Source organism: Lolium rigidum, chromosome 4, assembly GCF_022539505.1.
Source record: "Lolium rigidum isolate FL_2022 chromosome 4, APGP_CSIRO_Lrig_0.1, whole genome shotgun sequence".
In the NCBI taxonomy this organism is placed as follows: Eukaryota; Viridiplantae; Streptophyta; class Magnoliopsida; order Poales; family Poaceae; genus Lolium; species Lolium rigidum.
The window spans coordinates 52771950-52844038 of NC_061511.1; the positions used below are offsets into that span (position 1 = coordinate 52771950).

The 72089-nt window shown below is 42.8% G+C and overlaps 2 protein-coding genes and 3 non-coding genes across 5 annotated transcripts; 2 read left to right on the top strand and 3 right to left on the bottom strand.

Moving 5' to 3' along the window:
- The first annotated feature begins 20377 nt into the window (after positions 1-20377).
- On the top strand, positions 20378-24580 carry LOC124649186. The gene is made up of 6 exons (XM_047188849.1): positions 20378-20459; positions 20572-20660; positions 21410-21499; positions 21596-23377; positions 23532-23715; positions 23816-24580. The coding sequence occupies exons 1-6, from the start codon at positions 20378-20380 to the stop codon at positions 24409-24411; spliced, it is 2823 nt and encodes a 940-aa protein (XP_047044805.1). The 3' UTR covers positions 24412-24580.
- Positions 24581-32113: 7533 nt separating this feature from the next.
- On the top strand, positions 32114-34034 carry LOC124647050. The gene is made up of 2 exons (XM_047187046.1): positions 32114-32282; positions 32384-34034. The coding sequence occupies exons 1-2, from the start codon at positions 32114-32116 to the stop codon at positions 33916-33918; spliced, it is 1704 nt and encodes a 567-aa protein (XP_047043002.1). The 3' UTR covers positions 33919-34034.
- A 12514-nt stretch (positions 34035-46548) lies between these two features.
- On the bottom strand, positions 46549-46644 carry LOC124650682. The gene has a single exon (XR_006987111.1). It is a non-coding gene; the product is annotated as a small nucleolar RNA SNORD96 family (small nucleolar RNA).
- An 81-nt stretch (positions 46645-46725) lies between these two features.
- LOC124650850 lies at positions 46726-46846 on the bottom strand. The gene has a single exon (XR_006987256.1). It is a non-coding gene; the product is annotated as a small nucleolar RNA SNORD14 (small nucleolar RNA).
- A 67-nt stretch (positions 46847-46913) lies between these two features.
- LOC124650846 lies at positions 46914-47034 on the bottom strand. Its single transcript, XR_006987252.1, has one exon. It is a non-coding gene; the product is annotated as a small nucleolar RNA SNORD14 (small nucleolar RNA).
- Positions 47035-72089: the final 25055 nt, after the last annotated feature.

The following is a 72089-nucleotide window of genomic DNA, read 5'->3' on the forward strand; positions in this document are numbered from 1 at the left end:
CGCATTTTATAATAATTTGTGCTTGGATGGGCTTGGGCATGCTAATATTTCACAAATAAACACAATTGAATGCTGAAAGTTAAATGAAAAATGATGATGCTTCGTTGGTTCTCTACTTCTCTACTTCTCTACTTCTGTAGTTGGCTATGTCGCAGAGAGCACATGCTTGATCGTTTCTTCTCATCGCAACATCCCTAGTAATTTATCATTTCTTTTTCTTAAAGATTATTTTGCACCTTAAAAAAACCTATAAATTCTCGAACCTCGGAACTAAATGATCTTTGCACCCACGTGGTCATCAATATAACACACGATGAGCAAACCAGAAAGTCTAGCATCAAAGGTAAGGACCATGTATGCAGTCAACATGTCGCCGATATTGTTCTGTGGTTCGGTTCAGTTAACCTAGTCTTTCCCAAGTCCAACGGAGCATGCTCTTCCACCGCTCCGCTATTCCATATAAGCTCCTAAGAATTTTGATCTTGATTTGTTTTGAAGGCAAATCACACGGTGCTTTTCTGTTACATAGATCGGAGTGTAGAGAGACTTATTGCTCAGACAACTGCTGGTTTGGCATACAAATCAACGTCCTCGCAAAATGGCATCGACCGCCATATGTAATCTGTCATTACATAGTATGCATCAAGTGCTAGAGAACAAAGTGAACACACGAGTGACGACCAAGATTGCACGAAATAGCCTAAACCTCTCATGAGCATTCGATCTCGGCGATAAAACTCCCATAATCACCATGCCCACCGGGTTTAGAGAAGAGAGTTTTCTCGTCCGTCCAGGCATGCATCCGATACGAACTTCGATGATACATGACAATTTATGAGACGAATCGATGAAGGAAACATAGATGTCCCAAAGTTAAGGGCAGTAACATTATACATGCATTAACATGTTCAGACAATACAAGTAATAGTGTCTCAACCCCCAGGCTGAATCAACAACTCACCGGTTCACACGAGTTTGAGTAAGTTTTGCTATGCAAATTGAAAGCAAGAGAAAGAGACAAAACACTGTAAAAAATGTGAGTTTTTTCCGTGCAATGTAATAGGAGAAACACTAGTACAAAATGAACACTCAGATATGGCCGAAGCGAGGAATCACACACGGTTAACCAAACCATCACTACACGTAAAGGAACTTTCCGCACACGATTCCGTTTGCCAAATCGTTTGTGAATGGAAAGGCCTTCACAAACGATTTGTTCTACTCGGTCGTTGGTGGGATTGGAAGGCCGCCAACGACGAATATTAAAACAGCTCAATAGCGACGGTTACATACATAATTCGCGTATTGCAATGCATCTCGTATATTTACATAGAAATATATAGAAAAGTGAACCAGTGACATGCTTAAAGCAAAATTGATAAATTCCAGTATACTAGCATAGATACTTACGGACATGGCTTTTTGGCTCATAGGTGCAAATACACCTATTATGAATAATGCATTCTAAATTTATTTTGAAATGTTAAAAAATTCTGGAAAAAAATTCTAGGTGTACATCTTGATATGCTATGTTTACACACAAAATTTTATGAAAAAAGGACATTTTTTATGGGCTGTGCAAGAAAGACAAAACACATCTCGTAAAAGGCTATTTTACAGGGTGAAATATGTTTTTTAAACAATGGGTATATCTACACCTATGAACCAAAAGTGATATCCAAGATACTTACTATCCCTATGTTGTTGCATCACTAAAAAAAGTCCTTATGACAAAAAAAAGCGTATGAACGATTGTAATTGAACCTCCCGTAACATGCAAATCTAACATGAGAAGAAGTTGTTAACCTGCAGCTCTAATACTCCGAATTTCCACCGTCTCGAGTTGAAAAAGAAAAACACAATTTTCCCATGACAAGCAAAAAAATAGAGAAATAAATCGAGAACCGTGGAAGCTCGCGTCGTGGCGTTTTCTGCCCCGGGTGCTCTCGCAGGGAGTGCGCATGCTCACTGTGCGCAAGACGAGTGGACAATGGACGGTGGAGTGGGCCTATGCTTTCGCGCCTCGTGCCCATGACCTTTTCAAACGCCAACACCATGCGTCCCACTTCTACCACTTCGACCTGATAGCCAACCCTCCCAAGTCACTGACATGGTCGGCCCGCAACACCCACGCCCCCACCAGCAGCGACGCAGCGAGTACGCAACAACGTCCTGATCCACTGACCACTGGCGCACACCCCAGTGCCCGGCTGCGCGGGACCCACCATTTTTCTGAAGCGGCCGCAGTTCAAATCCTCCGGAGAGAGACAGAGGAGAGAGGAAGAAGCCCAAAAAGTCTTGACAAGAAAAGTGGAAGCCGACGAACTCGTGAGGCGATGCTGCGCGGCGGCGCTGGATCTCAAGGCGGAGCTCCCGCTGCGGCAAAGCCTCCCCGCTGCCCTCGCCCCCGCCCCATGTCGCGCCGAGGTGAGCCGCGCGCCATTGATCTGCATGCTAGTTTCTCAGCTAGGGTTCTGTTCAGCTCCCATTTTTCTCCGGTTTAATCGATGGTTTCAGATTTCATTTTTGTCGATTGAGCAGCGCGGGCGACGGCTGCCACTCCCGAACCGAAGGGTGACGGTGCCTCGGTGCTCCAGGATCAGGTGGTGTCTTCCGTGGAGGAATCCTCTGTAAGCCACCATCATGAATGCCATGGCCATGAACGTCGGTGGTGGACCTTTGTGGAGTTTAGGGGGGAGGGAGGGAGTTGAAGATTTTTTTTGCTAATACCACTTTATATTTGTTTTTTTTGGCTAAAATATCCCTCTATTTGGCTCATTTAATTTGCCTCCCCAATATTGTCTCAAAATATCTCAATGTCCCATTTGGCCACCTCTGACACGTATAATACTAAAAGTAAATAGTTGATAAATTTGTGCAAAAAAAAAGTTGATGAAGACATATCAAACTAGCTGCTACAAAATAATTTTATTCCGGCGTGCAGGGCTAGCTACTTGTGGTTGACTCAATCAACCGCCGCAACTACACCACAATTTTATTCCTCCAGGTAGGACTAACTACTTGACTGGGTCGCCGCTACGGGTACACCACAATGCACTACACCACAACTAGTACAACAATGACGTGGAAAAGCTATAGCGGCAGGTAACCCCACACTGTGTCCCCTCGTTTTGTTAGGATTTAATTAAATAGGATAATTAAGAGGATAATCCTCCCGTTGTTTCTCTATGGCGGTTTGCTATGCAAACAGTCGTGTCCTTTCTCTCACATCCCCTTGTACGGACGCGCCCCTATTCGTGTCCTTTCACCTTGTATAAATATGAATTCGTGTCCTTTCACCTTGTATAAATATGTTGATCATCAATGGAATAAGACACTAGTTGATTCATTGCCTCTCTCGCTCGATTCTCTCCCGATTACTTACAACACGTTATCAGCACATAGTCTCTGCCAAGAAGAGAAGGAGAAAGGGATCGAAGTCCCGCAGGCAAAAGGTGAGAAAGATACAATGCCTGGATTTCGGTCCTGGTTCCTCCGCCTGCTTCACGCGACGGCCGCCTTCGCCACTTCGTCGCTCGCCGCCGTCACGGAGTAGGTGGCCTTCACCGCCACAATCGCCGTGCACCTCGCCGCTCCAATGGTCGCCGTTATGGGGAAGGCCGCTACATCGGTCGCCGCCACGGTGCCGGCGGCTACCGTGGTCGCCGCCACGGCCCAGGCGGTTTCCGCGGTCCTCGTTGCCACCAGCCGAACGGCGCCGGCCGCTCTGCCTTGCCGGTGCAGGCCGCTGCGCCGGCCGTGCAGACCATGGCCCCGCTGCAGCCGGCCGCGCCTGCGCAGATCCTGGCTCCCGTCGAGGCAGCAGAGCCTCCTGTGGTGGTCATCCTCATTGACGACGACGAGGCCGCACCCCTGCCGTCTCCGACCCCTGCTGTCGTCGAGGTCGCAGGCGACGCGCTCGCCTATGTCTCGGCGCCGGCTGGAGCCTCCATCTTCACCGCCGACTCCGTCGCGCCCCTGCGCCTCCCATCGCCGACGCCAACCGTCGAGGATGGCGCGCCGCGCGCCGGCGCTGCGGTCGTTGATGTTGATGCAGTCGCGCCGTCTCGGCCCTCGCCGACGCCCGCAACCCTGCCTCCTTCATCGCGCAGCGGCACTCGCCGTCGCCTCGTCGCCCTCCGGCTTCCGCTCCACAGCCCGCCGTCGAGCAGCCACGGCCATCGCACCGGCGCATGGAGCCCGACCGCGCTTGAACTCGCGAACGGCGTCGCGCCTGGGAGCATCTTCCCCGGTGACTCCTCCTTCAAGGACGCCCGAGGCGGGAGCGGTTCTCGTCACCGATGAGTAATCGGCGCTGCATCGGGCACGGAGAGAGCTGCGTGGTGGTCGCCGCTGTTCTTGCGTGCTATTCTGGATTGGGGATTCTACCTTATCCTGACCACACCGCTCCTAGTGGTTATTTATTTTAGAGCGGTGGAGCAACTCATGACTCATGACGTCTGTACATGTACAGACTTTGCATTATATTAGCAAATCTTCAGTACTAACAGTAGTTTAATTTTTCTTTTAGACTATACCTATTTTAGTACTGTATTTCTGTAGAGTACTTTGGATTCTACATGTGTGATGTAATATATTTCCATGTTTGCCACATGTTGAGATTAATTACGTCCCTAATTTGCAATTGAGATTTTAATTTCTTGCAAATAAATCAATCAATTCATCTTAATTGAGCTACTTTTGGTTCAATACGAGCAAGAATTGATACGCGAAATTCAAAGTGATTTCTTCAAATTGATGTTTTGGGATCACAAGGTGGTGTGTAGATCTACTGCATTGCAGATTATCTACCACTATTAATTAAGCCTACATTTTGTCTTGATTGACATTTTGATTGCCTAAAGTGCTCTTCCATACATTTTATTAATATATGACATAAGGTACTAGAAATATGAGTATCTACTGATTTTACCAGATTATACTCTATAGTACTGAGAGATGGACCCCGAAATTTTCTTTGGGGAGTATCTACAACATGTCATACTTAACAATTTGAAGTTCACACTAATGGTTTCAAACCCACTTCTTGAAATCATCATTAATTTTGCAACATTCATTACAACATAACCATGATGGTTTTTGGTTTACAAGTGTAAATTAAATTTTACTGGTTTACTATATAGATGAACGATGGCTCGAGAGTTTGATGCAATCGCTCTCAATGGCCACAACTATCCTATATGGGCCATGGACATCTAGATCGCTCGTGCGTCCCGTGGGTTAGTGCGTGCAATCCATGCTCCAGAAGTTCCACTCCGGTTGGAGTCACGCGGTCGACGAGATGACCAAAAATATGTTGCTTTGTACATCATAAGGCACCATGTTCATCCGGATCTCAAATCTGAGTACTTGGAGGAAGAATCCCCTAGTACTTTGTTTCATGCCCTCAAAACGAGGTATGAACAGCGGAAGGCGATTGTCCTGCCGGAAGCACTCCATGATTGGACTCACCTCCAGTCTTCGGGACTTCAAGTCCATCGGAGAGTACAATCACGAGGTTCATAAGATCAGTTCCAAACTGCGCTTTTGCGGGAAGGAACCTACTGATGCGGAGAAGATAGAGAAAACTTTATCTACTATGCTCCCATCTGACAGGATCCTCCCTCGCGACTACCAAGTCTATTTCGATCTTATTCATATTTTACTTCATGCTGAAAGCATGATGAGCTACTCGCTAAGAATGGCTCTCAGTGTCCGGTTGGTTCTCAACCTCTAACTGAAGTTCATATGAATGTCGCCGAAGGACGAAAGTTTGATGGTGGCTTCAAAGGCAAGCCCTCGAACTTCAACGGTAAGCGAAAGCGCAACCGGAACAGGAAGTCCAGAAACTCAAACCGTGGGAAAGGCACCGCAAAGCCAAGTTTGACAAAACTAAGCTTTGCGACAAGTATGGATGCTACACGCACCCCACTGACAAGTGCAAGCCCACGACATCTTGCCATTATCTCGCAGCAATCCCATGGCCGCAACGCACCTCGAGGGAAAAGGTTTGAAGCCAACCTCAACCTTCATCCATATGGCGCTAATGGAGCCGGTAGTTCGCGAGACGTTCCTTCCGGACCTCACACCACCGTAACTCTCCGACCGTCAAAGGACCCTACAGAACGGAGGCCATGATAGTTGAGTATGCCTCAACCTACATGTTTAGAGACTTCGTCTAGTCCCACTATCTCCTTGGTGGTCGCTTTATTAATGTCCATTTGTGTTGTTGTAGTAGAACATATATATTGTATCAGCACTCTGATATAAATAAGATTGTATACATTCTATATATCTGATAAAGATTTCCATATTGGAAATTCTTCGATTCTATATATAGATTTCTACGAGTGCCAATCCGATGGATGTGGAACAAGTATATGAAAATGTACCCGCTCTATTGTCTGGATTGAACTGCACATACATCCAACTCGTAGCACATGTTGCATATAATGCAATTCCATCGGTCATGTGTTGCATGAGCTAAACTTTCCTAGTCATGAGATTTAGTTGCACTATTGTGCGAGTGGATCACTTCAGTCCCTTGAACACATTCAAGGTGATATTTGTGGTCCCAACCAACCATAGTTTGGACTAAAGATCGAATTAAAACAATTCGAATGGACAAATATTGTTGCAGAATTCTCTTCAAATGCCTCCACTATTTTGTGCATGGCTCCGAAGATCGAAGTTCAGCACAATGTCCTATGTGTTCATACACAATTATTTTTGGTTTCGTCTCTGGTCAAAAGGATTTTCTCATTGCACGACCCATGTTAATGAATTGCAATTTACCAATTTTACATTGGAGTCATGCAGTTTTACACGCTGCTACTGACTAACTGTATATAGCAGTACTTCCCCTCTGCAACTGATACGTGGAAATCCTCCGAGCATTTCCCATCTGCGTAAGTTCGGAAACGCTTCACGCGTACCGATCTCACCACCGCAGCGTACATCATGGGCCCACATATGCGGGATCTATGTGGGGTACGGATATCCGTCGATAACCCGAGTACCTTGAACCCCACATAAGGGATGTATTCATAGCCCGAGTACACCGATTGCTTATATTTAAGGAGGATTATTTCCGGGCATTAGGGGAGATTTCAAGTACCACATCAAATGCCGAGGAAATTAATTGGGACTTCACGTTCCTCCTCATAACCACGTACTCAAGAATTTGGACTCTACGTTCGGATTCACAAATTTGCAACACATGCAAATAACCTGCCAGATTCATTTACTGATCTCAAAGGTGTTACAAAACCTTTCAATCCGGTTAGAAATGCGCCCGAAAGAGTGGAGGTACCAATAAAAACCACTCAACTCCCTGTTTCATAAAAAGAGGGGAAGTAGTACGGCCTCTGACCAAGATCTAGCTTTTTGCAAAGCAACAAAGGAAATCGAGGAATCCTCTAAATCGGTAAATGCATATCAACCAAGCGTTGACTAACACCTTATGGGTAGTATACACCCAGTGGAAGGGAAACCTCCACAACCCAGCTTCAGCTTGCACACACTGGCTGGGACATTGGAACACTCTGACTCACGCGTATTGGGAAATCACGTAGAGTCATCATGGGTGCTTGAGATTTCCTCCAACTATGTCGATTCTGGAGAATCATATGATTGAAGCCTACAAATGTCGACAATATTTCTCTTGTATGATTGGAAACATCCTTTATAATGATTCAGATCCAAAGACCATGGCCATGGCGAGTGTAAACCACTTGCTTGGACTGAAACAATCGAAGGATGCAATCCAAGCGGAATTAGCCTCGCTCCTCCAAATGAATTCCTTATGCGGTTCAGTACATTCTCTTCCAGCAACGGAATGAGATAACAAGGTGGTGAGAAAGCAAGGCTTGTAGCACAAGGTCGGATTTACGCAGAGATCCGAGACCTAATCTCCAGAAGCGGGTGAAATCCTATTTCCGATACATTATATCATTGGCAGTACAAAATCATCTATCTATGCAAGTTGATAGATGTAGTGACTACATATCCATGTGGATCACTAGATTTGGACATGTATGGTTCCCAATGGAATCACAATCCGAATCGAAATGAAATGCAACATGTATTGTGTAAACTTAATAAGTCACAACATGACTTATTGTTGTCGGTATATTTTGGTACAACCGATGTAGTAAGTTCCTTATACACAAGGATTACTCCTACAATGATGATTACCCATTTGTGTTTGTCATACACAAGGATTACTCTTGAAATGACGAAGCGTGTGATCATCTAAAAGACGGAATTTGAGATGAAGGATTTGGTGAAACCCAAACAGATGCTTTACATTACAAGTCGAGCTACTTCACTCAAGTATTATGGTACACCAAGTTGCCTATATTATAAATATTGGAGAAACTTAAAAATGGACAAGTCATATCCATCTCCCATGCCGGTTGTTCGATCTCTAGACGTAGAGAAAGATTCACTCAAACCACGGGATGATATAGAACGGATGTTGGGACTTGAAGTTCCATAACTCAGTGCCATTGGACCCACCAACACAATTGGTTGGGAATCAAGAATATCTTTCAATATCTCCAAGGCACCACACATTACTTGACATATTCTTGTAATTTCGAGCAATCTGAACTCCAATATCATCAGGATCACTGATGTTGGCTACTTGAATGATCCCACAATGTGTATCAACATGGTAGAATTGTCACTCCGTAGATGTCTTCGGACTCTTGTGACAACACCTACCAACATTCTGAAATACAAAGCCGCGTCAACACGTGTAGCTTTACGGAATGATAAACCACATACATAAGTCATGTGGTATTGATTCTCTTGAATCATCAACCATTGTCTACACAGATAATGTCGCTTGTGTTGCATGGATGCAAACGTGATAGATCAAGAGCAATATCATAAAGCTTGCCCCTAAATATTTTATCTCCATGAACTCCGGAAGAGTTGGGGAATAAATATCTTGCAAGTCAAATAATGTGATAATCTCGTTGGTTTGTTCACGAAGTCTCTACCAACTTCAGTATTCCATAAGTATTTTATGGAATTGGTATGTGACGGCTTCCAAATTTGCAAGAATCGGGGAGTATCTTCCTGAATCAATCATGTTTAAAACATCATATTACACTCTTTTTCCCTTTATGAGTTTACTATACAGGTTCTCATCAAGGTTTTTAATGAGGTAATATCAACACAAGATGATATGTCATATTTTCCGTTTTCCCCACCGGGGTTTTTAGGAAAGTATATACGACATATATTGTTCTCTAAACTCTATGGGTTTTTCACCTTTTACAAGGTTTTTCTCATATTGAGTTAACAAAGAGATGATACCAATTATATGCTGTGTTATTTTCTCCTTATTTTCCCACTTGGGTTTTTGAAGGAGTTTTAACAGCATATCCAAGCAATATATGTTGCACCATTTTCTCCTTATTTTTCCCACTGGGTTTTTAAGGAGTTTTAGCAACATATCATACACACTACTCTCCTCATATTTTTCCCACAGGGTTTTTAGAGGAGATGATTCCAAAGATGATTCTAGAAATGACCAAGCATGAAGACAAGGAAGGATTAGGGGGAGTGTTAGGATTTAATTAAATAGGATAATTAAGAGGATAATCCTCCCGTTGTTTCTCTATGGCGGTTTGCTATGCAAACAGTCGTGTCCTTTCTCTCACATCCCCTTGTACGGACGCGCCCCTATTCGTGTCCTTTCACCTTGTATAAATATGTTGATCATCAATGGAATAAGACACTAGTTGATTCATTGCCTCTCTCGCTCGATTCTCTCCCGATTACTTACAACAGTTTCGTCGTGCACTCGTGTTGGAGTCTTGGAGATGGAGCTCTTCGTGGATGATACAAATGTATGCCAAGGCTCCCCAAATGGCCTCCATGAATATTAGCGCTCAGATGCACCCATTTGCCGTAGGTGGCCAGGGCACCTGCAAAATAACAAGAAGAGTTTGAGTGAGTTTTGTCATGCAAATTAAAAGCAAGAGAAAGAGACAAAACATTGTGAAATATATGAGTTTTTTTTTGCAATGCAAGAGGAGAAACACCAATACAAAACAGGCATTCATATATGGCCCAAATGACCAATAACACACGGTTAGCCAAACCGTCACTACACATGGATGGACGATGGGCCTCAACATGCACACGGTTAAAGTAACCATGTGCGAAAGGGTGAAATTTCCGTACATGATTCTGTTTGCCAAATCGTTGGCGAATGGGAGGGCCTTAACAAACAACTTGTTCTACTTGATCGTTGGCGGGATTGGAAGATCGCCAACGATGAATATTAAATAATCTCAACAGCGACGAATATTAAATCATCTCAACGACGAATATTAAATCATCTCAAACGAAGAATATTTTTTCACTCTGTAAAATACTAGAAGTGATTCTCAAATTTCAACACGAATGAGATTTGCAAGCTAAAATCAATACCCGTGCACGACTTGAAAAGTGACACAATTTCACGTCTCAGACTAGCTTATCACACGGCTGCTATGTATTCCTAGCACTGCTTTTCGTGTATAAATTGGATATAGATAATTAATTATGAAGTGATGGGCCAGGTAGCGCCGACACATTTTAGTCTTACCATGCGCCACTTTACTCTTATCACCCACACATACATGCATGAAATTAATAAAGAAGCCAATATATGAAGCATGATTCTATATTTAAACATCTAGTGTGACTGAGTAAAAATAAGGTGCATACAAAATTACTATTCTTCACCTAGTGCGGAACAACACCACCCAGTCATATTTCTCACCTTGCTATCAGCTCCGGAGAGTGAGAGATGTGCCTGAAAGGTTACCGGGTTCGCGGGCACCCAAGGTCTTTGAGAGTTCATGAGTGTCACCGAAAATGTATTGAAATATCATGGAGAGCATGACTCTAAGCATGCCATAAAGGTGTACTAGCAAACTACAACTTTTTAATGGAACACCTCGATTCCATTAAATTGGCTCAGCAGACTCGCTAGCAACCACGACGATTACATCATCTAGTATAGGTTCTTGCCTCAGCAGCCCATTTTCGTACGATTAGCACCATGAGCAGCTAAGAGGACATTATTACACGTGTGTGCCGCATGGGCCAATGCCACCGAACTAAAATTTAACTAGAGAAAAACATTATTTAACTAAACATTTTTACAGAAGATTACGCCTTCACGGGACAGGTTGCAATCGCAGCTCTGCATCATGCGGTTTAAGATGGATTAATCAGTCTCCATCGGTATGTTCGTCGTTCCTCACTGAGAGGTTGGCAGCATATGCAAGCCTATGCTTCCATTTGCAATGCGCTGCTCGCATAGTGTACCTCCGGCACTAGAGGCTCTGAATCCTCCATGCTCGTCACGAACTATACAACCCCATCTGCCCAGTCACATGTAAACCTGTAGAGCCCCATCGATGTTTATAACATACTACATCATTGCAGCACTAACAGATTAATAATGCAACACGAGCGGAATGCAGACCCTGAGTGACCGCTGACTTCCTGATGCGTCTCAATCTCATGACTTGGTTAATGCTGTTTAATCCCCGTTCAAATCATGTTTGGAGTATGGAGAATGAACCTTTGTCACTCTTTCTCCCTTGCTTCCCAACTCGCACTAGCCTCCATCATCCTTGCTCTCAGCCGCCTTTTATAACAATTTTCACTTGGATGTGTTTGGAATACAAATGTTTCACAAATAGACGCAATTTAATGCTGAAAGTTAAATGGATAATAATGAGCTTCATTGGTTATGTACTTTTGTTGTTGGCTATTCCATCCGTACTTAAATAAAGTTTACCTCTAACTTTTGGTTTAATTCAATTTTTTAAATTTAAGCAAACTCAAACAAAAAAAGTTGTAACATATATGACATCATATCGTAGATACTAAATTTTAGGTGATATTACAGTACCTTCTACTGCTACCACGTAGGAAGCAATATAAAATTTAATCCAGCCGTTGATTTGCGGGTAATTAGGATTTTTATGTTTAATCGTTTTTAGTTATTGGCTATGGATGAGGCCCATAAGCCCAGTAACAATAGATACTAACAATAGATCGACAGGCCGTGTCCTTGTCCCCGCCATTGGTACCAGTTCTTAGCAGTAGCAATTCTCTTGGTCATGTTTTTTTAGCACAAGTATGAACTGATATTGGCCTTCGGACCCAAGAAAAATGACGGCCCTTGTTCATTTGAAGGTACCACAAAACACCTCTAAATTTCAAAAAGGATCAAGTGATATTAGTTTAGTGCAATAACTATGGCTACGTTTTCCAATATAATTGATCAAATATGACAAGTTTGACTTAAACCTAAAGTATATTTATTTGAGGACATGTGCTTTTTTTTATAAGGTCGTAGCCATGCGTTAAATTAATAACACCTTAACGACAAGGTTACACGGTACTGAAAGACAACTTACAGGCAACGAAAAACAACAAAAAAGATGGAAAAAAGAAGCACATCTTGTTCATCATGGCCTTCGTCCAGCTCCACAATTACTGAAGCAGAGGAAGAGTCGGTGAAGAAGAACGCTGAAAAAGAATTCATGCCGTCGTCAACCTCAAGGAGGCTAGCCATGTCACATTTCCATCTTCCACATCCAAAGAAAGCACCCTGCTTTCTCGCCCTGGATCGAAGGGCGCCATACTCGTCAAGAGATGGAGCAGCTCCCAAGCACACAAGGACAATGACAAACATGTTGCCATGGGGAGGACTCCGAGCACTAGCGCCTCAATGCCGCCATCCACAGACTTCACCACCGCCCGCAACATCAACCACCGCAACGAGACACAACCCTGCTAGGCGAAGTCGCCAGAGAAGACATGGTGAGGAAGAAGGGCTAGTGCCACCGCGCACGGCCAAGAGTCACCGCAGCTCGCCGAAAGCAGAGCCTTGCAAGCACTTGACCAACCACCACACCGCCGCACGAAGATTAACCGCTACCAACAACCACCAAGCCCAAAACAGTTGTGTTTTCTCTTACATAGATCAGAATGTAGGGAGACTTAAATTTACAATACAATCTAAACAAACCGGTGTCCTCACAAGACGTAGAGACTACACCATATGTAATATGCCATTACATAGTACGCATCAAGGGCCAGATGGATTGCCAACAACCGTGCCCTACCTAGCAACGCCACTACTCTATCGACAACAAAGGCTACGGGAGATGAGCCTGCCAAAGCACCAAGGGCCATGAGAAGCAGGAAGGCTCTGACCTAGATAACCTGCCTATATTGGGTCTTGTTAGTTGTACCACTTGGATACGACATCGAGGGTCACTTAAGCGAGGCTTGCGCTAGTGATAAACTTGGCTTGTAATATAAGGAAGAAACAAATAAGCTGTTGGATTCAGCCGTGAGGGCGGTAGGCTGGATCTAGGGATCGGCTTGATCTTGCCAAACTGCTACTATTTGTATCCTATTGTCGGTGAATCGAGTCGAACCTTACAACCGCTGAGTTCCTGATGCCTCTCAACCTCACGATTTGGTAATACCTTTTATGGACATCCAAATCATGTTTGGAACATGGCAAATGATTTTGCATCTCTCTTTCTTCCTTGCTTCCCCACCTGCACCAGCCTCTACCATGTTTGCTCTCACCCGCATTTTATAATAATTTGTGCTTGGATGGGCTTGGGCATGCTAATATTTCACAAATAAACACAATTGAATGCTCAAAGTTAAATGAAAAATGATGATGCTTCATCGGTTCTCTACTTTTGTAGTTGGCTATGTCGCAGAGAGCACATGCTTGATCGTTTCTTCTCATCGCAAAATCTAGTAATTTATCATTTTTTTTCTTAAAGATTATTTTGCACCTTGAAAAAACCCTCGGAACTAAATGATCTTTGCACCCACGTGGTCATCAATATAACACACGATGAGCAAACCAGAAAGTCTAGCATCAAAGGCAAGGACCATGTATATATGCAGTCAACATGTCGTCGATATTGTTCTGTGGTTCGGTTCAGTTAACCTAGTCTTTTCCAAGTCCAACAGAGCATGTTCTTCCACCGCTCCTCTATTCCATATACGCTCCTAAGAATTTTGATCTTGATTTGTTTTGAAGGCAAATCACACGATGCTTTTCTGTTACATAGATCGGAGTGTAGAGAGACTTAAATTTATTGCTCAGACAACTGCTGGTTTGGCATACAAATCGACGTCCTCGCACAATGGTATCGGCCGCCATATGTAATCTGACATCACAGTATTATGCATCAAGTGCTAGAAAACAAAGCGAACACACGAGTGACGGCCAAGATTGCACGAGATAGCCTAAACCTCTCATCAGCATTCGATATCGGCGATAAAGCTCCCATAATTGCCATGCTCACATGGTTTAGAGAATATAGTTTTCTCGTCGGTCCAGGCATGCATCCGAAACGAACTTCGATGCTACATCACAATTTATGAGATGAATCAATGGAGGAAACATAGATGTCCCAAAGTTAAGGATAGTAAGACTACCCACAATAGTAGTATCATAGGTAGTATCATGCATTCCATGCATGCAAAATACTGATGTGTCAGTGAAATTAATGATGAGAAAGAGTGTACTAGTATCATAGGTAGATACCGTATCATAGCACATACTACTAGAAAAAATAATGTCAAGTAAATCATGTACACATATTTGCATTGAGATTCTAGAAAACAATTAATATATGAAGACTATGATACTAGTATATGATACGATGCATTGTGGAGATAGTAACATATAGTAGTACATATGCTGGAAATTCAATTCGGCTCCCGGGTGCGTATGCTCCCTCTACCAAGAAAATATATTTTGAAGTGTGGAAAAATTTTGACAAAAAATTCTACATGTACATCTCCATAATATATGTGTGCGCGTCAAGTTTCACGAAAAAATAATATTTTGTGTGGCCTGTGTAAAAAAGAGAAAACTTATCCTGTGAAAAGCATTGTTTTTAGCACTGAATTTTGTCTTTTTTACACACGTCACATGATAAGTTCATTTTTTATGAAACGACTTTGTGAGCGCGTAGCACATGAAGATGTACGTGCGAACTTTTTGTTTCGATTTTTTTAAAATTTAAAATATGGGTAAGATGCATTTCAAAATATAGGGAGCATACGCTCCCATGTGCCAAAACACCACTCCCATATATGCATGATACTTCTATATGATACTATGTATTGTGACTAGCCGGGTGCATATGCTCCCTCTATCAAAAAATTATATTTCGAAATGTCGAAAAATTTTGACAAAAAATTCTACATGTACATTTCCATAATATACGTACGTTCGTCAAGTTTCGCGAGGAACCAATATATTTTGTGGTCTGTGTAAAAAAGAGAAAATTTATCTCCTGAAAAGCCTTATTTTCAGCATTGAATTTTGTCTTTTTTACACACGCCACACGACAAGTCGGATTTTTATGAAACAACTTTGTGAGCACGTAGCACGTGAAGATGTACGTTCGAATTTTTCCTTTCAATTTTTTGAAATTTCAAAAAGTATGTAACATGCATTTCAAAATAAAGGGAGCATATGCTCCCATATGCCAAAACACCATTCCCTTATCAACATTATACATGCATTAACATGTTAAGACAATACAAGTCTCGATCTCCGGGCTGAATCAGCAACTCACCAGTTCACACGAGTTTGAGTAAGTTTGGCTAGGCATGTTAAAAGCAAAAGAAAAAGACAAAACACTGTTAAAAATGTGAGTTTTCTTTTATAATATAAGAGGAGAAACACTACTACAAAACAAGCACTCAGATACGGCCGAAGTGAGAAATCACATACGGTTAACTAAACCGTTACTACACGTCACTACACATAGATAAACTTTTTCCACACGATTCCGTTTGCCAAATCGTTTGTTAGGGCATCTACAACGGGATAAAGGAACGTTTGCCTCCGCCGAGCCGAAAAATGTGTCTGGTACCATCTCCAGCGGGGCGACGCAAAGTGACCGGACCGTCCATGGCGATACAAACCTGGCTCAAATATGCGCCTCGGATGCGTCCCTCTGCGGACGATGCGCGGACGCGCAAAGTGTCCGCTCGCGTCTGGCGGACGTTTCATCGGGCCCGCCTGGCAGCAACCCGGCGTTGATGCGTCTTCTCAGGCGCGCCATCGAGTGGCGCCGAGGCGTCGCTTCGGCAGTCTGTGCCACGTTAATGGCGATGCCTCGCCTGCCGAGCGTCCGCCGCCCACCTCCGCCAACGCAGTAATGGCGACGCCACTCGTCCCGCGGCCGTCGCCTGCCTCCGGCCTATATAAAGAGGGCGCACGCTCTTCTTCCTCATCCACTCCTCCAAACAAACACTAGCCGCCACAAGCTCCACCGTAGCGACGCCTAGCTCTTCTTGCGACGCAGCCAGGCCCGAGAGGAATCCATGGCGGGTCCTGGTGGCCGATGAGGCGCTCGATGCAGCGGGCCTGGGCGTCCCGGGGCTGGGGCAGGGGCCGCCATGGTGGAGCAGCTATGGCCCACAGTCGCCGTCGCCTGCGCCCTCCTCGTCTTCGCAGGAGGACCGCTGCTTCGAGTTCCTCCTCCGCATCAACGACGACCCACTCGGCATCAAGCGGCTCCCAGACAAGTTCACCGAGTTCATCGATGGAGTCGAGCCGGCGCACTTGCAGCTACGGGAGGCCAGCTGCAACTTTTGCTGGTGGACTGTCGAGGTCTTGTTTGATGGGCAGGGCAAGATGTACCTGCACACGGGGTGGGACAAGTTCGCCCGCGACCTCGCGCTCAAGCCCGTCTCCGCCGGCTCACCTTCCTCTACGAGGGGCGGCGAGATGATCCTCAAGACGATACGGCTTGCCGCAGGCACCACCACACCGGCGAGTCAGACTCGGACACCTATAGTTAAAACTTAGAGTGTTCTTTCTTTGCAGCGAGTATGGCTACGGGCCAGTTGAAGCCAATAGTGAAGGTTTCTGGTTGTTCTTCCTCGAAAGAAAGAACAAGGGTACCGTCACCAGCTGGATTTTCCAGTTTGGGTGATTCGGAGTGCGTGAGAATGTTCTTACTTGGCAGCGAACAAACAGAACCAACACAACTGGTTTTCCTTTTTTACAGTTTTTTTTATGTCAACCATGGTTCAAACTATGTATTAGTTTGTGTAAACCATGTTTCCAATTATGTATTAGTTTGTGTAAAACCATGTTCCAATAAGTAATGTGTGGAACTATGATTAAATGGAGAAGAGGAAAAAAAACAAGTACAAAAAAAAAAATGCGTCGCCCCGCGGGAGCCACCCCAGACGCAAACGGGCGCACGGACAAAAACAGTCATTTTCGTGTCCGCGGGGCGACACAAACAGACGCTCGCGGATAATAAAATGTGTCGCCTCATTGGAGATGCACTTAACTCTACTTAGTGGGATTGGAAGATCGCCAACGATGAATACTTAAACATCTCAATAACGACGGTTGATGACATAACTCGTGGATTGCGATGCATCTTGTCTATTTACATAGAAATTGAAAAGTGAAATCTGTGACATGCTTAAAAGCAAAATGGATCAATTTTAGTGTCTTAGCATAGGTACTTGCCGCTATCCCTATGTTGTTGCATCACTAAAAGATCCTTATGACAAAAGAAACCTATGAAAGATTATAATTATTCCTCTCGTAACATGCAAATCTAACAACGAGAAGAAGTTTTTAACGTGCAGCTCTAATACTACGAATTTCCACTGTCTCGAGGTGAAAAACAAAAGCTAGTAATTTTCCCATGACAAGCAAAAAAAATAGAGAAAGAAATCGAGAACCGTGGAAGCTCGAATGCCGTGGCGTTTCCTACCTCGGGTGCTCTCGCTGGGAAAAGGAAATGACATGTGGAGACTAGGAGCATGCATGCATGCGTCCGATGCTTCTTTTGTGTCCGATATCCCCGATCCGTTCCCTGTGTATAGAGTCTCTACCGAAAACGTCACAAAATGCGATGCTTTTAGCCTTGGAGGACGCGAATGGAGATCTTTTTTGTCTGTGGTCCCCAAACATCGTTTAGGGAACGCGACTGGAGATGCTTTAAGTTGTACCACTGAAAGACGGCATTGAGGGTCACTTAAGCGAGCCTTGCGCTAGTGAGAAACTTGGCTTGTACCCAAACATCGTTTAGGGAACGCGACTGGAGATGCTTTAAGTTGTACCACTGAAAGACGGCATTGAGGGTCACTTAAGCGAGCCTTGCGCTAGTGAGAAACTTGGCTTGTACTGAACAAAAAAGAAACAAAGAACCTGTGTTGGATTCAGCCGTGAGGGTGGTTGGGCGGTAGGCTCGATCTAAGGATCGACTTGATTTTCCCAAACTGCTACTATCTTTAACCTGTTGTCAGTGAATCGAGTCGAACCTTACAACCGATGAGTTCCTGATGCCTCTCAACCTCACGACTTGGTAATACTTTCTATGGACGTCCAAATCATGTTTGGAGCATGTAAAATGAATTTGTATCTCTCTTTCCTCCTTGCTTTCCCACCTGCACCAACCTATATCATGTTTGCTCTTAGCTGCCTAGTGCCTTTCATAACAATTTGTGCTTGGATGGGTTGGCCATACTAATATTTCACAAATAAACACAATTAAATGTTGAAAGTTAAATGAAAAATAATGACGCTTCATCGGTTCTCTACTTTTATAGTTGGCTATGTGGCAGAGAGCACATGCTTGATCGCAACGTCCGTAGTAATTTATCATTTCTTTTTCTTAAAGATGATTTTGCACCCTGAAAAAACCTATAGATTCTCGAACCTCAGAATTGAATTATCTTTGCACCCAAGTGGTCATCAATATACCACACGGTGAGCAAACCAGAAATTCTAGCATCAAAAGAAAGGACCATGTATGCAGTCAACATATCGCCTATATTGTTCTATGGTTCGGGTATTTCCCAAGTCCAACAGAGCATGCTCTCCACCGCTATGCTATTCCAAGTACGCTCCTGAGAATTTTGATCTTGATTTGTTTTGAAGGCATATAGCACGCGGTGCTTTTCTGTTACATAGATCAGAATATAGAGAGACTTAATTTAAAAACTGCTGGTTTGCCATACTATTTAAACAAATCGACGTCCTCGCAAAAGCGAACACACGAGTAAGGCAAAGATTGCACAAGATAGCCTGGACGTCTCATGAGCATTTGATCTCGGCGATAAAGCTTCCATAATTGCCATGCTCACATGGTTTAGAGAAGAGAGTTTTCTCGTCCGTCCAAGCATGCATCCGTACGAACTTTGATGCTACATCACAATTTATGAGACGAAGCCATGGAGGAAACATAGATGTCCCAAAGTTATGGGCAGTAACATTATGCATGCATTAACATGTTAAGACAATAGAGGTAATGATGCCTCGATTCCCGGGCTGAATCAACAGCTCACCAGTTCACACGAGTTTGAGTAAGTTTTTTTATGCAAATTGAAAGCAAGAGAAATAGACAAAACACTGTTAATAATGTGAGTATTTTTTTTTGCAATGTAAGAGGAGAAACACTAGTACAAAACAAGCACTCACATACGGCCGAAGTGAGGAATCACATGCGGTTAACCAAACCATCGCTACACATAGATGAACTTTTTGCACACGATTCCGTTTGCCAAATCGTTTGTGAACTCTACTTGGTCGTTAGTGGGATTGGAAGATCACAAATGACGAATATTAAAACCTCTCAATAGCGACGGTTATAGACATAACTCGTGGATTGCAACGCATCTCGTCTATTTATGTAGAAATAGAAAGTGAACCAGTGACATGCTTAGAGCAAAAAGAAATTATAACAAAAAAAAAAGCGTATGCAAGATTATAATTGAGCCTCTCGTAACATGCAAATCTAACAACGAGAAGAAGTTGGTAACGTGCAGCTCTAATACTCCGAATTTCCACTGTCTTTCCTCTTTCGTTGAAAAAGAAAGGCTACAGTAATTTTCCCATGACAAGTACAAGAAATAGAGAATCGTGGGGTCGCGCGTCGTGGCGTCTCCTGCCTCGGGTACTCTCTCTCGCAGGGAGTGCGCATGCTCACTGTGCGCGAGACGAGTGGACAGTGGAGCCGGCCTGCCTGGGCTTTCGCGCCTCGTGCCCACAACCTTTTCAAACGCCAACACCCATGCGTCCCACTTCAACCAGCTCGACCTGACAGCCAACCCTCCCAAGTCACTGACATGATAGGCCCACAACGCCCACGGACCCACCAGCAGCGACACAGCGAGTACGCCATGATGTCCAATTCCACTCACCACTGCGCACACCCCAGTGCCCGGCCGCGCGGGACCCACCATTTTCTGAAGCGGCCGCAGTTCAAATCCTCCGGAGAAAGACAGACAGAGGGAGAAGCCCAAAAAGTCTCGACAAGAAAAGCGGAAGCCGACGATGCTGCGCGGCGGCGCCGGATCTCGAGGAGGAGCTCCCGCCGCGGCGAAGCCTCCCCGCCACCGCCCCCCGTCGCGCCGAGGTGAGCCGCGCGCCATTGGTCTGCACTGCACGGCTAGTTTCCCAGCTGTTCCGCTCCCATTTCCTCCCGGTTTAATCGAGGATTCCGGGTTTTGTTTTTGTCGATTGCGCAGCGCGGGCGACGGCTGCCGCTCCGGGACTGAAGGGCGGCCAAGCCTCCGTGCTACAGGATCCGGTGGTGTCTTCCGTGGAGGAGTCCTCTGTAAGCCTGCGCCCGTCGCCCCCCTCCCTCTCTGCCCCTTCTCTTCCAATCCACCTCTCTTCGTTCGAGGTGCTGGCCTCTTGTTGTACTGGTAGCTATGCTTCTGTTAATCGACTGGTCTTGCTGGATTATCATTGCTCGAACTGAAGATTCAAATTTCAAAATAAAGGAATAAAAAACTGATGTGGCCCAATTTTCAATACGGTCCATGTCTGTCTGCGATGTGCTTGACTGTTTGACCATGAGCCCTGAATCCTCTGGTCGTGTCTTCCGTGGAGGGAGGAATCCTTGCAAACACGTCGCCACTCATTTCTCTCTGTTTGAGCTATGCTGCTCTTACTGTGTTAGGGACGACTCTGTTAATTGACTGCTAGTACCCAGATTCATTGTTGCTCAAACTGCAGATTCAAATTTCTGGCCCTAGATTTTTTTTTTAAAAAAAATGGATAGGATTCGTGTTACTTTTGAACTTTGAGCACGTCGCTGCTCACTTCTCTATGTTTGAGCTGTTGCTGCTCTTAGTGTGGTAGGGACGATTCTGTCAATAGACTGATAGCACCCAGATTTATCGTTGCTCAAACAGCATTTTCAAATTTCTAGACCTGAAATTTTTTTTTAAAAAAAATGATTATTAAAAAAATGGTTAGGATTCGTGGTACTTTTGAAGTTTGAATATGGTCTATATATGTTTCTGATGTGCTTGACCATGAGGAGTCCTGATGTTTGCCACGTTTACATGATTCGACCAGTTTACTTTCGAGTTCAAGAGGGGGTCCAAAAGGGCGAGGAAGGCGATGCCACCGGCAGAAGCGCACATTGGGAAAGAGAACTGGGGAGAGGTAAGCAGAATCTGACAATCTGAGTCCCCATTGGTGCGCATTTCTCTGTAAAATCAATTACCTTGCTGAGTCTTGTGTCTTTCCTGTCTTCCGCAGGGACTCTCTAACAAACCAAAGACACCTGCGACGAAGGAGACGTCTGAAGAGGTGGAGTTCACTCACTGTGCGCCCAGTATTGTTGCGAGGCTGATGGGTCTTGACACCGTGCCGAGGTCCAAGAAGGTTCTTGACCGGTGCCAGAGTGACATCCAGAGCAGTACACGGCAGAAGCTATCCGAAGGTGTTCAAGAGGTGGCCCGCGTTTCGTGTGAGGACAGGCCATGTCGGAGCAGTGGCGACGAGCTGCCAGAGTTGAAGGATGTCTTTGAGGTGACTGACATGGAGAACATGGCGTTGCAGTCCAGCCACGAGAAGCCATGCCCGAGAAGCAATGATGCTGATCTGGAGTTCGTGAGGCACAAGTTCTTGGACGCAAAGCGCCTTTCCACCGACGAAGGCCACAGGAATTCTAAGGAGTTTGGGGAAGCACTTGAGATACTCTACTCCAAAAAGGATCTGTTCCTTGAAATCCTTCAGGAGAGCAGTACTGTGATGTCAGGATTCCCGGGACACAAACTTGGTTACGGTGGCTTGCAGGGCTCTCCCCATACAAGTAATGGTGCTGATGGGGCATTGTCTGGGAAAGATAACCTTCACAGAATGGAAGTTGAGTGTGAGTCTGATGATTTTCTTTCTAGTATGTATCTGAAAGAAACTTCGGTTGTGCCACTGGAGCATTTGGAACCAAAAGAGAGGAAGGGTTCAAGGAAGTTCTCGCAGATTGTTGTCCTGAAGCCAGACCTTCCAAGGAAAAGTTTGCCCCCGCGCCGTACCATGTATCAGCAAGATATCATGCATTTTACAGCACCTGCCAATGTTCAAGTTTTAGAACCAGAAGGATATACACCTGAACAGAAGGTTAGAAAACAAACAGCTAAAAGAGGTAGCAGAACGAAACCATCTGGGGGTGAACACTATCTTGCAGTTGGCCATCAAAGGGAAAAGGTATCTTCTGCTTCTCATGATGAGACCCTGCCAATTTCTTCATCCACACATTCTGCTGGATCATCGGTGAGCAGAAAGGCCAGAAGGCACCTCTCTGAACGTTGGCAGTTGGCCTGCCAATCCAATGGGAAAAATTCAGTTCCTACAGATACAAGAACATTAGGTGAAATGCTTGAACTGACTGGTAGAGATGTAACAAAAGTAACCACCCAAAAGGTTTTGCCAGATCCAAACTCCAGTCACACTAATGCACAAGAGATGCCGGCCGCCCCCCTCGGTATTAGCAGTAAAGATGGTTGGAAGACGGGGATTTACTGTGAAGATGATTCAAGAGGTGGCATTCCTAGGAATTTTCCCAGGTCCAAGTCTCTCCCGGCCTCATCTACCACTGCCACAAAATTACCGGGTAGGAGGCATCCCGCGCCTTCTCCTAACTTGCCGATTCTGAAAGATATATTGAATACACCTGCTGACGATTCTGGAAATGCACATGTCAGGAAGAGATCACCAATCAGAAAACTCAAGCAGAAAAATGGGCGCGTTATCTTTCATGCTGGGAAGGAAAATATGCTCCCTGAGAAAGAAATTTATGTAACTTCAGAAAAAACAAGACACAGCATCTGCACTTCTGATCTGCCCAGGGCAAGCAACATAGAGCATCCTCTTGATGTTACCTGTACTGATGATCAAGAAGCAATTGATTTGGTTATTCCACATGATGATGTGCGTAATTTTGAAGGCCAGATAGGTTGGATAGAGCAAAATCTGGCAACATCATTACCAAAGCCAGAACAAGACATAACGATTCATAATCAGGACAAGATTGCATTGAAGGTACAAAATACATCACAACACCTGTTAGTATCTAATTTTCTCTTTTTCTGTTGTCAATGTTAGTTTGTCAAGTACTTCATGCTTTGTTTTGAAATGTTAAGTTTTGAATCTATTTCTATCTCCTCATTATAAAAACTACAACATTTGGTTCCAGGAGGGGAAAAGCCAATTAGCGGAGGGTGACATTGTTGAAATTGAGCAGCAAACAGTAAAGTCCACACATACTTTAAGCTCTGAGAGTTACGGATTCTCAAGTCCAACTGGTTCACCGCAGGATAGTTCTGGAGACGAGGCTGCTTATTCTGGAATCTTTAAAAGTGTCAACGATGGTATTCAAGGCAAGTTTATCAAAACTAACTCGGTTCTTATCCACTTCATACGATTTATATTTATTTCTTATCAGTAACCAGTTATTTCCATTTATTCTCATATTTGCAGGACTTAGAGCGCAGCTAAAGATGCTGAAGATGGGTGACCAAGTTGATACCTGCGGAGATGATTCGGATGCAGTCTCAGTCGAAGAGTGCAATGATATTGACATTTCAGATTACCAGGTGAGGGAAGAGCAGCTACCTATATTCAGGGATGAGGAGGACAGGGACTGCACTTTTGTCCAGGAGATGCTTGGCACTGCATGCGACTCTCCAGTCTACCCAGAAGAATGGCAATTCAGCTCAGATGTTTTCCTATGGCTAGAAAACAAGTACAGCAAGCTGCTCCTGTGGTCGAGGTCGGACAGGAAGCTTCTTTTTGAGCTTGTTAACTCTATCTTAGCTGACATGACGGCTCCGGGTAGCAGCTTGCATTCAAAAATGATGATGAACTCCCAGCCTGAAATCGATTGGAGAAAGATGGCTGAAAAAGTCTGGCAAACGACACTACTCATGCGAAGGAGCTATGAGCCATTTGATTTGGATAGTGTCCAACCTTTGCCACTGGACCATCAGCCTGAACTTGGTGTGTTCGGAGCAGAGATTGCAGGAATGATAAACGATGATGTTCTAGAAGAGCTTGTGGCCGAACTCGTAGCTTAATTATGTCAGCTGAAACTCTAGTGGATTGGTTGAGATTTTTTAGCAAGTAGTGTATATACATAGCCTGCTGCAAATCACTGGTTTGCAAGATGGTTTACCATTTATGATTTCGGGAGATGGCCCCTTGTTGAACGTATTAACTGTAAGGTATGTCGGTGGAAGACTTTCCCTGTTGTTGAATTACTTCTGTTATCTTGCTTCCATTACAAACCTCCCCATATGTTTCCTTCAATTTTCATTCGTACTGAGATCGGATGGTGGGTTTGCCCATTCGCAGCCTGGCTAGCAAGCTGGAGTAGTAATCTAGGTGTGCACACTATCTAAGAAGAAACACAATCTGTGAAGCAAAATGGAATCTCAAATGAACACAATTTTATGATTGTTTTTGTTTCATGCATTACTTTTGTTAAGGATTCAACTTTTTCATTTCATTTCATTCTTCCTTGCCATTGTCTAGAATGTTGAGTTACTTACAAGGCTAATACAAGAAGTGCAAACAAATCTGAGCCAACAGTATTTACTGACACAAGGCACCTTAGTATGTTGATAAGACGAAGTACCCCAAATTAACATTGAAACAGTAGCGTAACATACCTCTACATGTAGGCAAATCTAGTCTTAACCTGTTTCTTGTCCTGAACATTAGTCAAACATTCATAAATTGAACACAAAGCACATTCTTGAATCACTGGGCCCTTGGCAGAGTTGTTCAACTGAGGGTGTGAATCATGATGATAAGAGGTGACTGATGGTGTGAAAGGAGGGCTATAACCATGTAAATACTTTGCAGTGAAGGAGTTGGCATCTCTATGTCTCTTGAACAGTGTATACATTCTCTTCAACCAAAACAAAAAAAAATGACAAAATTATAGCATATACACTTTTAAATTATATATAGATGGCACCCTGACATAATCTCATAGGGGAAAATAAGGATAAATATTGGATCTGCCGTAATGGCACCATGCTTGAGCATAATCAGGTACACAAATGATACTGTACGAGTGCACAAATGCTTTTAATATGACGGATTTTGCAATAACAAAGGCTGATAATGATGGACATATGTTGAACTCAAAATATGGAAATTATGAAAATGGCTATTTGCTGGTATATATGTTCAAACGTCGGTGAGCTTGAGGACGTCGCGGTGGGTGTAGCTGGAGAGGACCTGAGTGATTGTGATAGGTCTATCATCACGAGTTGTCTCTAGCTCTCCAAAGACCACCTCTTCTTTCTCCTTCTTCATGTCATACTTGTAGATTTGATAGTGCGGGTAGGTATCTGCAGTATTCGCGTAGTAGATGCAGTTGCCGTTGATGGACGGGAACTTATCCGGGTTAACAGATAAACACCGGTAATCTCCGATAAAGATGGCTCGATCATGCCCAATGTTCTTGATGGGCTCGACTGCATTTCTACCGGCATCAACCTTGAAGACTTCGATGCTGCCATGTTGATGGTTAATGACCATCAACGTTTCCCCTACGGACTCTACCAGGAAGGCAAGGCCATGAGCAAACATCATGATATGATCGCTAGAAAAAATCCGGAACAAATCGTCATAGGACGGGCACCCCATTAGATGGTAGAAGCCTCCAATTATAGCTTGCATAAGTAGAAGTTGACCCATCCAGTGTTTACCATCCATGCGCTCAGTGACATACTCGCCGCCAAGGATGGCTTTGTGAAGGGCACCCCCTGAATCCAAGAGCACGAGGGTGGGCGGAGATCCAAGGATGGCGGTGGCATCGTAAGTCCTCTTCGCGAAAGCCCTGGACGCCTCGAAAAGGACTAGGTGGCCAGTAAAAGGGTTGAGGACACGCAAACCATTGGGGTGAAACATGTCCATCAATACGAGGTAGCCGCTGCTGACTTGGAAGTATTTGGTGAGGAGAGGCATGTCCTTGCGGAGGAAGCGCCCTGTGGCAGTGTTCATGAAGACGCAGATGGTGCTATCGTAGTTTGCTAGAAAAATGATCCACTGGCTAGGCTGGAAACGCTTGTCCCAAGAATTGGTGGGATCGTCGGTGGCACGGCGCCAATCACCGCAGACGGCGCGGAAGTCCATGTAGTAGTCGATGTCGTTGGTTTCGAGGAAGAAGTCAGCGATGTGGCTGATGAGTTCGGACGGGAGGGAGGCCCAGCATGGGGATCGGCGGCCGCCATTCATTGTCGCAAAGGAGATTGCCCTAGTTCGTCCAATTCGATCTGGCTTCAAAGACGTGGAGAGGAAGAAGAAGAGACGAACCGATCGGGAGTCATATTGGATCCACTGGGCCGCAATTTGTTGCATCTCCAACTTGTAGAGTATAAACGTTTTTGTTGGTCTGGAGTCCGGCTCCATCTTCTTTCCGTCCTCGTTGATCATCAATCATAAAATGGGTGTCCACGAGCAAAATCGCATCTACTCCATCAGATCGGAAAAAAGCTTCCACATGCCGCCACCGGAGAGACCGCTCGAGCTCGACGACCTCCTCGAGGAGATCCTCCTACGCCTCCCTCCACGGCCGTCGTCCCTTCCGCGCGCCTCCCTAGTCTGTGCCCGTTGGCGTCGGATCATCTCCGACCCTCGGTTTCTGAAAAGATTTCGTGCCCACCACCGCACGCCCCAGCTCCTGGGCTTCTTTGTCTGGGACCTCGTCGACTTATCATTCGTCTCCGCTCTAGATCCACCTGACTGCATCCCCGCTGCACGCTTCTCCATGCCACAATGTTGCGACGACTACTGGAGGTTCCATGGCTGCCGCCATGGCCTCGTCGTCCTAATCACCCGAGCACGCGACGCCGTTATCATATGGGACCCCCCCACTAACCGTCGGCGCCGTGTGGCCTTTCCGGAATGCTTCTCCGGGCATCATCGACATCATTGCCAAAACGCCACAGTGCTATGCGACGCCGGCGAAGCAAGCCACGTGCATGGCGATTGCTACTTGAGCCCTTTCAAATTGGTCCTGCTACGAGTCGACTACAGTAGTTGTGCGTACGCTTACATCTATAAATCCAAGTATGAAACTTGGCAAAGTACGGTTCCATCAGTACCCATTCCAAAGGGTATACGAGTCTTCACGCCAAGCATCCTCGTTCAGAATGCACTTTACTGGAAGTTGAGCGGGGGTAACATCATTGAGTTAGATCTTCAAAGACACTACCTAGATGTGATCCAAAAGCCAAGAAACCTCTGCCACCCTGAGTACCACTTTCAGATACTGCGGACAACAGAAAATAGGCTTGGCTTGGCCATTGCGTCAAGTGAAAGCATGGGAATGGAGTTATGGGAGAGAAGAACCAACTTGCATGGTGTTGTCGAATGGGTACTTGAGAAGACCGTCGAGTTGGACAAGATCCTTCCCCATGGAACATCATCGCCGGCCATCCTACACTTCATTGAGGATACCAATACGATCTTGTTGTCTACTAATGGATGTAGTTATCACTTTACGATTCAACTTGAGTCGATGCAGTGCAGCTATCTTGGCAAGAAACCTTACATCATATACTATCCATACACAAATTTCTATACTGGACTAGAGAAAGTAGCAAAGTAGTACTGATTCTACTAGCTTGGACCATGGAGAAGTATGTGCTGCAACAATGAATATAATCCTAGTATAAACTATTGTGTTGGGTTGGTAAGCAGCTATGATGATCCTGCCCCATGTTTTTTGACGGTCTGGTGGCTGGTCTTATTACATTGCATTGGTTTTTCGTAACTACTATAATTTCAGGAGTATTCTAGATTATGGGGATTTGTTTTTATTTTAGTATGATATTTCACACAATGTATGATTGTTCTAAGTAATGTATGCATTATCTATCCTCGGCAAAGTAGTGCAATTGTTTAATACAAATGGTTCATAGGACAAAGTATAGAGTACAATAAAATACGAGATAGTTCATACAAAGTACTTCAGATCCAAAAAGTGTTAAATAGTACAGGAAAATAGCATACTAGTTCATAGATAGAACAACAATAGAAGCTCAAACGTACAAGTTGCACGTGTTGATCCGACTCTGCAATATCAACATCTAGTAGCACGGACAGTAAGCAAATGGCAAGAATAGCAAGCAACAACAGCATCTCGTGGCATGAAGAAATTTAATTAGTGCAGTTTCCATACTATTTAGAGTAAAAGTATTGAGAGATGAACTATTGATTTCATTGATGACTGAGGGGTATATATACCCAGCGAACAGGCACCAATAAAGGCGGTTTACAAGGTTGTGTCCCTTCGAAGAGACACGGATGTTGGACAAAAGTAACTGCCTAGTTAGCTTAAGACTTAAGCTAATCCTATTTCTAACACTCCCCCTTGGACAACGCCATTTCTTGAAAATCTCATGTGTAATCTTCAAGATCTTCTCGCATAGTCTTCTTACTTATATATGAGGATGTCCTTGTAAACAATGGTGCTCTTTGTAAATATTCATAATCTTGAAAGTCATCATCTTTAAAATGTCTCCCCCAAAAACCCTGTGGGAAAAATATGAGGAGAGTTGTATTTGATATGTTGTTAAAACTCCTTTAAACCCTTTGGGAAAAATAAGGAGAAAATAGTACAACATGTAAAGATTGTTGTCTCCATGAGAACTCATATGAGAAAAGCCTTAGAGAAGGGAAAAACCTCACGAATGAGTTTGGAGAACAATAAATATGCCTTTTGTACTTCCTTTAAAAATCCCAGCGGGGAAAATAGGAGGTACGACATATATCTTGTGTAAATATTGCAAAGAATGCAATATGATGTGCCACTGAAAACTCTTGTAAAACCCAATGGAAAAAATGTATGGAGAAAGCAATGTGGCACAACTAAACACTAGTATTTATATCGTCTCATTAAAAACCTTTTATGAGAAACCATTAGGGAAAACTCATTAAGGAAAAAAAGAGTACAATATATATGATCTAATAATCATCAACGGGTTATAATTTGGGAGTTTTCTCCCCCTAAACTTTGCAAATCTAAATTTCTCTCATAGAAATTGCATGAATTTTAATTCGGGAATATGGAAATTTTTAAAACACTGTGAATAAATCTGTTAGATTTTCACATGACATGTTTGCAAAATGTTTATTTCCCTAATTTGGAAAATATTAATTTAACCCTTATGCATTTGAGCAATACAAGTGGTATTATCTGATAGATAATGGTAAGTTATTCTATTGAATCTTAACCACATGATCTTAAATGTGGTTAATCATTATATGGAGCCATTAGAGTCTATTTTATAGACTTACTTTAGAAGGCTCTTTCATTGAATTCAGTCTATGATATGGCACTTTTGGGACCGGGTGTGCTCACCGCCGAGGTCAGCTCTGTGTAGCCTATTATTTTCTATGTCAAATAATACGAGGGTGGGCGGCGAGCCGAAGACGGCCGCAGCAACTTCGAAAACGAAAGCTGTGGACAAGGCCAATATGAAACAAGCCAGGTGGCCAGTTAAGGGGTTGAGAACATACACGTCGGCAGCGATGAGCTTGTCTAGCAGGACAAAGAAGCCACGTACCTTCGGCTACTGCAGCTACACGGTACTTGTTGAGGAAGGGTATGTCCTCCTTGTAGTGGAAGCGTCCGGTGACCGTGTTGATGAAGAGATAGATGGCGTTGTCGCTGTCCGTGCGGAAGAAGCTCCATGGGCTGGGCCGAAAGCTTACGTCCCAGGTTTTGGTCGGGTCGTCGGTTGCGTGGCGCCAGTCGCGGCACACAGCGCGAAAACCCATGTAGTAGTCGACGTCGTTGGTGGCCAGAAAGCAGTCGGCGACGTGGCGGACGAGCTCCGGCGGGAGAGACGCCCAGCAGGGGGATCCACCGCCGTCATCCATGGTCGACTGACGGAGCTGCCTTATTAGATCGTTCAGTTTGCTCTTGCTTCAAAAACGGAACTTCATGGTTGGTTGGAGACCTTTAATTTGTAGAAGAAGAAGAAGACAAATTAATTAACCGATTTAGCATCGATTGGCGGGTTCGATTAGGTGTCCTATTGGATTCGCTGGGAGGGAGAGAGTCGGTTGCTACGCATAGTCATATTACGTGGAGGCTGCGTTTATCGGCTTAATTTGTCCAACAAGGAAGTCGACACTGGAAACGTTCTATAACAGAGAAATAGAATACGATTCGCTTTACAAGTCTGATGATTCCATTAACATTGTGGTGGATATGCTTGCCATCTTAATTGAACGAGCCAAAGAGAATGGTCAAGTCGGAGGATTAATTCCTCATTTAGTTGAGGGAGGTCTCTCTATACTACAATATGCCGATGATACTATCATTTTTTTGGAACATGACCTCAAAAAAGCATTGGAGACACTATATTTATATTTAACAGAATCAACGTTGCATCTAATGAAAAAGAACGCCACTGGCCTAACATTCAGTTCTCGGTGAGGAACTCCAATGAAAATGGTCTCAGTCTGTGAAACTAAATGCAGATAGTAAAAAAGAATATATTGAAAAAAAAAATGCAATTGCAGAAATCTTCTTTGCATAGTTGCAGAAAACTCTAAAGCATCCTTCTGATGTGGTATTGCTGAGGATGATCGATGTAGTAATTGTGGATGCAAGATAAGAAAAATGTGGGTGGTTTAATTACCAGGGAACTAGCAGGAACTCCAGTTTCCTCAACTATGTACCTACCCGCGTAGTGGGATTGCATCATTCGTATTTTTTGTGAACAAGAAGATATCAATCGCAGGTAGATCGAGAAGTAGTATTACCTCGGTGTCTTAGGTTTATCTTGATACGGATGTATATAACTAGTTGAGATAACTTAGGGGTACTGTAAAAGTCCTCTTTTTTAGACGGAAAGAGTAATAGGGTTGTACAATTATGAAGTGTCATATGTCAGCAGGTGCAGCCGTGGCACTGTACCTGCGCGAGCCAGCAAAAAGGATGCATCTTACAATTTCTTCAAGAACAGATCGTCCATACAAGCTTTTAATTATGATATGATGAAATGGAGCCTCGATCGATACAATGATTATGTAAGCTTTTAGCAACTTATATTAGGCTCACAATCCTACAAGAAGTGTGCACCCATGCACACGTTACCGCGCAACCATCACGCCTGGGAAGGCGCCGAGAAGTGTGCGCTCGTCCCTGCCGGCGGCCGGTGGCGGCGGGGTGGCGGTGGGAGGTCGTGATGTATGGGGTTCGGTCCTGACGGAACCGGCCTCGGCACCGCCAAGACCTGTGCGCTCGTGGTCCCTGCTGGCGGCGAGTGACCGAACGGCGGAGGCAGATTTCCAGAAGCTGGCGAGGGAAAATGAGGAAAGCGGCGTGCCGACGCGGCGTAGGAGAGCATCATCGGCAGGAGGAGTAGCGCCAGTGCAGCAACACTCTTGTGCACGGCCATGGCTACCTGCTTTGATCGGTGTGTGCGTCGTTGCGATCTACATTGGGCACATATATAGAGATGGTTTTGTCTAAAATTAATTATTCGGGGACAAATTAGGACATTATTAATTACTGGGATGCCTATCGGCAAGAAAAGTTTCAAAACGGACCATGTCTATGTTTATATCTATATCTATATCTATATCTATATCTATATCTATATCTATATCTGTATCTGTATCTATATCTATATCTATACCTAATAATAAAGAAAGGATTGTTTCCATCGTCCAAGAATTTTTTAGACCAAATCATGCTCCCACCAAAGTACATATTACAAAGTGCTGTGCAGATCAGGTGTTTGAGTGATGGCCTCCATGGAGCGGCAGCTGCAGCGGCAAGATCAGCCCATCAACATGACAGCTGCGCTGGAGGCTCTGTCCCCCTTGCTGAACAACCCGCGACGGACCGTCATCCTGGCGGAAGCTTTCACGTCGGGGGTCATGGCGCCGCTGGAGGCTCTGTCCCCCTTGGTTCGTACAGACGGCAGACGAGCAGCGTCTGGGTCCAAGCCGGTACATGGGCGACGTACACTCTGTCGTTCCCAGCTATCGCCTACACCCTGGGCCCATCTCCAGTGAAGAACGTCATGTACCCGGTCTGGGCTGTCTCGTTGCTACTGGCCGCTGGGTGCACCAACGCCGTCAAGGTCTACGAGCTTGGCGACAACAAGCAGTGGATTCGGAGCTTCTTTAACTACTACCAGTATACCATCTACTCTGCAATGATCTGCTGGCTACTGTATCCCACTAGCCTGAATGCCAAGGAGTATCTGTACTTTGCCTTCAAAATGTTTGCACCATCAACATACTTTAAGGTTTTCAAGAATCCTGCAGTTGCGGTCTCGTCTCTAACTCTCGCTGTTGTGATTACGGCATTCATGGGGAGAGAGCTTGCGTGCCTGATGGTTGAGCGTGGCTATTTCTGCGTCAGAAGAATTGCCAAGTTCATGAACAACCTACCAGCTAATGATGATGGGTTCGATCCTGTGAGCATGAGAGGCTACAAGTACCCGGTTCACTTTAGAATTTGTACAGAAGCCAATGTGGTCACCATCGACCAGATCTGGCAGTGTGAAGGCAGGCTCCTCCTCAGCTCAGGTAGTACTGATCACTGCTGCATAGGACTCAAGGATGTGTGCCTGGCCTACGCCATGTATCAGCTATTGAAGCGTCGCTACTATGGGATGGCATGCGCCGAGGAACACCTTGATGAAACCCGTGATTTTGTCTTCAAGGGATTGCCGCATGGTACAGATGATGACTATGAGAGAGCTTTCAGGATTGTTGAGGTGGAGTTGGGGTTCTGCCATGACTACTTCTTTACCAAGCATGCTATCATATTTGAACTGGAGACAGGATTCTTCATTCTCTTCGTGTTGCGGATTATGCTCATTCTCGTGGTTGCATATTTTGTGTGGCTAAACTCACTATCTGTCAAGACACCCACTGCTATCATTGAAGTTCACAGCAGAAGGGCTGACGCTATCATCACTGTCCTTGTTTTGGTCACAGTCCTGCTCATAGAACTACTGCAAGCTACATTTTATATGGCCTCAGATTGGTGCAAGGTGTCGGTTGCATGTAGGTATGTTAGAGGATCATGGTATCAAGGCAATGCTTTCTTTGAGAAGCTTATGGGATACCTTAGCAGATTTACGATATTCAGGCACTGGAAGAATACAATAGACCAGTATTCGGTATTTTCAAACCCCAATGCTGCCCATATGGCTGCTGAGAGCGACCTGCAAGCTGTGAAGCTGGCTATTGTTAGGTCTCTAAGATCATGTGATGGTCTACCAACTAATGGAGAAGGGTCACTAAGGAGGAATGGTGTGTTTGCCGAGTTTTCTTGGGCATTGCAGGGTCAAGCTCAGGCAGAGATCATGTTAGTCTGGCACATCGCGACTGAGCACGTGAATGCCAAATCTGAAAACGAAGAAGCAACAGAGCTCCACAGGCAAGTTGCGGTATGTCTATCAAGGTACTGCGCGTACCTGATGGACTCTGCCCCAGAATTGCTTCCTGGGTACTTCGGAGATACAAAGTCTGTCATGTGTGATGTAAAAGAAGATGTATCCAAAGTTTCAAGATCCCGACGACATGGTTCATAAGATCCAGAGGATGACGGGAGCATCCTCATGACAGGCGTGAAGCTTGGAAAGCAGCTCGATGGCAGTGTTGATCGGTGGAAGGTTCTGGCAGATTTCTGGACAGAGAAGATTCTGTACGTCGCACCATCGGATAACGTTAAGGCACACATGGAAGGTCTCGCCAACGGAGGGGAGCTTCTGACTCATGTCTGGGTCCTCCTTACTCATGCTGGCATCCACAAGATTAACAGGGAGGAAGGTAGGAACACTACCATGCCCAGCCAACCATCTCAAGGAAGTGTCTAATTTCAATTCAAGCTGACCGCTTTTCTGTCTCTTCTTGCGCGTGTTCTTGCCTGTTTTTGTTCCTATGGATCTACTTGAAACATTTGTTTCTGTTGTATTGTATGATCTAATTAGCGTGGAACTCCACTCTGCCGGTGTGCTTCATCTTTATTGTCGATGTATCATTTGCTCATTTTCATCTGTAACAAGGATTGCAACATTTTAATATATTCGTAATTTAGTAGCGTGGAAGTCGTGCTATTCTACTCAGCTTGCTAGGGAAGCGTGGAGTAGAACGAAAGCATGTAGATGACGTGACAATCGTTCCCAAGGATTGCAATGCAAAATTATGCACTTTATTCAAGTTCGAAGATTCAAATTTTGAATATAATTTGTTGAGAAACTTCCTTCAGTATAGAATTTGTTAAATTGCAGAGTTTTGATATCAATGTACAGCTTTACTGTCTTTACAAATATACTTGGTCAGAACATTTGTACTCTGTCTATCTTGTAGTATCTAACAAGGATTTCAGGTGATTAACACATCAAGTTATTGATCTGGTAGTATCTCACAAGGCTTTCAGGAGATTAACACATCAAGTTATTCATCTGGTAGTATCTCACAAGAACATTTGTACTCTATCCATCTGGTAGTATCTTTGATGATATATGGTTCTTTACTTCGGAAAGTAGCTTTACATATATATATGCATGGCAAATGATCTACTCCACCGAATGATAAATGCCATCGAGTAGTCGACTCGTCGCAAATCTTTCTCCGGCGCTTGCTCCAGGCCTCCAGTGGTAGCGGTCTCTCTGTTCGCTTGCGCGCGCGCCGTACAGACGAGGACTCGATTACTTCCCAGACTAAGACCTTGCCGAGACGCTCACGTACGAGCTAAGCAGGCAATATTTTTGATGGATTCTTGATGGATTGCTACAGACAGTGGCGGACCTAGAAATTTATCGAAGCCTGGGCGTACCGTAACCAAAAAAAAATTTCCAGACAAATATAAGCATCACATAGACTTCACCGAAGATAGGAACGATAAGCCTAGATGCGGCGTCACCGAGGGCGGAGGCGAGGCATACACTTAGGGTGTGGTGGATGCGGGTGATGTGGTGAGCTTGTGCTTCGTCTCCGTCGGCCAGCCTCACTCCACAGCCCGCGTCATTGCCCCAAACAACGAGGAGGATGAGGAGGAAGACGGCGAGGACGACAACGAGGACGAGGAGATGGAGGACGTGGCGCCTCCCGCCACTGTCAAGCTAGAGGCGCTCGTCCTCGACGACTACGACGAGGAGGCAGCCACGGCCGCCGCAGCCGGAGGTGCCAGAGTGGGCGCAGCAACTGTGGGCACCCCTGCCGTTCATCGACCTCGTCTTCGACGACGATGAAGACGGCAGCGCTGGAAATTAGGGTTTTATTTTTTAAAAACTATTTAAATTATGTTTCAATGAACTAAATTTTTATCAAATTTTCGCGCGCTGTTAAACCCTATTCAAATGTTTGACTACAGTCCCGCGGTGGAGCTGCTGGACGCACTGTCTCAGCTAGCCGAACCGCAAGATGCATTTTGTCCACAGGTAGACTTAAATGGACAGAAACAAACTGTTTGGATCGTCGATTTGGATCGACCCACTGGACATGCCCTAACATGAGAATTCTTTGAATGAGTCAATGGAATCATCAACCATATGTTTAAAAAGAGTACAACATGAATCACTGCTACGTGCAGAAAATGAATAAAAGAAGCCTACCTCTTCTACTGCCATGAAGCAATCGTGTGTCAGTTGGTTATCGACATGTCCCGGTACTGCACCTGCTTTTTTCTTTCCAATGCGCGGTGAGAGTTGATCCGGTCAGATCGAACAGTTTTTGCTCCAACTAATTTCTTCTCGCGCAGGAGGCGAGCGACCCCGAAGCCCTGGCAAGCGCCGGGTAATAGGGGCGTTGCGTCCGCCCGTCTACCTCAATATGAGTTTGGAGCTTATAAACTTCTACAAGATGGAACTTGCGAAGAAGTGTCATTTCTACATGTCAACACCTACCTCTACTATAAAGATCACGCAGACTTTTCTTCGTCTGATGCGGTCAATACCGCGACCTGAAAGATGCTAAAAGATCATTGTCCATTACTCACCCGTGGAGCCGAAGATGGGGACGAAGCTGCATGCATGGTAGCCGGTTAACTGACACCAATTGAACAATAGAATATGAAAATCCTTCACCACATTTGCACTAACTATTGTTTGTAAGTAAATATAAAACCAATGCTACAAAGGCTGACACCATCGGATTATTTTTCTAGCTTCATCCCTGGTCCAGAGGTTGAGGCGGTCGTGCAGTAGTAGCTAGCTATATGTTTTAAATAATATGCTACTTCTATCTACCTTTTAATATCGTTCTGTGACATGATGTTGCTCCGTTAGATGATGTTGGTACTTTGATCTTTGTGGTTCTGTTGCAACACTTACATAATCGATGTAGCTAGCTTTCTACTGAACATTGTCTGATACAAGTTGTATTGTATGTATATACAAAATATTTTTTTTAATCTCTATTAAATAATAGTAGCATGTGTGCATGAACCTGGCCCACCAGTCTAGCTGGTAGCATGCCGAAACAAGGCTCGCTACTACTAGTCTTAGGTACGGGTAGCGTGTCACGTCCCCACGCTACCAGTATCTCAACTACTGACGACGTACAAAGTCATTACACCATCACTTTTGGATCTTATCAGCGGCATGTTAGTAGTGGCGTACGCGTGTACACCAGTAAAATGGGTCCTCCACCAATAGGGTATTTTGTATTAGTGCAGTCCTCGTCGGCAGCGCGTGCGAAGAACCTGACGAGTTCCCATCGCTGGTGGCTGGGTTATTAACCGGCCATATTGTCGATCCAGCCAGGAGTGGAGGTGCAGGATCCAGTGGGGGTGGCTCACCGGAGTGCCAAAATCAACCGGATGGTAGTGAAGGATGTGTGTCCACTGCTAGGAAATGGCCTATAGCCCCACCGCCAGTGCACCAAATAAGTGGTATGCTAGCGTTATTTGCCACCGGCATACCGTTTATTTGGTGCGCCGATGATGCATGCATACCGCCAGCTTACCTATAGTTTTGGACATAGAGGTTAAGTCTCGCCCATACCGTCGGCATAGCCAATATGGTGGTATGCCAACAGTTTGCTATCACCGGTGTACCACTCTACTAGTACACCGGCTATATTGGGGTATGTATTGGCAGCTTTTGGTCGCCCCATTCACCCCACCCGTGGATCGTTTTTCAGTTTTGAAGTGATAAAAACTTAAAATTTTAAAATCATTTAAGATGTAGTTATGTTACCTAATGTAGTTTCTAGGAGAATAACAAACATGAATTTCGATAAATTTTGCAAAAATACGCCATGGTTTGGTAAAACGGCTCTGGATTTTGCATGCGACAACAAAGAGAAAAATAATTGAATGAAAAAACATCTGCATAAAAATTTACATCCAAATTTAACGGCTTATGGTGGTTTGAGATTTTTTTAGCATCCTCAAATTCCAAAGGGAAAACAGAGTTTTCAGAGGTTTTAGATTTCGATGCAAAAAAATGAACCCCCTCCCGTCACTTTTTCCAATACCCCACACGCCACCGGCCCTCACTCTCTCTCTCTCTCTCTCTCTCTCTCTCTCTCTCTCTCTCTGTCTGCTATTCGTCCCTGCCTCATCCCCGTGACACCCTCCTCTTCCTCCGTGCATCCTCCTCATCTGCACCACACGCAAACCTGAGCGCCGTCACGGCCAAACCCTAGCGCCGCCCCTGCAAGCCACCATGGATGATAGGGCTAAGGAGGAGCGACAAGGAAACTGACACCGGGAGGAGCGCCAAGGGCCACTGACTTATTTTGCTCACCGTCGGCCACTTCCCCAAGCTGGTCTACAGCGAGAACGTGGGAGCTGGTCTGCGGCGAAGGTGGCCATCAAGCACCAGCAGCCCGAGCTGCGCGTGGCGTCGTCGACCTCGAGGCAACGAGCTCGTCGCCGTTGAGGCTTCCATCCAGATCGGCGGAGAAGGACTTAGAGTACTCGAACCTTTTTGTAAAAGTGCACACATGCCCACAAGGCTTTTTTTGCTTTCTGAAAAAGAATACCGCATGTGTACTACAGGGTGCGCCAACGATATATGATGTGCATTGTTGGCATACAAGTGCGGTGCACCGACGGTAGGATTTTCCACCGGTGTGTTAGCACCAGGGCGAATGGGCGCGTCGGTGGTAAGCTAGTTTGGTCCGCTGGCAGTAAGTTGTTCCCTAGAAGTGTGCGAAGGCGGTGGGGGAAATGGGAGAGGATCCCGAAGTCTCCCTATGGCCTAGGTATATAGAAGGTCGATTAGTTAGCCGATATCCAAGTCCTAGATAAATTTATTCGTCCAGGCGGTTTTTTAGTGTAATATCCCAGAACATAGGTCAAACGAGGGGTAGATTCAGAAATGGGATATGAAATTCAGATATGCCATGATGATTGATAATATGTGTTTGTGCTATGCTCTAAAACCCTAAGGTGATCATGAGAAGATCACCAAATAAATAAATCAAAAAGAGAAAGAAATCAAATAAAAGAAAAACCCTAAAACCCTCGCATATGCTTTGTGGCATTTTATTAAATTTTGACCCTAGACCATTTTGGTCTTCACCATTAGTGGAATAATGTTACTAAACACTTATTACAACTTTTGGAATCAAAGGATCACAATTCAAATGAAATTCAAACACAAATCTAGCTCACATATGATAATGGTCAAAAGTGGCAATTACAGTCTGATCACTACTTTGAGCCTTTGCCATTCAATTTTCTCAACCCAAATCTTGCTAACTCTTGGCACCATTTAAAAGTCAACATCAAGGTGAACAACTTTTGTAAAGACCACCATGCCAAAATCATCTTTGATCATTAGCTATGCTCATCCAAAGTCTCAACTTTGTAACATATGCAACATTCTCCACTTAGCCAATTTTGGAAAAACTTGGAATTAAACTTTTCCACCACCACCTCTAATCACCTCTGGTCAAATACAACTTATCTAAACAAATACTTTTCAAATAGATTCACCTTTTGAATTATTTCAAATTTAGACAAATTTGCAAATTCCAAATTCGGGCACTATTTCCAACTATTGCAAATAGTGATCTACTCCACCTAAACTACCCTAACCTACACCATTGTGTCCCCTGGTCCCCTCTAACCCTAAATGATGCATAGTAATGCTAAGGAGAGGAGGAGGGCAGCTAGGGCATGGCCATGCCGGCCATGTCGCCAAGCCCGACGACCTCCCCTCTCTCCCTTGCTTCTCTGCCCAGGCAACCGAGCCACAACACGCCACCGCACCTCCCTAGCACTTCCTAGCACCGCCACGGTCGAGCTCGACGACGACACTGGCCGGAGATCGCGCGCCCAGATCGGCACGGCCATGCCGTGGACGTCGCACATGGGCACGCGCGGACACGCCCTGGCCACGCGCCGCGCGGCCACCGCACGCATGCCCTGGCCCCTCTCTCGACGCGTCAAGCCTCAGCACGCCACCGCAACGCCGCCAGACACGCGCACGACCGCTGCCCTTGCCCGCCGCCGCCGGAGACGACGACATGCTTCCGCCACGGCCGCGGAAGACACGCAAGCGAGGCGAGCTCACCAGACGTCGCCCGACCCTGCTGTCGCCACCAGGAGAACCGCCATGAAGCACTGAACAGCGCCGCGTCGCTGCCTAGCCCGCTAGCTCGCCGGAGTCGCCGCGCGCATGTCGACACCCTCACGGCACCACAGCACCCTCGCTCGCCTATAAAAAGGGACCTCCCCGCGACGATCTGAGCACACCATCGCCTTCCCCTCTTCATCCTCGACCACCTCGACCACTTCCCCCGCTCGATTAGCCACCGGAGTTCGCCAATTTAGCCGCCGGAGCCCGCCAGTACCCCACCTCACCGCCGACGACTGGAGCCGCCCCAGGACAAGCCGCCGGTACCAGGAGCTTCGCCGTCGTCCACATCTACCCCGAGCACACTGCCATCCCTCGCTGGAGCCGCCGTAAGCCCTCCGACCCCCTACCTGAGCCGCCGGCGAGCCTCGCTCTCGTCGTCGACGACGACGAGCGTGAGCCGTTGGATCGTGTTCTGATCCAACGCGCCACAGCCCGCGTACTGTTTCGGGTGTTAACACCCGCTGACGCGCGGACCCCACCCTATCAGCACGCCGCGCGTCTGTGGACCGTGGTTGGGCTGGACTGGGCTGGTTTGGGCCGTTTCATTTTGAATCTGGCCCAGTAGTTGTTCCCGCCGGCCTTTTTATTCAAATTGGATTTAAACAAAATAAAATAATTCCAATACTGCCTCCACTTTGAAAATCCATAGATTCAAATTGGCTCAACCAAATTTAATGAACTTTATATTGTTAGAAAGCTAGTGAAATTGTCTACAACATGCCACTGGTCTCATGACCAGATTCCTTGTATAATTAATTTGATAAAAATAACAAGGCAGGGACTTTTCCCTATTCAAATAATTCTTAAAAATCAAACAAAATTGATATTCAGTTAATTCCAACTCTAATAGTTCACATTTGACTTACACTAATTGATTATGCAATAAAATGGTGTGGTCATTTTGCATGATCATGCCCTAGTTTAATGAATGGATAATATAGCTAGTTTAACTAGTTGATATTGTCCAAAACCATTAAAGTAAATTATGTGGAGTCTTATACTTCATTTAAACTTGTCTCACATGAATTCATGGGATGTTTGGACCCCTGGTCCAAACTCTCTTATATGAATTACTTGAGATTTAAATCATTGGTAGTGTTATTAAATGAAATGAGGTGATCTACCTCCTTTAAATTATTTTCACAAATGATGATGATGAACATTTGACTTAGGTCAATAGGAGTTCATACATGATGGTTTGAGAAATTAAATCTTAAGAAGATTTCAATGAGAGGAAATTATTTCCCAAGAACCCTATGGAAACTATCATTTACATATTAAATACCAAGGAGTAAAAACCCCTCAAACACCACAACCCATGCACTCTAATTAGATTACTTGTGTGCATAGATTAGTTTGTGTGTTTATATGTGCTGTGTGGAATAGCCATTGAATTAGTGAGTAATTATACTCGTATTCCAATTTAGACGCTAGCACCGAAGAATACGCCGAAGAAGAAGGTTGTTACCAAGAGGAGGAGGAAGAACAGTTTGAGAACTACCAAGGCAAGCTAATATTCTTGCAAAGTGCAAAGTTCTACCTAGAACAAGGCACCCTCATCTTTTCTTATGATTCATGAACCTATCCCAATTTTTATTACAAGCTTTACTTACAAGCTTTATTGCTTTGATTTATCAAAGTACTTTTTGATTCATGATTCAATGGGGTTAATGTTAGATTAGTACAAGAATATCCAACTTAGCCTAACTAGCATTCCAAGTAGTTAGCACCCTTCATTAGTAGATGCTAGTGCTAATATCAAAACTTGACTACTCTATATGGGAACATGTGACTTGAAATGAATTTGAAAACTTTGGAATGATGATGCATTCCATTGAATGAATTTTGAAGGTGGACGAGCTTGGCGACAACAAGCAGTGGATTCGGAGCTTCTTTAACTACTACCAGTATACCATCTACTCTGCAATGATCTGCTGGTTACTGTATGCCACTAGCCTGAATGCCAAGGAGTATCTGTACTTTGCCTTAAAAATGTTTGCACCATCGACATACTTTAAGGTTGTCAAGAATCCTGCAGTTGCGGTCTCGTCTCTAACTCTCGCTGTTGTGATTACGGCATTCATGGGGAGAGAGCTTGCGTGCCTGATGGTTGAGCGTGGCTATTTCTGCGTCAGAAGAGTTGCCAAGTTCATGAACAACCTACCAGCTAATGATGATGGGTTCGATCCTGTGAGCATGAGAGGCTACAAGTACCCGGTTCACTTTAGAATTTGTACAGAAAATCTCGTTCCTGTCTTTATTACTACTGTATAGCACAATCCTATCTTCACATTAAAGCATAAATCTCGCTTATAATTGCATTGTGTGGTAAATGTTTTGAGGATGTCAAGTAGTAGCGCATCCAAAGTTTTATATCTTGTCTGCTCCTACTATCATATGACCCAGTTATATTTTTTAGATTTTAAACAAGATTTAGCTTTACAACAATTTTGTTTCTGTGAATAAACAAACAGAATAATGTCCCTTCTGGAGTCACTTTTAGCCAGCAGAGTGTTCCAATGTTCCATCACTCAATATGTACATGCACCATTGTTTACATGGTCTTATAACCTAGTGAGCTCTCTGAGGAAGTGGTGACATCTCTTTGCAGCAGCAAAGCAGATGAACATCCAACAGATTGGTGAGACGGGGGACAGAGGGAGAGAGAGAGGCCAGGAGGGCTTGGAGAAAGAACAAGGAAAGGATCGTACCCTTGGAGACAATATCCACACAGCAAAGTGCATATGCGTTCAAGCGGGCGTGTCTAATTTCCGCACTAGATCGGACATACGTCCGATAGAAAAGGATGCATATATACGCGTATGTACGAGATTCAAAACGGAAAAAGACAAAAAAAACGACTGACCAATCCAACGAACCTTCTTCCTTCCTTCATGCACGCCGCAGAACCTCCGATCCGCCGCCCTGACCCGGTGCTCCCTTCAGTGTTCCGGCTGCCGATTTAAAACCAACGAAAACATCCCTTTTAGCACGGTTGCTGGAAGAAATAGATCGAAGACGTATCGGAAGAAACACATCACGAGTGGATTGTATTAGCAAACAAAGCAAAGGAGGGAAACTACCAGGTGGCGACGGAGTAAGCCCTCTCTCCTCTCCTCTCCTCTCCTCTCCTCTCCGAGCAAGAGTCTAAGTCTAAGTCACACGCGACGCACGCGTATGACACACCACTCCTCGTATATATAGAGCCAATAGGTTGGAGGGAAAGATAGTTTCTAAATTTCAGGAAGAAAGGCTGGGGCGCCAATTAATTATCTATGTCTTGACACCAAGGAATGGAGGGCTGAGATGACTACTACCACAGATCGTTGAGCGGATGCTGGTATCTTGGAACCAATCTGGGTGGAAGATGCTTTTTTTTTGGCGCCCCAATAATTATGCCATGGTATAGTTATGGATTGACTAAAAAACGATCCTTAGTTTCTGGAGCTTTCCTTTCCTTGTAGACCGGGAAACAATTAGCCTCTTATGATACTCTGGATCTCCTCTCTCTAGGGAAATAACTTTATTGAAGATACTGCAAAATTAGAGCCGTGCATGCATGCATGCCGTGTAAAATGCATGGTATATGCTTTTATTATTCGTGTTGCCAAAATACTGATGCCTCACATTTTGGTTTTAATTGCTTCCATGATTTTAGAATCAAAGCCTCTTCCTTCCTCTTGGCCGTCTTACCAGACACCACCGGAGTTGGAGACGAGGTCCAACTATGTTACCCACGAGTTTAACACATGTATTTCATTTCAAACGAAAAAGTGATACATATGCACATACAAGTATTGACACACTAAGATGAAATACATGATCGATAGATACTAGTGTGTCGTTGCGGGCGGCCGGAAGAAAATGGCACCCTTGGCAGTAGTAGGAGCAATCATGCTTTCTGGGCAGCGACAGTCAAGAACACCGCTGCACCCAAGCCAGACGAGTGAGAGCTGAGAAAAACATGAGGCAGATCTCTTGTTGATGTTCCTGACTGCTACAATAAGGAAACTACAAGGTGGCTACGACTTTGAAGAAGGTGAGCTAGCTTCTGCACGTTGTAATTGAGTTCTCACTCATCTGGTAATATGGCTGAACAAAACAATGCAGTTATCTATTAGAAGTAGCTAAACACATTCCATCCATCGTTGAATCTTCTCCAGGAGCAAATAGCAGGTACGAACTTAGATCCTGGCTCAAACGTGCATGATCGATCAACTCACACCGGCTACTCCTACCTCATTATCTTGATCGATTCCTGCTTTGCTTACATTTTTCATGGTTAAACACACTTCAGTTTCAGAAAATTTCGGCATGCACTCTGCTACTTTCTATACCACAGATCACACAACAAAAATAGCAAGACCAAATCTGACATTTCATACATATGATCCAGCTCAGATCACAAAAGAAACAACAGTTACAGCAATGTGCATTTATTTGGAGCCCTACAGTAATTCCTAGTGTGTCATTGCAAGGGTGCATATCATCGATCCTCAAAGCATTTTGAAACAACACAAAAATGCAGGACAAAGACTATTCAAAATATAAAATTTGCAGCCATGCGTGGGACGAGTAGTAAACGACATTCATTCATCTGGCACAAATATGCGAAAATCACAATTAGCGAGCAACAACACATCATATGATAATGCACATGAACACAACAATCTGATTCCATGACGAATATGTCCTTGCTGCCTACTAGCTTTGGCTTAGCTCTGATACAAATCAACTAACAAATACTTATACATAAGATTCAAAAACTTAAAAACATTCCTAGGATCTTTCGCTCCACTGCTTGGTGGCCACCTGATAGCAAACTACTAGTTAGAGCTATGGAACGCTCACCAAACACATAAACCTTAACGACATTTAATAATTAGTAGACACATAGCATCGGGTATCTCAAAACAACTTTAGGCTCCAGGTGCCTTCTCTGTCATCGGGCAAAACATCAAACTGATCAACCATTGTTCAGCTCAGCATGGCAGTGGTTGGGCTTCCCCCTGTGTGTATCTCTCCACATCCGCTTGCCAGCTCATCATGCCCGTGCCACACACCGGTAAATCGGGCTCATTCCATCGCTCCTTGAATGATATCTTAATTAGTTGAATTTATTGGTTTACTATTCAAGATGTTGCCAAAGACGGACGTCCTGCTAGGGTGGGAAAGGCAGCGGATGGCAGGTGATGGACGACACTGCAATCACATTGAGTTAGTATCCTGACTGGTGACTGCATTTGCGAAACAGTGATGACATTCAACAAGACATTACCTTCAGCAAATTCAAGAGCAGCTGCAACACTGGACCTCGACATTCAATGATGAGCATCTTCAGCCCTTGCTTATTCATTTCGAGCAATCCAGGGTTGCAAGTGCTTCTCAGCCTCCATACATGACTCCAGAAATGTGACAGTGGCAATGTTTTAGCTCAGCTAATGTAATGGTTTAATTTACAACTAATTATTCCCAAACAAGTAGGTGGCATGATCATAATAACATAGGCTGGAACAAGCATGCTCAAGAAAAGGCATTTGCTTTACAGTCTTCAACCGAAAGGAAAAAAGAGTACTCAAAATGAAAATTGACAAGATGCAGAACAACTGCATACATGTCTTTTGTATGATGATACATAACAACCCAGTGGCACGTCTTGCACCTCAACTCATTTATCATGTCTTAGTGGAGGAAGCAACCATTGGGGTAGGGGGTGGGGGTGGGGGGTTGGGGGGAGTAGTCTGGAAATAATCATGTGTTGGAAGTATATTGCATAGTCCCATGACAATGCAGAGCGGCTCCCCTACGCTAGTTTCCATGGGTTGATCGAGTTGTATGGCAGGTTGTTGGTCCTTCTTTGGACTTGTGTATAAACTTCTTGTCTATCAATGCATCGAAACACAATGCTTTTTTCATTTTCGCGAAAACAATGCAGAGCGGCAAGGAGCTTCCTACGCCTTTGTTGGTGGTCTGAAGGTGAATGACTCCATAGTAGGACAAGCTTCAGTTTCTGGCTTAGCAATGAAACCACAAGAAAAGAACATGAAGCTTTCTAAAACTACTGTAACTATTTTGGCTGCACCAGGTAGTGACCTTAATTGGTGAAAGCTTAAGACTAAAACTAATTTCTTGCTATCAAAACTACAAGGCAAAGATCCAGAATTGTTTTCAAGAACTTAATCCAGTTACAACAATCTCTATTTTAAACATATGAAGAACGAATATGACACTATGGCACACGAAATGCACAAATTAGTCCCGAAAGATGGTGTGTTTTGTTTATGTTTTTCATCTTTGTCCAAACAAAACACTGTCCACAAGAAACCGTGAATGCAATAGCAAGATACTAACAAAGTAATGGGAGAACCACAATATAAGAGTAATCAAGAACATAGTCAAATGATGAAACCCTCACGACTTGCAGATCATTAAAAATTGTTCAATTGGGTATCAGAATTGCAGAATAACAGCATGGCCGCATATCGACCGATCAGTCCCTAAAGATGGTATGACTAGTAAGTTTTTCATCAATGGAGAAGAATGAACAAAACATATAATTTTTACATTGCAAATTAAATTTGATCAAAAGAAACAAGGAAGTTCTATTTTGGAGGAATCGGGGAAACTGGACATCAATATTGCGTATTAGGCAACATGGCACATTGAGTGCACCAACTAGTCCTGGAAGATGGTGTGTTTTGTTACTGTTTTTCATCATTGTCCAGCCAAATTATTATCCACAGTAAAGAGATGAGAAACATAAACAATGTGAAGACCAGAAGAGAATGGGAGAGGCTCAAATATGCCCTTAGACATCCAAGGAAGGATCTAACAGCAGTAGCTCTCAAGCTAGGCTGGGCGAAATCCCTTAGGCGGCAACTGCGGATATTTTGAGAAACAAGTATTAATTTTATCATCACTAAGCATACATTACCATCCACTGAAGTAAATAAAACCAAATGGAAGTAGAGACAAATATCTATGTGCAGGATTGCACCAGACACCCAAGGAAGGATCTAGCAGCATTAGCTCTCAAGCCTGGCAGGGCGAAAGCTCATAGGAGGCAACTGCGAATGTTTTGAGAAACAAGCCTTGATTTGATCATCATTTGCAATGCAAGAGCCCATTGAAAATACTATGAAGACTGTTAAATTTGATTTAGAAACAGACGGGGAAATAAAAAAAAAACTCAGACATTCAAGGAAGGAAGTAGCACCATTAGCTCTCAATCCTGGCAAGACGAAAGCTCTTAGAGGCGGCAATTGAGAAACAAGACTTAAGTTTATCATCATCACCATCTTTTCCCGGTAGCAAACCAACTTCAACTAAATTAGACATGCATTAATTTAGTCACAATAATGAGGTCCAATTCTGCCATAGATGTCCTCGACACTTCTAGTTCTAGACAAGGGAGCTTGTTTGTATTCGTCGCAAACAGCCAGCGATAGCTTGATAGTTAAATATACATATAAGTTGTTTGTTTATAATTTAAAAACTAAACCTACAATCCAGTGACGAATGAACATAGCGATATAGAAGCAACAATACTACATACCAAGCAAAAAAAGTGGGTCAGTCAAAAATAAGTGAAGTACTCTTGTATGAAAATGGCAAATCAAAAAATATTGCCATGCATTACGTGCAATTTATACAAGCCTATTTTGCAACAGACCATTTGAATGTATAATTCGAATCAGCTAATTAATGACCAAAAAGCATGCTAAAAATCATATAATGCATATATTAAAGTTCAGCTTTTGCAGAATCATATGCATAGCTCTTTACACGGATGCAGAGGAGAGAAGGGAAGAAGCGGAAGGGCACTTAGACCATCGAGAGGAAGAACAGACCACGCTGCCATGGCTGCGGCACTGTGAACTCGCTGCCTACAAGGACATATATGAAGTGAGAAGTAGTCGAAGCTGTGGACCTTCGCCTTGCTATGAGGGGCAGCTATGTGTGCGAGATTACAAGGACCTTGGCAGGCTACCTGAAAACAAGCATGTACAAACATATATGAGTTTCACAAATTTAAGCTCGGTCAAGTTATTCAGGTAAGCACACATAGACACATCCAACTGGAGAAGAAAAGATCAAGGAGTGGATGACTTGCATTAACTATAGCTCATTGAATACTGTGAGTTGCTTGAGTGTTCATGTCCATATGGGACTCTTCTTGAGCGTTCACCGAGCAGCAGAGGCTCCCACCAGTGACAGGCATAGTGAGACAAGCCCGTACTGCATAAACACCATCGTAGGGAAGAAGACCACTTGCAGTCGCCATTTAAAAGGACAAGAGGAAACATTTCAGCATGAAGCAACTCCATTTGATGTGCAGGATAACAGAGAGGAAGGGGGGATCGATCAGGATCGGGTTCAGTTCTTACCTCTACAAGTTTCAGTCCTTTTCCAGAAAGCATTAAGTGGACTTGATATCCAAATCAACTACCTCCGCAAGTTCGTCACCTATCCATCTCGAGAAGCTGTCAATTTTTTTCAAACATTAGGCTTAACATTAAAGAGCTCCAATGATGGCTTTTTTAATAGAAGATATCTCAGCCTTATATCCGTACAACTATCATTCTGAACCTACGAATTTGGGATAACACTTTAGTTTATGGCAATCAAATGAATTATTCAGACAAACAATTTTTATCTGTCAGCAAGTGTTACCACTGCCATTAGTTTCTCTTTCGTAATGATAACATATGCATCAGACATTGATGGATACTGAAGATTTTGAAAATTGAAATACCCCTTCTTAAAGGTAGTGATACATAGTACTCTTAAATATTCCTCACGGACCATGCATACTAGAACCCACGCCATAGAAACTCCAAATTGCAATGTACATTCAGGTAAAGAGATAGCAGAGCTTGTGCTATTATGCCCAAAACAAACACAAAGCTTGAGAATGGATGGGTGTCATGTATCATACATAGATGAGATATACCAGGACAGAAAGGCAGAAACAGATAAGTTGTACTATTGCAGAGCTGACATTTAAGAAGAGGAATACTTTACAGGACACACATAAAGAAAATATACAGGAAATCTATCAGCCAAGATTCACTTCGAATTTGGGCCGAGATGCTTCAGTCTACACACATAACAGAAAACAACAGGTTTCAAAATCAAAATGTCAATAAGAAAAAATTCTAGCCCAGAGAAAAGCACTACTCATTAGACCCTTATAGTGTAGCTCGTTGAACGCTTATAGTGTAGATCGACGAGTCAATGACTTACATTAGCTAAGGCTCGTTGAAGCCGGTTTGGTGCTTGAGTGTTTCAGTCCAGATGGGACCCTTCTTCAGCATGCACCAAGATGCATAGACTCCCACCAGCATCAGCAACAGCGAGACCACATGTACTACATCAGCACCATCACAGGGAAGAAAAAGAATAGCTGCATTCGCAATTAACAAAGACAAGTTCAGCACAAAGCAAACTCTATTTGATGTGCAACAAAACAGAGGGTTGGGAATCGATTAGGTTCAGTTCCATATTCTTTACCTCCTTGTCGCTCCCGATGGCATTGGCGCAGGGAGGGAAGAGAAGTCATCAGCCTCCCAGCCATAGCCCAGCACAGGTCAAGATGCCAAGCGTACCATGTGGGGGAGGCGAAGCCACAACCATTGTCGTCATCCTCCGTAGCCCGCTGGAGCCGAGGCATTTGCTGGAGCACCTAGCATGTATTGTCAAGTGAGACCCGTCTAGATAAGCATGGCCACACAAGAGGCGTCAGTGTGTCACTGGAGCACAAGACCTGCCAATTTATTCTCCCTATTTTTTTGAAGGAACCTGGCCATTTCTTTTTTACCTGAAAGTCAAAACACACAGGTTAAGAAATTGGGTTAGTGTAAAAGATTAAGTAGAACTAGATATAGCTACTGTGTTTCTAAATTGTAGATATTCATGTTTCCATGTAAAAACTCTTCTCTGTGAAAGCTCTTCTCTACAAGAGTGAGTGATGCCACTAAGCAGACACACACACAGAAGGGTCCAAGATAGACAACTAGGAACATCTAATGTTCAGAAACTTCCCTTGCAAAAATAAGATATGACTCTAGAATACATGTTCGAAAATCAAAGATTGATCATGTACTCCTAGAGAAGGGCAAAAGTATGAAATGACTAAGATCCGTAGAAATGCAGTTAACTAATTTAACACGTTATGCACAAATTGTAACAAAATGAAAGTATTTTTGGAAATAAAACTCATGATATGATAGGGTGCCCTCACGCTGTAAATGGGAATAAGTATGTACGCATAAATTATTGTGAACACGCAAGAACAACTTGGTTCACACATGACTGTGCAGGAAATGTATAACTCAAAGGATTACTACCTGCATCCACTCCCTGATGCAGGCAGCACCTCGTAGAGAGCACAACGGCGAGTGACATGCTGGAGACAAAGTTAGTGAACTCCATATATGCAGCCATCGTTCAAAACTCTGATAACCAAAAGAAAAGGGAACAAATGGTGGGCTGTGAGAAACTGATACAAAAGTGAAGCCTCTCAGAAGTGACTACTAATAACCAACTAATGTAAAACAATGAAAGACATCCAAGTGAGTAAGTTGTCAGCTTGCCTATCTCCGATGGTATCGAACTTAGAAATTCAGGCTATGATTCAAGTTGCCATAGTAGCCCATTTGTTGGGTCCATGTTAATACAAAACATAACCACGATTGAACCTGCAGGAAGAACAAACCGCTATCACAGATTTAAACGAAGACCAGCGCTAGTTAGAGTAACACGAGAGAAGGACCAGGGCTCACCTTGGTCCAATGTGCTCGAGGAGGAGACAGCCGCCAGGAAGCTCCTACTTACAGCTCGTGGCGGACAAACAACTCTCCATGGTTCACGTTTGCGTCGACGAGTCCTGGTGGCCAGCGACCCCTCGCCAACGTGAATCATGCTACCGCACAACCTCGGCCACCGTCCCCTCCTCCGAAGATAGTGCTTTGAGTACTGGTCACCATGAGACCCATATGGTCCATGATCTACACAGTTGTAGGATTCCTCGAACTAAATGTCAAGCATATTCTGTGGTACATCAAGTGCTCAATTCTTTTCTGGGACATTTCTTTGTACTCTGCATGAAATAAAATGAAGATGCAATCAGTAAACACTTCAGCTTATGATCACAGCTAAATAGTCAAAATGATACATTTTTCATCCAATTCATCCAAGTGTTTAAATAAAAAATCAAGATCTCTTGATTGGAAACCATGTGTTGAATTAACTAACTACAAATCTCAAATGGTGGACAAGATAGCAACATTCTTGTGCCAACTATCTAATAACTAGAGCATTTTCGCATCAAAGTAGTTTTACTTAATCTAACAACTGAAGTTGATTAGTTGAAAAGATTTACATACATGAAACTTTATTTCTTTACTATATTTAGTATAATTGTCATATGACACATGTTTTTTTATGGGGAAACTACGTCCTCGAGCCCGAGGTCTGATTTTTTTCATAATAGTACTCCTACTGACTTCGGCTTTAGTAATGAATAAATTTGCTTTGTCGAAATTCCTATAATGAGTAGCATTCGTTGATGCCGAATAAACCAACTTAGGAAGGCAAATACACCGCATAAAAGGAAATGAAGCAAAGGACTGAAAAATGCATCCGTATCCTATCATGAATGCAGAATTATATCAGTTACAATATTAGCACAATCTCAGTTGATAGACAATAACAATAGAGTCAGCGTCAGATGATTTGTAAAAGGTTCCACACATACTACATTTGAACTATATACATCTACTAGCTTAAATCATCAAACACCAGAATCACTCACAAAAGTTAGCATACAAAATCAAGATCTCTAAAACTTTACATCGAGCAGAGGATCAATTTTAACACTTTCAGCTATAAGCATAATAGCATGATAGGCAACCGGTGCTTACATTCAACAACCGGTGCATTTTACTGGTTCAGAACACTGAAATGACGGCCTGTATCCATGAACTTAGAAATACTCATGTAGCATTTTCCTTTTCACGCACATATTTAAATGAATCTCAGGCTAATTTTAATTACAAAACATTAAACATCTTTCGGTCTGTCTAGTTAAGGTGCAACCAGATTTGTTCATCCAAAATTAAACACAGTTGGACTGAATACACCTAACGCTGACGAACAAAGCAGCATATTCATCGGCAAACAATACATTCGAGCTTTCCTAGCTACAACCAGTACCTTCAGAGTTGAGATGCATATCTCGACGAGCTCCTGAATCTCAAAAATGTCGACCGTCGAACATAATCGGCCGAAGAGACCAGTGAGCTGCGACCGCCGCACTGGGCGGCTCAGGTTGAGACCACAAAACACCATCGTCCCCTCCTCCGAGGAGATGCTCCTCGCAGAGTACGGACGACGGCCCTCCATGGCTCCGCCGGCGCGTCCTGGTGGCCGGAACCACCCTCGCTGGCGTGAAGACGGCCGCACTGAACCGCCTCGGTGATGCGCACAACGCGGCCAGGCGAGTTCGACAGCCTGCGAATAAGCTGGCCGCGACGCCATGGGTCCTGGGCGGCGTCGGTCGATTTGATGCAAGGACCTTGGCAGGCTACCTGAAAACAGAAATTGGGGGCGGGTGGGAGAAGGTTTCGGCGGAGGGGAGGAAGTGCCGGGGCTGGGCGAGACTAGCGGCCGCGGGGATACGCCGGCGAGGTTCAGTTAAAAGTTCAGTTAGGTGTACATCTCACCTAGGTTACAGCGAGTTTTAAATTGATGGAACTGACATGGAGAAACATACTGAAATCGTGTTCAGATATAAGCTGGATCATAAATCACATATGCAACATTTGTACCGGAGCACCATGCCACAAAAAGATCAAATTTTTTACTAGTACTTTACATGGAGATAAAAAAATTACTACTCTACCAAGTGAATTTATTCTAAAATATGATGCAATTTTCATGTTATTCCTATCTATGTATTGATGCATGCGTCATGAGGCTCATTTTAGGACAGCGATGGAATCTCATCTCCTACGGGCATGAACATCAAAATCCAATCTAATTATTGATAAGAGCTTTTTACAAGATGAGTGTTGGGATTAAGAGAGAGAACCCCGATTGGGACATGAAAAATACATCAGAGAACAGATCTCTATCTACAAACATAATTAGTGATATGAGCTTTTTACAAGACTGAGTGTTGGGATTGGAAAGAATAAGAGTGCAATGAGTAGTACACAAACCTGTAAGTGGCCGGCTGTGAGAACGAATCGCCAGCGGCACTATTTCTCCCACCGTTGCAATCCGCAAAGATGCATACACGAACCACCGGCAGCACTATATCTACATCGGTTGCAGAACCAGACGTTAGTTACCCAAGAAAAAACATATCTGAGTGGCTAGCACCACTACAAATTGTACTGGAGTTAGATCAAGAAGAAAGGAGTTTGAGATGTGAGCACCCACCATTGCCGCCCCCGTCCGTCCAGACACAAGCATGAGCAAAACTATGGTATCACCTCGCAGATCATGTGTCTTGAACAAGTAGCCTCCAGATATATACTTTCAACTTCAAACAACAGATTCAACAATGTCATGCGGGCACATGTGGCCATTATGCCCAGAAGATATTTCGCGGATTCATATGGTGATGATGATGGTGCGTTGTGGTGGAGGCTGAGAGGTTTGTGGAGGAAGGATGGGGTGTTATTGGAGGATGAAGAGCAGAGCAAACGTGGGAGATTTATAGGAAGCCATGGCGGGCAGCAGCGAGAAGGGAGAAGCAGCGAGGAATGCGGAGAAACGATGGATGTGAGCATGATCCGCGTGACCACTGCGAGACAGCCATTGGATAGGAGAGGGAGGGACTTGCACGCGTGCTGCCGCGGGTTTCTGGGAGGAGGAATCAAGGAGGCCACGACATGCACGGACTCAGCTAGCTGCAGTCTTAATTGACTTGCATTAGTATAATGGATTCCCTTTAATTTATTTGCTCTAATCGTGGAAAGAATGGATCTCGTTTTCCTATCAGCTGCTAGTAAGATGGATCGCTTGCCTTTTTTTTGCGGGGGAGATGGATCGCTTGCCACCTTTGATGATTAACTAATTAGAGGTAATTAATTTTATTTTGGGTCATGCAGTGCCTCCACATATGCGTGTGTATCTCGAACAATCTATTACACTACTGCTATTAAACATATACATGCACCTTTTGTTTTTTCACTGAACATAGAGATTCAAAGCAACCATAAGCACTTTGTTATATAATTTTCTTAATTATAACACAACGGAGTCTCGCAGGTGCTAGGGAGAGGAACTCCGCGGGTAAGAGACCCACGGCGACGAGTGTAACATTTATCTAAAATTTCTAACTGCATTTTAAGTTTGTGATGAATATAACCCATGTTCTCACAATCCTCCCTATCAATAGATGGGCATATTATGGATTTTCCATCTCGAAATACTAGCTCACATCTCCTTCTCGGCGACATCGGGGCGTCTAGAACCCTCGAACCTAGACCCCCAAAGTCGACCCCACTCTTCGTCGATGCCATCAAGGCCCTTCATCTTTGTTGTGATTGGTGTTGCTCGTGTGCGTGAGGGCACCTGGAGTTATTGAGGCATCACTCACTTTTTCTCAACATATATCTTCTACGACAGTTATCGTTGCCGAGCTAGCTTGGTGCGTCGTGATCCGTGCCACCACATGTCTTGGGCTCTAGATCTCATTTGCTTGTCAACAGGAACTTGACGGGTAAGAGATGGATGACAGTAGTATACAATTTGACTAAAATTTATTATCCATGTTTTCATTTCTTTTGACTAAAATCTAGGTTCATAGTAGGCTTTTTATGAAAACCCGTGTGTTCATCTATTTTGCACGCCTGCAATGTCTACCCCCTTAGATTTCCATCATAAGTGGTAATTTTACGCGTCTTTTTTTCTCTTGTGTTATAATGGGCCATATAAACATGATAAAATGCAAAAGAGGTCAAGTACTTATAGAATTTGTGTCACTGGCTTTAGAGTGGGGGTTTTGTTATGTAAGTCCACAATCTTGGTGCGAGATAGTCATGTTTGTGAAGCAGCTATCGCTTTAAAGTTGTGCACTGTCTTTTCATGTTTTCACCATCCTTCAATACCAATATGAGGACCCATGCAAAAGGAAAGTGTTTTGACCATTCTTCACGTAATTTTAGGCGAAATCTTATTTGTGGGCCCCATGGCGCCTAGCCGTCTACTGCCTTGCTTGATGGTCAAACCGGGTCTAACCTCTTAGACTGCTCAAGCACGTGTCGTTAAATGGTGCAGGCCACCACCACCAAGCCTATCCTTTATAGATCATCTCCACGTCACGCGCAGCCGCACTGCACACGTCTAGTCTCTCCCAAAACCACCCCTTGACGAATCTACAGCGGTTGTACAAGATGATAGTTCAGGCCCCCGGCCGGTGGTGACACGAATGAAGATGATGATGGATCGTTCTCCCGATGGTGGAGGATTTGTATGTATTTCATTACGCATTTCATGTCGATTATTTTCTTCTGTTTGATTTTTCGTACCCTAATGTTGTTCTTCGACACTAAGGAAGGATGGTAATCAAACTTACTACACACAAACAAACTCCTCACTCACCTAGAGCTCGTCAGAGACAAATCCTTGGTCAAATATGCGTTGCCCACCACGTGGCCCTACCCATCGACATTAGTTCCTTGGTCATACAACAGCTCCCCTCGCCGCCACGCTGTCCTCCTTCGATCCCCAGGCCTTCCTAATCTCCGTCGCACTGCCCTCCTTCGACCGGATAGCCCCCTTCTATATGGGCTTGTGCATTGATTTACGTACGTGTTACTTATAATTCGATGATCACCTAATGCTGGATCTCAAATACTTTTGACCAATATTCTTGCACAACTAGTCCCTGTTTATTAATTTGAACCTATAGAATGGATTATAAAGAAAGATAAAGGACGAGAAATAAGAATACATTGGATTTTTGATCAATCGTCGAGATCCGCCTTTGGCCAGTCATAATTTGAACCACTTGTCCCAAGTTGTAATTTTAGATGACATCTAGCAAGATAGGACGGATGAAGCGGGTAAACTTAGTTATCATGTCATGTATGGTATCGTCATCAACATACGCTTGATTGCGTGAGGGAAAAATCAAGTGCCTGAGTGTCGTGGGAGTCGGCACGAGTTCCCTCTGCTATTTGTTTTTGCATAAGGAACAAGGAATTTTTCGTTGACCACAAGTGGTCACCTTTGGTGTTTCATACTGCAAACTATTATTAAATGTTGGCACCCAATCTCCAACGTGGATGCGACATCCCCGTCCAGTTGCCCCCCCCCCCCCCCGCATGACACCAGCAGCATCACATTGTCGTAGTAACTGACATTATCACCGTGACATCGAATGCATGCACCCCGTTGCACATGTCAAATATTATTCGTAAAGACACGTGAGATCTCTAATTAAACTTGAACTAGTTTTTTAATGTTTACTTAAATAGTAACTTCACTTAATGATTCCCCCCCCCCCCCCTAAAGTGCCTTGAGATTCTTGATTTCTTGATTATATGAGCTAAAAGGAGCATGCGTTTCATGAAATATTGAAACCAACTCAAGCAAAATTCTGATGTCATGTAAAGATTTCAATTTTGATCATAACAAAATCCTCGGTTTCGATATTAATTATTTTTTCATACAAAATGCTACTTAATTTTGTACACTTACTAATTTAAACCGGTAGAATGGAGCAGAAAGAAAGAAAGAAAGAAAAGGCAAGAAAAAAGTAGAATGCGCTTCCTTTTTTATCATTCATGCAGTCATATCCACCCTCTGGCCAGTAGGTAGATATATTGGCCTCGCCAACTCACGCACGAAGCTATAGCCATTTAGATCGATCGGGAGCCTAGCGACCCCTTTGCTAGGCTCGATTTTCTTTATCTACGTGATCCCTAGGTGATGCGTCTTTGTCTACCCTGGATGGACTCATTTGTCTTTGGGCACTACCTAGCTAGTCTTTCACGTACACATGCAATGCAGCAGTCCGTAGAACGGTATATAGCTTTCCGGTCCATTTCTCTGTAGGAAAGACTAGCCATCTCTTGTTATCCTAGCTGAAGTGGATCGATTACTTTCGCGCCGCTGAAGTGGATCCATTACTTCCTGGCCACTTGTGGTGACCCAGCGTACCACTGCATGGTGTAGTACACAAGTCGTTGACATAACACAAGTGAAACACCGTTCCACCCATATTACATCCCTCAGAGTGGTACAACAGAAACATATGCGAGTCCAAGGTATGTCTATAGAAGGATACACAAGCTGTTTACAGAAGATCAACACAGCCTCCTACTTTACAGTGAGGTAAAACTTCAAATAAAGCTCCAGAAGAACGACTCGTAAACTAACTTATTGCTATCACTATCTCCAGAGATACTAGGCTTGCTATAGAATTCTAGCTACTTAGGTGCTAAGATTAGGGAAAGGCTCCCTTCTATTACTAGTCTAAGTTTCCATTCTAGTTGCTGCAGCAGTTGACTTCATTGACTTCTTTGCTTGGATTTTCCATCTTGTTGCAGTTGACTCCTTTGTCTTCGAGTTCCACGGTAGTTCATCCTCCGGTGCCTCCATAGCTAAGCAGGGGATTTAAGAGTGGGATGAGTACGAGCGTACTCAACAAGTTCATATTAGGGAAATAGGTGTATCATGCACTAGCTACAGCCACAGACCAGAAAGTCATAGGCAAATGCAAGTTTTCATAAACATTTCTTCAAAAGGTTTATTTTATTCCGAAAACTATGCCCGTCAGTCTTCACAGGTTGACTAGAACTTCATGGAGTTCCTTTCTCGCCGCGTTCGCAGTTCCCTTCCCGGAACAGGGAGTGACAGTCACAATTCAGTATCCTCTGCAGAGGTGCGTTACTTTTCCCATAAGAGACCTTATCCTTGTTGCCAACCAGGCGCAAGCTTTCCCGTCCACACTTCCTTTGGTGTGAGGCCAGGTGTAAGATCCAAGCCCACACCGCCTTCTCCGCGACCCTGCAAACCCACCCTTTTGTCCATCCGTACACCCCCGGTAGACATCTCCCGATCATACGGCTTTACCCACGGTGTACGTCGGACAATCCTTCATAGACGGTAGAGCCTCTCATCCAAACGTCCGGATGGGGATTTTAAAGGCTATCCCAACCTACGGCAGTGCCTCCAAGCACCCCGCCGGGCTCTATCAAGTCCGTTGGCGTGCGGGAGGGAAAAGATACAGCTGGCTTCCCGCAGCCATTATAGATCTTATGGTCAACGCGATTTGTACGGCGCTAGAATCACTGGACGGCATTGGTACTTAGTCCTAGATGAGTAGTACCCTTGCAATGGAACCTCCACCATATCAACACATACCATGGTTCCATTGCCCACCACATAGTCATATTCATAATTGTAAAATAATATTTTGCTTTTCAATGCAGGAGTGATAAGTACAGTACTTTGCATATAATTTGATAAAAATAATCAAATGACATGAGCAAGCGATGAACTTGCCTTTCTTGACCGCAAGATTATGCGAGCAAAAGCTTTGATACGTGAGAACTCCAAATTCTGAAATACCATCATTGTCCGGTAAGGACAATGTTTAAAGAATTGGCAAAGATGCTATAATGCATAGTATGAGATGCAATCGTCCCGAGCGTAACCTAACCTTGATGATTTAGGATGGATGAGTTGTAAAGATTTCTTTAGTGTGTGTTGCACTTTTAGGATGGTTCTCAAACAAGGTTCTTATTAGGGTTGGTGATATTAATAGCATAAACAAGTGATATAATGCATCATAACAATCATACACATAAAGAATAGTGGTGGAACAATATGTAAAGAACAGTTGTCAATTTTTAAGTTCTATGATGCATGGTTGAGGATTATATGTATTATACTTCAAAAGAATAACTTTTGAAGAACATTTTGATTAAGAAATAATAAGTATTTCAAATAAGAACTATGGCTTCTATGGTTTGATTGACATCTGTACTTCAAAAGAATAACTTTCGAAGAACAGGTTAAATAAGAACAAGAATTACTACGAATAGGAGCTATGGCTTCTAGGGATTACTAATGGGTTTATTTAGTTTACTAATAGGAACTAGTTGGTTCTTAACTTGGAATGGGTTTATATGTAGCAAATATTGGTAGGGTTATTATTATGGTTTCCCATATACATCATATCAAAGGATGGTTATTAAGATGGTTCCCTAGGTTTGTTATTAGGTTTACTATGGTTTCACAACTTGCTTCATTAAGTGATCTCTAATTGCTTCTAAACTAATTGGTTTATAATTTCTTCAATAGGGTTTAGTTGGATAGGATCATGTAATGTGAATTACTACACAAGGTTGATACTAGGGTTCATCATTATAGTTCTACTAGGTTTTGATGGTTGAGATTGATCCTAATGGTATGATCTATAGGATAGTGGTCAATGGTACTAATTCAATAAACAAGTTAGGGTTTATACCTAGGTGGCACTAGTGGATCATATAGGTTTTAAATAGGGACATGAAATGATAATCTCATGTGACTTGGTTTTATGCTAGTGGATCATAAGCATGCATTAAATTGTTGCTTATTCAGGTTCTATATGCATAGATGAATCTTACATGATCACATGTGACACATAACTAGGGTTTTAGAATTACTACTAAAGTGGAATGATCACAAGGTTAAATTTTTAGGGTTTTTAGAATTGAAACAATTTGAGATGAGCACATGAAATAATGGAATCCAGATTCTAACTTATATTGAAATTAGGGTTTCTAAATTATGATACAATTCTTAAAATAATAGTTGGTACTAGAATTAATGTGATTAAGTAATTTTAACAAAATTAATATTAGTCTTAGCATTTAATTATTTCATAGGTTTAGAAATTAAGACATATATTATTAGGGTTTAATTTCCGAGTTAGGGTTTCATAATTATGATTAGGTTTTAGAAATAACAATTTGCTAATTAAAAATGTTTGAGTTCACAATATTTAAGCTACCAAATTAATATTGGTTTTTAATATTTTCTTGATTTATTATTATAGAAATTTAGAATTTTCAAATTAGGGTTTATGAATTACCACTAATAATTAAGTTAATACAAATATGGTAAATAAAATTAACCTTAACATTTTACTTAGTTACTGAATAGTTAAAATTTAAGTTTGGAACTTAATTATTTATTGAATTCAATTTGTATTTTAAATAAATGAAAAGGCATAATTAAAGAAGTTAAAAATAAATGAATTTTTATTTTTACACACATTTTTGTTTTATATTTTATTTGAATAGAGTTTATTTTTGTGAGCATTTTGATATATTATTTATATTTTTCTGAGCTAAAATGAATTTTATATGATTTTGCAAAGTTTTAACTATTTACTTGTTTTTAATTCAAATGCTAATTACTAAACATACCGATTCGTTTTTACCCACAGACACAGACATGTGGGCCTGTTGACTGAGTCAATTGCCACGCGGGCAACGACCAGTCAACAGAGCTGAGGTGGCGGTGACACGTCACTCTCGCCGGAGAGAACGCCGGTGACGCTCCGGCGAGCGACGGAACGACGGCTAGAGACCCCCAGAGACTTCCTAACCTATTGCGTTCGAACCAGTACACGATGCTGAGCAAACGAGCATGAACGCCACCACCTAAAGGTCGCCGGAGCTACTCCGGTGAACTCGTCTGCGGCGGCGCAGCTCGGCCAAAACGCCAAATGAAGCTTGGATGCGAGTTAGGAAGCGAGAGCTGGTCCTACAGACGCGCCAACTCACCAGGAAGCTGATGAGACCGTCGGTGAAGCTTGAGATGGTCGGAGATGACGACAATCGGATGTTTTCCGGCGAACCCGGGTGAAAGGGAACGCCGAAATTCTTCCTTGACTTGGCTCCCCTTGATGCTCTGCTCCTCCAGGGTGATCTACGTGGCCGGCGCGTCGGCCGAGCCACGCCATGGACTCCGAGGATGGCTTGTACCGTCGGGTTCGTCATCGATGCCGGCGACAGTACGTGGAAGAAAACGAGAGATAGAGAGGTTCTGGAAAGAAATGGATGGGCGGTGAGGTACTAGGGTTTCCTAGAGAAGCTCTTGGCCTATTTATAGAGCTCGGCGAGGTCAAATTAGGAAGTTCACCGCCGGCGACGGCCGAGATGTGGCGGTGACATTGATACTGCAAACGAGCACGAATCGAGATGCTTTTAGATAGGCGCGGACGCGAGAGGAGTTGGGCGTGGTTCTGAGATGGCATGCGACGTCCAGGGTCGTCCTTATCGCCATCGTGGTCGTGGCCTACTGGCGCAGGCTCGCTGTCGACGCCGGGGAAGAGAACGAAGACGATGGCCTCCTTTTTGTTTCGAAACGATATGGACCGTTTCCTTGGTGAGTCGGGCCGAGTCTTGGGCTGCGTTGGTTGGCTTCGGCTGCTGCGGTGCTGGGCTGCGACAGCCTGCTATGGTCTGGCAAGGTAAGTTTCCCTCTCTTTTCCTTTTTAAATTTTCTGTTTTTATATTCTGGTTTGTATTCAAATTTAATTTCTGGTTTGTTTTGTAGGATCTAAAATATTTGAGTATCAAGATAATTTGATCATCATGCTTACTGCATGGTTTTATTATTTTAAACAAATAGTTTGGTTAGGATTCAATTGAGATCTTGTGAGACTTGAATTAAATAGAAATGGTTTAGGTATTTATCTCAACTCTTTAAATTTGGAAATCAAACCTATTTTGAATGATTTGAAGTTTATAACCAGTGCATGGTAAACATGTCATTAAGTTTTGTTATTAATTAACAATATTGAGGGTTCCCATGTATTTTATATTATGGTTAGAGTTTTAAATTAAATGGTAATGAGAATGAGATGAATTCATCATTTTATGTGAAGGATTATTTCTTAGGGTTTAAGAAGATGGTTGGATTCACTCTATGTTAAATAATCTTGCTTAGCAAACTACTACTTGAATTATTTAAAAGGAATCCTAAACTCATCATGATTAACTCTTTTGTTGAGGTGATACCATTTTATAAAATACTATTCATCTGATTCACTTAGGCAAAGTATTTGAATTGCAAAGTAGATTAGGATATTGGTTTCATTCTACTCACCAAATGGAATCTAGTCTTTAGGTATATATGGCTTGGTTTATACTTGTGATCTAGGATACACAAGTTAGGGCATAATATTTTATGTAGATTAGTCCCATATGACAAGGTTTATGGTTTTGGGAATACTTCACTATTTGAAGTATTAAATAGGCATGAGGCATGGCAGGGTTATAATTATAATCCAAAGTAATCCATGGGTTGGAATTCACATGTAGTTTAGGGTTTAAGTAGTGATCACCAATATGATACACAACTAGAATTAGGATATGTGCATAAGCTTTGGTTATGTTTCACTAATAGAACATGGCTCTCACCTCCAAGATTAAAGGTTGGTTTGAACAAGTAGGATTTAATACTACTCTAATATTCTCTAGGATAAACATGGATATGGTTAGCATCTATAACCTCTCTCACTTCTAAATGTCTAAGAACATCCTAAAGTCCTACTCAAGAGATGATGATGTGATCTTCTAAATATATGGTTTGCCTAAGAATTCTACCTTGGTATCTTATGTAGCTTGTTCTTCTGGAATTCTGATAAACCTGCATCTTGTGGTTTGCCTTCACCTCCTAGCTTCTTCATCTTGATCCTAGCTAATGTATGGACTGGCTCTATGTGTGTTTCCTTGTATCATGCTACAAGGTGATCATATGGATGAAGGGTGTGGCTCTATTTATAGGCTTGGTCAAGCTCTAGTATCATGACACATAGGTGGTGACTCTTGTGTTGGTTTGATGAGTAAGGTGCTTGGGTGTCATGCCCTCATCCATAGAAATCCTTTGAGCATGAGGTGGCATAGCTTGGAAAGCAAGTCATGTAGATATTTTCATCCTATGTGGCAAGATCATTATCCTCTCATATGATTTATTTTTGGATAGCCAAGTGGCATTTGTTACTAAATATCTTGTGGATGGTTTTATTATTGTGGATGAGTCACTATATCATATTGGATTGGATTTATATTATAATATTGATCAAAAAGTCAAAGTTGAAGGTTATTCCTCAATTTTGAATAGTTGGTGTTTGATTGCACCAAGGCATGATCATATGAGTTTCAAAATACTCATGAGTAGTTTTATTCAAATAGTTTGAACTATAACTTGTAATGTAAATGGATTCAGTTTTATGATATTCCATATATTTAATAAGTTATGATTTAAATAAGAATGTGTGGCCTTTATGCACTTTAGACCCTGTGGTCTACCTTATTTGGTAATAAGTTTAGAAGTGAATTAAATTACACACAAAGGTAGTTGCTAACTTTTAAGTGTTAATAAGTTAGGGTTTGATTCTTAGAGAATGTGTTGTTGTAAGGAATGTCATGTTGAGATCTTTTATAAGATCTTGTAGTTGACCCTTACTTAAGATGTTATTTGTTGTAAAACTAATTCTATTTGATCTAGCCCATAGATCAAATCATCTCTACCCAAAACAAGGTTTTAGCAAATATCACAGTGAAGTTTATAGCGCTTGACTTGATGATCTACTTCAATTCCAGCAAGTCAAGTGAAACTTCGATTATCGTGGTAAGTTTTATTTGAAAGCGCGAAAATTCCCCGGATTTTCTATGCATGAATGCAATGCACACTTTGGTGTTCTCTCATTTTGTTGCCTCTAAACCTGGGATATTACAGACCTCTCCCCCTTAAACTGAACTTCGTCCCGAAGTTCGAACGCTCTCACGTTTCGGAATGTGGAACGGACTTGAACAGATCACAATCCTTTCAAACTCCCTAGTGATCTCATTAGATATAATTGAATATATCCCTTGTCTCGATCCTTCATGAAGTCTTCAGATGTCTAGCACTGATACTTTCTTCAATTCTATGATTTCTTCCAACACTCTAAGCTTATAGGCTTACTCTCCAAAGATTCTTGGATTAGGACACCTTCTTATGCTAATGGGCTTTACTAATGGTTGTGGTGACATCTTCCTATTTGGGTACTCAAAGCTTGGTTCTACTAGCTGCGGTAATCCAGCTGCGGTGCCCAAACCTTAAGTCTAAAGGATTGGTTTAAAGTAAGGTATTATTTTTCCCTTACTACCATAACGAATGTAATGGTACTTCGTAAGGTATTTATAATAGGCATGGTCCTGGTTGTTTAGTCCTACGAATGGATTAGACTCATTTAGCACATCCAATCATGGCTTCTTGTTCATACTAGTTATCTTCCTTTTGGTTTCTTTAGGTTCCATGAAAGGAATCTTTCTAATAGGCTTATGTTTTGGTATGGTCAAACCCTTCGGTCTTTTGTTTTCTTAGACTTTGATTGTCCTCCGACATCTTCTTCATCCAACTACATTATCTTAGACTTACTTGAGCTCTTCTGCTTCTGAGTAATTATCAATTACCCACTCAAGTTAAGGTATAACCCTTACTTCCTCGAGATATAAACCTCGGCTTCTGGTCTGACAACCTCCTGAGAGTACTATTATATGGATACTTCCACCAATCTTATGAAAATAGGATCGGACTTCCTCTCAGTTCAGACCTTCTTCTTCGTCTTTCATACTCCGAATCATATCTTAATACTTCTCCTTCAATCTTCCTCTCCCCCTTGGAGTTTACTAATGATCTTCAAACTCCTTTTCTTCTAATCATTAAACTCCAAGGTAGAAGATTGGTTTAAGTCTGGTTTATATTTTGTACCTTTCTAATGTCTCACGAAGAATTCTTTGCGGTGTATCCACACAGTTGTGGGTATCCGATGTGAATCCTCCGACTAAATATTTATTAGCTACGGAATACCAGCTACGGAATCCCTCTTTCCTTTAGAGTGAAAGAACGATTAAGCTGCGGACTATTTGTTACCAGCTGCAGACTATCTAACACAAGATGTGGCTTATTGGATACCAGTTGTGGCTATGTTATGGTTCTAGTCCACATCTACCTACCATTTGTGGCTACTTTTATAGTTTTAGTTAAGATATACTTCACTTCACATACTTTCTCTTCATGATTATCCTATATCAGCTGCGACTTCACTTGTCTATTTTCCTTCTTCTAAGGTTTGTTTTGCAAGATAACCACTTGTTGACACTATGAAAATAGTATTGTAAGTGACTTCACTTGCATTCCCTTCTTTCATAATGAATATGGCTCCACTTCTACTGCTCCATATTCACTATTTTCTCACTTTCATGGTACTTTCATGTTGAAGTACTCCTTGATTATGGATAGAAATGAGTTTGGATTGGTCCTTCCTTTAGAATATTGTGGTTGCTTCCCACAATTTGACTTCTTTCTTCCAGTGAACCTTCATCTTGTCTTCCAAAATCTTCAGAATTCGTCACTTCCTCACACGAATACCTTTACCCTCTAGACCTATAACATCAAGTAAGAGCTTGATATTGCAACATGCATTTGCATATCAAAGTCAAACTTCATGTATGGATCTAGTCAAACAATGAAAATCCAATAAAATCCAAGAAGATCCAGCTTTGTGCTTATAATACACATCTTTATATGCCTAAATATAATAGTTGGGTAAGACATCCCTAGACATCAGGCTTAGATGTGTAGTATATAACACCTCATAAGATAGGTTTAGGTTGTGATACTTAGCACAAATACGTGAATTTCTACTATTTGTCTCAACATTTATCTTAATTGCACATTTGCAATGAGACAAACTTGAAACAAAATGGCTTGGGATAGTTGAAGTTAACCTAGTTTTCTTTGGAAGTACTAACAAAATAGGATACCATATATATGTGCTATTGAGGACTACTTCCTATAATACAATTAGTTCTAACATGTCTACTCTAAACACATGATTGTTTAGAATATACCACCTATAACTCTAGGATTTCTCTATGAGATATGCTCTAAATAAGCCTTCTTTAAATTAAGGACTATGGTTCTAACATACTTAGTACCGTTATTAGGATTTTAAGGCCTAAGCTTTCGAACTATTCCTTAAATCCTACTCCTTATCATACTTCTGTTATCGTACTTATGATGTTCTACTCTATCACATCATGACTCTCAATTGAATCATATATGATTACCAACTTTACCATGAAAAGTAGACTTATATGATTCCTATCACTCTTCCTTACCTCCTATGATTGACTCATCATAGGTATATACTACCTCATATTACTTATCTACATTACTTAACATCAGTCATTTGACATTTTAAATGACTCTTACTTAACCATAACTTGTATTGGTATACTTCTTCCAATAGGATATCTTCCTTATGGTTGTATCCTCTCTTTGGACTACCATGTGTTGTATACCAACTGTGGTCTTCTACCACCCTTTATCTTAAGCTTCAAGGGTGTTCTAATTATTTGGAATGAAGCAAGATAACTAATTAACTTCATTTAAGAAATATAGATAAGAAAGATTGACTCAAGTGTGTCAGGATTATTCTCAAGTGAATACCCATCTCAAGTCATAAGAATAGTTGGTTTAGCATAGTTGACTTAACTAATACACTTCCTATAGACACTACCAAACCTATAGGTCTCCTTTAAAGGGTTTTAATCCTAGGGTCAAAGCATTTGCTCTGATACCAGCTGTGGTGACCCAGCGTACCACTCGCATGGTGTAGTACACAAGTCGTTGACATAACACAAGTGAAACACCGTTCCACCCATATTACATCCCTCGAGTGGTACAACGAAACATATGCGAGTCCAAGGTATGTCTATAGAAGGATACACAAGCTGTTTACGAGAAGATCAACACAGACCTCCTACTTTACAGTGAGGTAAAACTTCAAATAAAGCTCCAGAAGAACGACTCGTAAACTAACTTATTGCTATCACTATCTCCAGAGATACTAGGCTTGCTATAGAATTCTAGCTACTTAGGTGCTAAGATTAGGGAAAGGCTCCCTTCTATTACTAGTCTAAGTTTCCATTCTAGTTGCTTCGTCAGCAGTTGACTTCATTGACTTCTTTGCTTGGATTTTCCATCTTGTTGCAGTTGACTCCTTTGTCTTCGAGTTCCACGGTAGTTCATCCTCCGGTGCCTCCATAGCTAAGCAGGGGATTTAAGAGTGGGATGAGTACGAGCGTACTCAACAAGTTCATATTAGGGAAATAGGTGTATCATGCACTAGCTACAGCCACGGACCGCAAAGTCATAGGCAAATGCAAGTTTTCATAAACATTTCTTCAAAAGGTTTATTTTATTCCGAAAACTATGCCCGTCGGTCTTCACAGGTTGACTAGAACTTCGTGGAGTTCCTTTCTCGCCGCGTTCGCAGTTCCCTTCCCGGAACGAGGAGTGACGATCACAATTCGAGTATCCTCTGCAGAGGTGCGTTACTTTTCCCATAAGAGACCTTATCCTTGTTGCCAACCAGGCGCAAGCTTTCCCGTCCACACTTCCTTTGGTGTGAGGCCGGGTGTAAGATCCAAGCCCACACCGCCTTCTCCGCGACCACCGCAAACCCACCCTTTTGTCCATCCGTACACCCCCGGTAGACATCTCCCGATCATACGGCTTTACCCACGGTGTACGTCGGACAATCCTTCATAGACGGTAGAGCCTCTCATCCAAACGTCCGGATGGGGATTTTAAAGGCTATCCCAACCTACGGCAGTGCCTCCAGCACCCCGCCGAGGCTCTATCAAGTCCGTTGGCGTGCAGGGAGGGAAAAGATACGACTGGCTTCCCCGCAGCCATTATAGATCTTATGGTCAACGCGATTTGTACGGCGCTAGAATCACCGGACTGGCATTGGTACTTAGTCCTAGATGAGTAGTACCCTTGCAATGGAACCTCCACCATATCAACACATACCATGGTTCCATTGCCCACCACATAGTCATATTCATAATTGTAAAATAATATTTTGCTTTTCAATGCAGGAGTGATAAGTACAGTACTTTGCATATAATTTGATAAAAATAATCAAATGACATGAGCAAGCGATGAACTTGCCTTTCTTGACTGCAAGATTATGCAGGCAAAAGCTTTGATACGTGAGAACTCCAAATTCTGAAATACCATCATTGTCCGGTAAGGACAATGTTTAAAGAATTGGCAAAGATGCTATAATGCATAGTATGAGATGCAATCGTCCCGAGCGTAACCTAACCTTGATGATTTAGGATGGATGAGTTGTAAAGATTTCTTTAGTGTGTGTTGCACTTTTAGGATGGTTCTCAAACAAGGTTCTTATTAGGGTTGGTGATATTAATAGCATAAACAAGTGATATAATGCATCATAACAATCATACACATAAAGAATAGTGGTGGAACAATATGTAAAGAACAAGTTGTCAATTTTTAAGTTCTATGATGCATGGTTGAGGATTATATGTATTATACTTCAAAAGAATAACTTTTGAAGAACATTTTGATTAAGAAATAATAAGTATTTCAAATAAGAACTATGGCTTCTATGGTTTGATTGACATCTGTACTTCAAAAGAATAACTTTCGAAGAACAGGTTAAATAAGAACAAGAATTACTACGAATAGGAGCTATGGCTTCTAGGGATTACTAATGGGTTTATTTAGTTTACTAATAGGAACTAGTTGGTTCTTAACTTGGAATGGGTTTATATGTAGCAAATATTGGTAGGGTTATTATTATGGTTTCCCATATACATCATATCAAAGGATGGTTATTAAGATGGTTCCCTAGGTTTGTTATTAGGTTTACTATGGTTTCACAACTGCTTCATTAAGTGATCTCTAATTGCTTCTAAACTAATTGGTTTATAATTTCTTCAATAGGGTTTAGTTGGATAGGATCATGTAATGTGAATTACTACACAAGGTTGATACTAGGGTTCATCATTATAGTTCTACTAGGTTTTGATGGTTGAGATTGATCCTAATGGTATGATCTATAGGATAGTGGTCAATGGTACTAATTCAATAAACAAGTTAGGGTTTATACCTAGGTGGCACTAGTGGATCATATAGGTTTTAAATAGGGACATGAAATGATAATCTCATGTGACTTGGTTTTATGCTAGTGGATCATAAGCATGCATTAAATTGTTGCTTATTCAGGTTCTATATGCATAGATGAATCTTACATGATCACATGTGACACATAACTAGGGTTTTAGAATTACTACTAAAGTGGAATGATCACAAGGTTAAATTTTTAGGGTTTTTAGAATTGAAACAATTTGAGATGAGCACATGAAATAATGGAATCCAGATTCTAACTTATATTGAAATTAGGGTTTCTAAATTATGATACAATTCTTAAAATAATAGTTGGTACTAGAATTAATGTGATTAAGTAATTTTAACAAAATTAATATTAGTCTTAGCATTTAATTATTTCATAGGTTTAGAAATTAAGACATATATTATTAGGGTTTAATTTCCAGAGTTAGGGTTTCATAATTATGATTAGGTTTTAGAAATAACAATTTGCTAATTAAAAATGTTTGAGTTCACAATATTTAAGCTACCAAATTAATATTGGTTTTTAATATTTTCTTGATTTATTATTATAGAAATTTAGAATTTTCAAATTAGGGTTTATGAATTACCACTAATAATTAAGTTAATACAAATATGGTAAATAAAATTAACCTTAACATTTTACTTAGTTACTTGAATAGTTAAAATTTAAGTTTGGAACTTAATTATTTATTGAATTCAATTTGTATTTTAAATAAATGAAAAGGCATAATTAAAGAAGTTAAAAATAAATGAATTTTTATTTTTACACACATTTTTGTTTTATATTTTATTTGAATAGAGTTTATTTTTGTGAGCATTTTGATATATTATTTATATTTTTCTGAGCTAAAATGAATTTTATATGATTTTGCAAAGTTTTAACTATTTACTTGTTTTTAATTCAAATGCTAATTACTAAACATACCGATTCGTTTTTACCCACAGATACGAGACATGTGGGCCTGTTGACCGAGTCAATTGCCACGCGGGCAACGACCGATCAACGGAGCCGAGGTGGCGGTGACACGTCACTCTCGCCGGAGAGAACGCCGGTGACGCTTCCGTGCGAGCAACAGAACGACGGCTAGAGACCCCAGAGACTACCTAACCTATTGCGTTCGAACCGGTACACGATCGTCGAGCAAACGAGCATGAACGCCACCACCTAAAGGTCGCCGGAGCTACTCCGGTGAACTCGTCTCGCGGCGGCGCAGCCTCGGCCAAAACGCCAAATGAAGCTTGGATGCGAGTTAGGAAGCGAGAGCTGGTCCTACAGACGCGCCAACTCACCAGGAAGCTGATGAGACCGTCGGTGAAGCTTGAGATGGTCGGAGATGACGACAATCGGATGTTTTCCGGCGAACCCGGGTGAAAGGGAACGCCGAAATTCTTCCTTGACTTGGCTCCCCTTGATGCTCTGCTCCTCCAGGGTGATCTACGTGGCCAGGCGCGTCGACTGAGCCACGCCATGGACTCCAGGATGGCTTGTACCGTCGGGTTCGTCATCGATGCCGGCGACAGTACGTGGAAGAAAACGAGAGATAGAGAGGTTCTGGAAAGAAATGGATGGGCGGTGAGGTACTAGGGTTTCCTAGAGAAGCTCTTGGCCTATTTATAGAGCTCGGCGAGGTCAAATTAGGAAGTTCACCGCCGGCGACGGCCGAGATGTGGCGGTGACATTGATACTGCAAACGAGCACGAATCGAGATGCTTTTAGATAGGCTCGGACGCGAGAGGAGTTGGGCGTGGTTCTGAGATGGCATGCGACGTCCAGGGTCGTCCTTATCGCCATCGTGGTCGTGGCCTACTGGCGCAGGCTCGCTGTCGACGCCGGGGAAGAGAACGAAGACGATGGCCTCCTTTTTGTTTCTGAAACGATATGGACCGTTTCCTTGGTGAGCTGGGCCGAGTCTTGGGCTGCGTTGGTTGGCTTCGGCTGCTGCGGTGCTGGGCTGCGACAGCCTGCTATGGTCTGGCAAGGTAAGTTTCCCTCTCTTTTCCTTTTTAAATTTTCTGTTTTTATATTCTGGTTTGTATTCAAATTTAATTTCTGGTTTGTTTTGTAGGATCTAAAATATTTGAGTATCAAGATAATTTGATCATCATGCTTACTGCATGGTTTTATTATTTTAAACAAATAGTTTGGTTAGGATTCAATTGAGATCTTGTGAGACTTGAATTAAATAGAAATGGTTTAGGTATTTATCTCAACTCTTTAAATTTGGAAATCAAACCTATTTTGAATGATTTGAAGTTTATAACCAGTGCATGGTAAACATGTCATTAAGTTTTGTTATTAATTAACAATATTGAGGGTTCCCATGTATTTTATATTATGGTTAGAGTTTTAAATTAAATGGTAATGAGAATGAGATGAATTCATCATTTTATGTGAAGGATTATTTCTTAGGGTTTAAGAAGATGGTTGGATTCACTCTATGTTAAATAATCTTGCTTAGCAAACTACTACTTGAATTATTTAAAAGGAATCCTAAACTCATCATGATTAACTCTTTTGTTGAGGTGATACCATTTTATAAAATACTATTCATCTCGATTCACTTAGGCAAAGTATTTGAATTGCAAAGTAGATTAGGATATTGGTTTCATTCTACTCACCAAATGGAATCTAGTCTTTAGGTATATATGGCTTGGTTTATACTTGTGATCTAGGATACACAAGTTAGGGCATAATATTTTATGTAGATTAGTCCCATATGACAAGGTTTATGGTTTTGGGAATACTTCACTATTTGAAGTATTAAATAGGCATGAGGCATGGCAGGGTTATAATTATAATCCAAAGTAATCCATGGGTTGGAATTCACATGTAGTTTAGGGTTTAAGTAGTGATCACCAATATGATACACAACTAGAATTAGGATATGTGCATAAGCTTTGGTTATGTTTCACTAATAGAACATGGCTCTCACCTCCAAGATTAAAGGTTGGTTTGAACAAGTAGGATTTAATACTACTCTAATATTCTCTAGGATAAACATGGATATGGTTAGCATCTATAACCTCTCTCACTTCTAAATGTCTAAGAACATCCTAAAGTCCTACTCAAGAGATGATGATGTGATCTTCTAAATATATGGTTTGCCTAAGAATTCTACCTTGGTATCTTATGTAGCTTGTTCTTCCGG

Coding starts and splice junctions, on each gene's coding strand:
- LOC124649186 (XM_047188849.1), top strand. CDS start 20,378: ATGCTGCGCGGCGGCGCCGGATCTCGAGGAGGAGCTCCCGCCGCGGCG. Junction 21,500..21,595: donor GGAAAGAGAACTGGGGAGAG/GTAAGCAGAATC, acceptor TGTCTTCCGCAG/GGACTCTCTAACAAACCAAA. Junction 23,716..23,815: donor TGTCAACGATGGTATTCAAG/GCAAGTTTATCA, acceptor TCATATTTGCAG/GACTTAGAGCGCAGCTAAAG.
- LOC124647050 (XM_047187046.1), top strand. CDS start 32,114: ATGGCCTCCATGGAGCGGCAGCTGCAGCGGCAAGATCAGCCCATCAAC. Junction 32,283..32,383: donor GGCTCTGTCCCCCTTGGTTC/GTACAGACGGCA, acceptor GCCCATCTCCAG/TGAAGAACGTCATGTACCCG.